This window comes from Loxodonta africana, chromosome 7 (assembly GCF_030014295.1).
Source record: "Loxodonta africana isolate mLoxAfr1 chromosome 7, mLoxAfr1.hap2, whole genome shotgun sequence".
Taxonomy (NCBI): Eukaryota; Metazoa; Chordata; class Mammalia; order Proboscidea; family Elephantidae; genus Loxodonta; species Loxodonta africana.
Window position 1 is genome coordinate 21829347 of NC_087348.1, and position 72089 is coordinate 21901435.

A 72089-nucleotide genomic window follows, 5' to 3' on the forward strand; every position below is an offset into this window, starting at 1 on the left:
AATAATCTTTGCACCTTTGTAAAAAGATTGCTGTTTTCTTATCCTTGGGTCTATATTTGGACTTTTGATACTGTTTCATTGGCCTATTTGGTAATTTTTATGCCAATAACACTCTGTCTTCACTACGATAGTTTATAAGGTCTTGAAATCAGTTATTGTTTGTCTTCTAACTTTGGTATCCTTTTTCAAGGTTAATTCAGCTATTCTAGGTTCTTTGAACTCAGTTAAGGATTTTAGTTTGTCAATTTATGGAAAAAAAATGCCAGATGAATTTTCATGTGATTGCATTGAATCTACAAATACACTGGAGAAATTTGACATCTTATGAGTTGGAATCGACTCGACAGCAATGGGTTATGGGTTTGACAATATTGAGTCTTCTATCTCATAAACATGCCTTATCATTCATTTATTTAGGTCTTTAATTTATTTAATGATGTTTTCTCATTTTCAATGTAAAAGCCTTGGGACAGTCTTCCCATAGATAACCACATAGCTCAAATCACTCAACTTCTCAAGTGTTTCATTAAATGTCATCTCCTCATAGAGTTTTCTTGAAAACCTTCATTAAATTTTAATCCCTTTGCTGCCTACTGTCCTAATTCATTTTCATATTACTTAATACCTTCTATCACATGATAAAACTTACTTCTTCATTATGTCTACTTTCTTCATTCTCCTATAGGAATGTAGGCCTTATGCAGTCAGAGATATTAAATGTTCAATTTAAATATTTCTTTATTAAATATAACGAGCCCATTAACATAATATTCACCAGTCATCTTTTTCTGATGGGGCCTTTTACTGTGCTAAGTACAATGGATTAAAATAGTGAGTAGAATATACAGAGTCCCCCGTGTCCTAAAGATACATGTTCAGTGAAAGAATCATGTGAACAAGCATATGGGGATGTACACAATCTAAACTTAAACCCAAATATAAGGTGACATCTGAAGTATAAGCAGGAGTTAGATATCTCTAAGTAATAAAATCTAGCTGTAAAATAAGGGAAAAAAATCATTTCTATACTTATCACTAATTGATTTTTTACTTGCCTTGGAGACAAACAGTACAAGGCAAAAAGAAGGTCTGATGTAGTATATATTGCCTATTACATAATTTATTGTTACTATACCCTACAGTTAATTTTAAGTAGAATATTTGAACACTCTTTCCAGGTTCTATCTACAGCATTTTTTACCTCTTTGTTCCTCAAACTATAGATGATGGGATTTAACATAGGTATAACCAGAGTGTAAAAGACAGAGGCCATTTTATTGGTATCCAAGGAATGGCTGGATTTGGGATGCACATACATAAAGAATAGAGTTCCATAGAATACAACTACCACTGTCAAGTGAGATCCACAGGTAGAGAAAGCCTTGAGCCTACCCTCTACAGAGTTCATCTTGAGGATGGCCACAAGGATCATCATGTAAGACACAAGGATTATCAGAAGAGATAAAACTAAATTGAATCCTGAAAAAGCCAGTATTATCAATTTAATATCATATGTGCTTGAACAGATCAAAGATATCAAGGGCAGACTATCACAGTAGAAATGTCTGATGACATTAAAGCCACAAAATGCTGAAATAAAAATTTTTATGGTCATCAGAAGAGACAAAAGGACACTGTAGACATAAGGTATGACCACCAGCACCTGGCATACTCTTGGTGACATGATGACTGCGTAAAGCAGAGGGTTACAGATGGCCACATAGCGGTCATAAGCCATTGTTGAAAGAACGAAAATTTCACTCACTATAAATATACAAAAGAAAGCTAGCTGTGTAGCACACCAATTATAGGAAATTGTATGTTGACCTACAATAAAATTTGTTAGCATTTTGGGTCCAACAGCTGTTGAATAACCAAGATCAGTGAAAGCCAAATGTCTGAGGAAAAAGTACATGGGTGTTTGTAGTCTAGAGTCTACCATGGTGAGGATGATCAAGCCCAGGTTACCCATCAATGAGACCATGTAAACAATGAGGAAGAATCCAAATAATGGAGCCCGCAGCTCAGGGTGATCTGTGATTCCCGTTAGAATAAACTCATTCAGCACCGTTAGATTGTGTTTGTCCATCAGGTCACTCAGGAAACCTACAGATGAAAACGTATAAAAATAATCACTAACTTTCAAGAGATATTACTGAATATACATATTTATATAAGGTCAATCTATATTTCTAGCTCCAGAGTTTGATATAAATTTCCCCTCTAATCTAGAAGGTAGAGAAAATGAAACCATCTTTTTGTAAATTGAAAACATCAACACACAGAGTAAACTGGAAAATTACGTCGCACTAATAGTAAATATCAGTATGGAGATATAAATTATAAAAAAGCAATGAAAAGAAATTCAAAGGCATAAATGTACAAAAATTGAAATAAAAACTAAAAGCTTTCAAAAGCAGATTTGAGCAGGAAGGAGGAATCAGTGAACAAGAAAACAGGTCAATTGAGATCATCTAGTCTAATAGGCAGAAAATAATTAAATAAAATGAACAAAGCCTAAGTGTAGTAACATAAGCAAATAGAAGTTCTAGAAGGAAGGAGAGAGAGAAAGCAGCAGATAGATTATTAGAAGAAATACAGTCATGCATTGCTAATGTCCAGGATACATTCTGTGTAATAGGATGTTATGTGACTTGGACTTTGTGCCATACCATATCATATCCACGCAGTCACACCATATTATATACACTCAGTCACTGAATTATGAACAAGTACATTTTCTAAGTCTCTAAGTCGAATTTGTAAGTTGGAACAGTTAGATATGGTTCCTGTCTAATGTCAGTCAAATTTTCATCTTAGTATAGAGTATATGGTGTACCTTTCTATACAGAAAAACATTAAAGAAACACTTCCATAGGTACTACTTTAGCATAATAATTCAGTAATAATAATAATAATGTTTTGATGCACCTCACAAAGAAGCACCCGTTTGTTATTATGAACCATTGTATTTTTCTAGAATTTTTAATATGATAGGCTTTAAGGGGATTGATTTGTAACTACAGGTTATATGTAAGTCAGACGTTTGAACCTGGAGACAGTAGAAAGTAGTGTATAGTACAGTACATAGGTTATATATGTACTGTACAATTATACACCCGACAGTGCAATCACTTTGTATACAAAAGACACGAAACACACGAGTTGCATGCGGGAAGCTACTGTATTCACTACATCTGGTCATATCCTCTACTTCCTGTTCTCCAATCAGGAGTTCTGAACTCTATTATAACCTTATGGGACCATGGTTATATGGATGACCACATGTTGCCTGAAGGGATATTATGCAACTCATGATTGTAATGGCTCAAAAAGTCACAATTTTGATGAAAGACATGAATATACACATTCTAGAAACTCCAAGTAAACTAAAAGATATACATTCCAAGGCATATTATAATCATACTGCTGAAATACAAAGACAGACTCTTGAAAGAAGAAAGAAAGAATTGAGAGAAGTGACTTGTCATAAACAAGAGATTCCCAATAAGATTAACAGATAATTTCTCATCAGAAATCATGGAGGCCAGGAGAGAGTGAGAAGACATACTAAAAATGATGACCAAAAAAAAAAATGTAACCAAGAATAGTGTATCAGGCAAAACTATCCTTCAAAACTCACCATGCATATACAGTCCTCAAAATATTATGGTCCTGTCATATGATAGACATATAGATTAATGGATTAGAATTAGATTCTAGAAATAAATCCATACTTCTACAGTCAGTGGAACTTTGACAAGGACAGCAAAACCATTTAATGGGTAAAAATTAGTCTCTTTAAGAAACGATGCTGAGACAAGTGGACATCTGAGTACAAAAGAATAAAATTGTTCCTTTACTTCAAATCATATACCACATTTAACTCAAAATGTACCAAAGGCCTAAATATAAGAGCCCAAACCACAAAAATCTTAACAGAAAAAGTATAGGTAAATATTTATGACCTTGGATTTGTCAATAGTTTCTTAGATTTCAAGCCAGAAGACCAAACAACAACAACAACAAAAAAAAAAAAACAGTAAATTGAACTCCATCCAAATTAAAAGCTTTTTTGCATGATGCGACACTATCAAGACAGTAAAAAAAACCCACAGAATGGAAGAAAGTATTTGCAAATCATATATATGACAAGGATCTAATGTCCAGAATGTACAAAGGACTATTACAGCGCAACAACAAAGAGACAAGCAACCCAATTAAAACAAACAAACAAATAAACAAAAAAAGTATTTGAACAAGTATTTCTCCAAGAAGCTCTATAAATGATCAACAGCAAGTGAAAAAATTTTCAACATCATTAGTCACTATTGTTGTTGTTGCTAGGTCTGGTCAAGTCACTTCTGACTCATAGCAACCCTACTTACAACAGAAGGAAACACTACCAGGTCCTTCTCCATCCTCATAATCATTGCTATCTTTGAGCCCACTGTTGAAGCCACTGTGTCAATCCATCTCATTCAGGGTCTTCTTTTTTGCTGACCTTGCAGTTTACCAAGTATGATGTCCTTCTCCAGGGACTGATCCCTTCGGATAACGTGTCCAAAGTAAGTGATAAGAAGTCTCGCCATCCTTGTTCCTAAGGAGAATTTTCGCTCCACTTCTTCCAAATAAAAGGAAGAATTATGCACTGTGAACAGATGGAATTTACCCCCGGAATCCAAGGGTGGTTCAACATACAAAAATCAATCAATGTAACAATTGTCTTTCACCACTCATCTGTCATTTTGTCTTGCAGTGGTGGCTTGTGTATTGCTGTGATGCTGGAAGCTATGCCACCAGTATTTCAAATACCAGCCAGTCACCCATGTTTAAGAGGTTTCAGCAGAGCTTCCAGACTAAGAAATACTAGGAAAAAGGACCTGGCAATCTAATTCTAAAAAAAACTGGCCCATGAAAACCTTATGAATAGCATTTCATTTTACCTGTTGCCATCAAGTTGATTGTGAGTCATAGGGATAATATAGACCAGAGTAGAACTGCCTCATAGGGTTACCAAGAAGTGGCTGGTGAATTTGAACTGCTGACCTTTTGATTAACAGCTGAGCTCTTAACTACTGCACCACCAGGGGTCCTGGCTTGTATCAGTAACATTAAAATAATTCTCAAGGGACAATACATTTAGGACATAGTCTCAGTGAATATAATATAAAAAAAAAAGTAGTAAACTTTTATCTGGTCCTATCAATGAGATACTGAAAAAGTGTGCTCTTTTTCAAAAGAGAACCCCTGAGGAAGCAGGAGATCAGTGGGATGCAGACCCCAAATTCTCATAAAAAGACCATACTTAATGGTCTGACTGAGACTAGAGGAATCCCAGCGGCCATGGTCCCCAAACCTTCTGTTGGTACAGGACGGGAACCACCCCCGAAGACAATTCATCAGACATGAAAGGGACTGGACAGTGGGTGGGAGAGAGATGCTGATGAAGAGTGAGCTAATAATATCAGGTGGACACTTGAGACTGTGTTGGCATCTCATGTCTGGAGGGGGGATAGGAGGACAGAGAGAGTTGGAAGCTGGCAAAATTGTCACGAAAGGAGAGACTGGAAGGGCTGACCCATTAGGGGGAGAGAAAGTGGGAGTACGGAGTAAGATGTATGTAAACTTATATGTGACAGACTGACTGGAATTGCAAACGTTCACTTGAAGCTCAATAAAAGTTAATTAAAAAAAAAAAAAAAGTGTGCTCTTTTTTAAATCCATGCTAGTATACAAATTTTCCTATAAGTGAGAAAAGATATATGACATTTCTGTCACATCTTTAAAGTTCTAAGTGAAGCACTAAAGTATTTTTATATGGTGTTATATGATTATTTACATTACTTTATACGATTATAGAAGATAATCTGGTTCTGATATTTTAAACCTGATTTTTTTTTTTTAATCTTTATTTTGTCACACTCTCAAAACATGGGGAAAAAAAAAAAACCCTGCAGGGAGCGCTTAGAATTGTACCTTTATTATAAAACCAGGCCATGGGTAGAACTGTTGGTGTTAGCTGCCATGGATTGTGCATGGATTCCATGCACAAAGGAATGAAACACTGCCACACCTGCACCATTGTGGAATGGACAATTGTGATCTACAGTGTTCTTAATGGGTGGTTTTCAGAAGTAGGTTGCCAGGCCTCTCTTCCTAGTCAGTCTTAGTCTGGAAGCTCTGCTGAAAAGTGTTCAGTATCATAGTAACCTTCAAGCCTCTACAGAGGGACAGCTGGTTGGTAGCTGTGCATGAGGTCCATTGGGTAGGAACTGAAACCAGATCACTCACGTGAAAGTCAAACATTCCACCACTGAACCACCACTTCTCCATTTACAGAGTGTTTTGATGACCAAGCAGTTGCTGTCAAGTAGACTAGCATTCATGGAGACCCCAAGTGTGTCATAATACAGCTGTGCTACATAGGAGAAAAAATTGAAGTTATCAATGATTTCATTTTACTTGGATCCACAATCAACACCCATAGAAGCAGCAGTCGAGAAATCAAAGATGCAATGCATTGGGCAAATCTGCTGCAAAGGGCCTCTTTAAAGTGTTGAAAAGCAAGGATGTCACCTGAAGACTAAAGTGTGTCTGACCCATGCCATGGTATTTTCAATTGCATCATATGCATGCAAAAGCAGGACAATGAAAAAGGAAGACTGAGGAAGAATTGACGCCTTTGAATTGTGGTATCGGGGAAGAATATTGAATATACCATGGACTGGCAAAAGAAGGAAAAAATCTGTCTTGGAAGAAGTACAACCAGAATGGTCCTTAGATGCAAGCATGGTAAGGCTGCGTCTTACATACTTTGGACATGTTGTCAGGAGGGCTCAGTCCCTGGAGAAGGACATTATTCGTGGTAAAGTCCCAGGGTCAGAGGAAAAGAGGAAGACCCTCAAGGAGATGGATTGACACAGTGGCTGCAACAATGTGGTCAAGTCTAACAACGATTGTCAGGACTGTGCAGGCCCAGGCAGTGTTTCATTCTGTTGTACATAAGGTTGCTAACAACAACAACAACCCATAGGATTTTCAATGACTAATTTCTCTGCACCACCCAAAGACTCCCAACACTAAGTTAGGTGACAACAAATGTATTTCTGCAATGAGATATCAAGAAAAATATGCATTTAAGTATACCCACTTAAGTATGCAAGTAATTTTATAGGGGGAAATAAGAGAACTAAGACCAAGAAAAGACCAAGAGCTACCAATAAATGAGAGAAAAAGACACCTTGATTTAAAGCATAACATATTTTGCTGCTTTTTAATTTTGCAAGGTATCTTATTTTCTTAAACCTATAGTTGTGCAGAGTTTAATCTTATTTCTGATCTGTATTAGGTGTGTATTTACTCATTCAAAGAGTAATTTAATGACATTTCAAAGACTCCATCCAGCTTTTGGAGGATGGCGGAGGGGCAGTCCTCTTACTGATTAAACATGATGAGAGGGAGGCATGATGTAGTAAAACAGACACCTTAATATTTTACTTTGGCCATGCCTCCAACTAAAAATTTGTATATTGCACATGACTTTGATCCCTTAGTGATATTGGTAAATTCAGGAAATATATGAAATAAGCAAATGTTAGGATCATAGAAAATATTACTTTTTTTTAAGTTACAAGAAACCCAAAAACACTATGGGAATCTATTATGAATTCAGGTGACAAATTCTGAAACATATCTGTTTACCTACCAATGACAATATCATATTTGACATTTAGTTGAGGGCCCAAATGATAGAAAAACCCACTGCCATCAAGTTGACTCTGACAAATAGTGAGCCCATAGGGTTTCCAAGGCTGTAAAGCTCTACAGAAGCAGACTGCCACATCTTCCTCTCATGGATCCTCTAGTGGTTTCGACCCTCCATCCTTTCGGTTAGCAGTCCATCCCTTAAACCACTATGCCAAAAAGATCATAAAAAACGTAAGGATTTCAATGGGACGTTTCCTAACAGCATTAACTGCATTTGTTTTACTATCTAAAGAATATCAACTAACCATAAAGGTAATGGAGTTAAGTCTAATTTTCCTCAAAGACTATAAAGGTGGCTGCAATATCGAACTACCTCAGAAATTGTGATTATCAAAGAAGTTCGTTAATTCCTGTGATTAAGTCCTCTAGTGTGGGTATTAGGTTAAATGGCAGTTGGGGTCATAAAAAAACACTGGAACTCTGAGGGGTGGTCACAGGAAAATGTGTCACCTACTCACCACTAATGAAGAATCTGTGTGTGCTTCCCTTGCCTCCCTAACATAACCCAAAAGGAGAATTTATGGGCTTCTTTCTTCCTTTGAGACTCTCCCTGAGGAGAAGGAGTGCAATTTGTTAATTATGCCTGAAGCATTTGAAAGTTTCAAACAAAGCCAATGGGATATCTGCTAATTATGCAAAATACCTTTACTTTAGGTAACTTTTCACAACTTCTCTGGGTTAAGCCTACTCTGCTGCCATCTAGCAATCTAAAATCAAAATATTGTACCTGTGAGGACACAACATAGAGACATGTATAAATTCTACCCACTGCATAATTGTAAAAATTTCACAAGGAAAAATTATAGATCTGTATGTGTAGCTGTTTTTTCCATTTTCATGGTGTGTTGAGGGGGTCCCTGGGTGGCGCAAACCATTAAGCACTGGGCTGTTAACTGATAGGCTGGTGGTTCAAACCTATCCAGAGACACTTCAGAAGTAAGGCCTGGTGATCTGCTCCTGAAAGGCGACAGCCACTGAAAACCCTGTGAAATGAGTCTCTTCTTCGAAACGCATGACATCTTCCTGAGTCGGAACTGACTTGATGAGAATTGGTTTGTTTTTGTTTTTAGTATGGTGGTATTAATTTATTATTGAAATATAACACACATGTAAAGATGCACTCACTATAAATATATTTTTAAAAACTTAATACATCTTTTTAACCAGAATCCACATTTAATAACAGCAACATAAAAAATTAGCAAGATCCCAGAAATATAACCACCATGCTGACATGTTGTTGTTGTTAGGTGCCATCAAGTCAGTTCTGACTCATAGTGACCCTATGTACGACAGAAGGTAAATTTGAGTAATAGTCATTTTAATTGGTTGTCCTTGTAGGCAACGGATATTATCCTATCACTGACAGCATTGTACTTAAGGATTCATCTTGAAATGTTCTTTTTGACAATGAATGGGACGACATGCCTCTTCAATGTTTCATTCCTGGTATAAAAGACTATTATGATTGTTTGATTCAAAATGGCCAGTACCAGTTCATTTTAGCTCTCTAATGCCTCAGATATTAATGTTCATGTGTTCCATTTCATTTTGATGACTTCCAAGTTTCCTAGATTTATACTTTGTACATTTCACACTCTGATGATTAATGAATATTTGTAGCTACTTCTACTCATTTTGAGTCATGCCACATCAGCAAATGAAGGGCCCCCAAAACTTGACTCCATCCACATCATTAAGGTCGACTCAACTTTGAAGAGGCAGCTCCTCCCCGATCATGTTTCCTGTGCCTTCCAAGCTGACGGGCTCATCTTCTGGCACTGTACCAGTCAATGTTCCACTGCTATTCATAACATAAAACCCTATGTGGCTAATTTTCTCAGAAGTACACTGCAAGGTCCTTCTTCCTAGTCTGTCTTAGTCTGAAAACCCACTGAAACTAGTTCGCCGTGGATGACGTTGCTGGTGTTTGATATACCAGTGGCAAACCTTCCCGTATCACAGCAACATGCAAGCCACCACAATACAACAAACTGACAGACATGTGGTGGAACAGCATTGATAAGTTTTGCCAATTTTTATTGCTGTTGTGGTTATGGACCATCAAGTCAGTTCTGACTCATAGCGGCCTTATGTACAACAGAAGGAAACACTGCCTGGTCCTGCTTCATCCTCACAATCATTATGCGTGAGCTCGTTGTTGCAGCCACTGTGTCATTCCAACTCCTTGAGGGTCTTCCTCTTTTTTCCTGACCCTCTTCTTTACCAAGTATCATGTCCTTCTCCAGGGACTGATCCCTCCTGATAGCATGTTCAAAGTATGTGAGAAGCCCTCTTTCCTTCGCTGCTTTGAGGAACATTCTGGTTGTACTTCTTCCAAGGCAGATGTGTTCATTCTTTTGCCAGCCCATGATACATCCAATATTCTTCACCAACACCACAATTCAAAGGCATCAATTCTTCTTCGGTATTCCTTATTCATCATCCAAACTTCACATGCATATGAGGCAATTGAAAAACTGAGGCTTGGGTAAGGTTCACCTTAGTCTTCAAGGTGACATCTTTGCTTTCCAACATTTTAAAGAGATCTTTTGAAACAAATTTGCCCAATTCAATGCATCTTTTGATTTCTTGGCTGCTACTTCCATGGGCATTGGTTGTGGATCCAAGTAAAATGAAATTCTTGAAAACTTCAATCTTTTTCCACATATCATGATGTTGCTTAAAGGTCTAGCTGTTAGGATTTTTCTTTTCTTTATGTTGACGTGTAATCCATACTGAAAGTTGTAGTCTTTTATCTTCATCAGTAAGTGCTTCAAGTCCTCTTCACTTACAACAAGCCAGGCTGTGTCATCTGTGTAGCCTATGTTGTTAATGAGTCTTCCTCCAATCTTGAGGCCCCATTCTTCTTCATATAGTCCATCTTCTCAGATTATTTGCTCAACATGCAGATTGAATAAGTATGGCAAAAAAATACTACCCTGATACACATCTTTCTTGACTTTAAACCATGCAATATCATCCCCTTGTTCTGTACAAATGACTGCCTCTTGGTGTATTCACAGGTTTCTCATGAGCACAATTAAGTGTTCTAGAATTCCTATTCTTTACAATATTATCCATAATTTGTTATGATCCACACAATAGAATGCTTTCGCAGAGTTAATGAAACACAGGTGAACATCATTTTGGTATTCTCTGCTTTCAGCCAGGATATATCTCACATCAGCAACGATATACCTGGTTCCATGTCCTCTTCTGTATCCAGCTTCAATTTCAGGCAGTTCCCTGTTGATAACTGCTACAGTCATTTTTGAATGATCTTCAGAAAAATTTTACTTGTGTGTGATATTTACGATATTGCTTGATAATTTCTCTATTTGGTTGGATCACCTTTCTTGGGAATAGGCATAAATATGGATCTCTTCCAGTCAATTGACCAGGTAGTTGTCTTCTAAATTTCTTGACATACACGAATGAGCAATTCTAACACTACATCTCTTTGTTGAGACATTTCAATTGGTGTCTTGTCAGTCCTGGAACCTTGTTTTTCACCAGTCCCTTCAGTGAAGCTTGGACTTCTTCCTTCATTACCATCAGTCCCTGATCAAATGCTACCTCCTGAAGTGGTTGAACATCTACCAATTATTTTTGATACAGTGAGTGTGTATTCTTTCCATCTTCTTTGGATGTTTCCTGTTGTTTAATATTTTCCCCAGAGAATTCTTCAATATTGCAAGTTGAGCCTTGAATTTTTTCTTCATTTCTTTCAGCTTGCGAAAGGCCAAGCATGTTCTTTCTTTTTGGGTTTCTAACTCCAGGTCTTTGCACATGTAGATATATATGTGTATATACATACATACACATATATTGGAATTTGTATTGTAATTGCATTAATTTTATGGGGTAATTTAAGAACACTTGACATCTTCATGACATTTATTTCTTTCCACCCATGGACATAGTATTTCTCTAACTTTATGTCACCTTTAAAAACAAAGTAACTTTTTGTAGTTTGTAGCCTTCATGTCTTCTAAATCTTTCATTAGATAATTCCTGTTGCATTTTTTTTATTTTTGTGCTATTGCAAATAGTAATTAAATTTGTTTCCACATGTTACAAGTACATAGCAAAACAATTTTTTTTTTCTAATATATTAATCTCATCTCCATCAACCTTGAAAAGTTATTTCTTTCTCTTCAGTTGATAAATTATTCTGGATTTTTTATACACACAGTCATGTCACTTGAAAACATTTACACTGCTATTTCTGATTTGTCAAACATACACATTTTATTTCAAAAGAAATCTCAAATATCACCCACTATAAAGGGAGACAGATTTGAAGTGTGAAGAAAGACATTTTTTAAATAGTTCTCATCGCTGTATATAAGCATGGTACAAACACTGTGGTTTAAATGATATGTAAGACACAAAGAAAACACATTTTTTATTTAATATTTAAATTAAAAAAAAAGATTGTTTACTAAGAGATGCATACAAAAGGCTTCTATTTAATGGTAACATACATATTTGGCAATGTGACAACAGTGATGTCAAATTCAGGCACATGTACTGAACTTGAGCCCAAACCAACATTGATACCAGAAGGATAATCAGTACTTCAACATCTATAAGGCATAAATTTTGATTGAAAACAGGGGAAATTTTTCTAGTTTCCCATGCCTTTTACACGTTTTATTTCTAAAAACCTAGAAGCTATAATAAACAACTGTCTATAACTTAATTTGTTGAATCTGCACTCTACATTCAACTTTAAATAGGAATTTTGGATAAATTTTTCAATATCCTATGCAAAGCACCTTTTACCTCTTTGTTCCTCAAACTATATATTAAGGGATTCAGCATAGGTATTACCACAGTGTAAAATACAGAGGCCATCTTATCGGTATCAAAGGAATGGCTGGATTTGGGTTGAACATACATAAAGAATAGAGTCCCGTATAACACAAATACTACTATCAGGTGAGAACCACACGTAGAGAAGGCCTTGTACCTCCCCTCTGCAGAGTTCATCCTAAGGATAGCTGCAAGGATCAACATGTAGGACACAAGAACTATCAGAAGGGATGAAACCAAATTAAATGCTGAACCGATCAGTAATATCAGTTCAACATCAAGTGTGCTTGAGCACAGCAATGTTAATAATGGAAGACTGTCACAGTAGAAATGACTAATGACATTATAGCCACAGAAGGAAGAAATAAAAATCTTTATTGTGGTCAGAAGAGAGAGAAAGGCACTGTAGAGATAGGAAACTATCACCAGGCCCCAGCATACTCTTTGAGACATGATGACTTTGTAGAGCAGAGGGTTACAGATGGCCACATAGCGGTCATAGGCCATTGCAGACAGAATGAAAAGTTCACTAATGATGAACATTATGAAGAAGGCTAGCTGTATAGCACACCAAATATAAGGGATTGTATTTTGATTCTGTATAAAATTTACCAACATTTTGGGCCCCACAGCAGTTGAATATCCAAGATCAGTAAAAGCCAGATGTCTGAGAAAAAAGTACATGGGTGTTTTTAGCCTGGAGTCCATCTTGGTGAGGATGATCATGCCCAAGTTGCCCACCACTGAGATCACATAGATGATGAGGAACAACCCAAAGAATGGAGCCTGGAGCTCAGGGCGGTCTGTGATCCCCATTAGTATGAATTCCTTTATCATTGTTAGGTTTTGCTTATCCATCCATGCCATTAAGGAAGTTTACTGTGGGAAGAACCATCAGAATAGTTATTAAGTTTCAGAAGTTATCACAAGGTAAAACTTCAGTATACAAAGCCATTATGTGTGAGATAAATTGATTTTTTCAGATGAAGTAATTCAAACAAAACCCATCTTTGTCATTGATCCTAGAAATAAATTTAGAAACTGTTATAGCATAAAGAAAACTGTTGCTGTAGATTTGGTTCCAACTCATAGTGGCCCTACCAGATAGAGTAGAACTATCACATAGGGTTTGCAAGGAGTGTTGACATGTTAAAATAATTTTATTTTTGTGTTATATACTGGTTATCATTGCAAGGTATACAGTTCTGTTAGCAATAGAACATAAGATATGTTTGGACTAGATTGGAAAAGCTAATAATCTATTAATTTTTAAAATTTTAAAATACATATAATTAGTAAAAACATCAAAGTTTAGAAGGAAGTATAATAAAAATGTATAGGCCTCTGCTGTTTGTTCCTGCATCTTTAGCCCCAATATCCAGAGAAAACCATTACTAATTCATTTAGCAGAATTTGATTTTCTTTTCCTTGTGATCAACAATATTTCTAAATGATATTCTTATCCACTAACTATTTGATTTTTAAAAAGTATATCCTTGGAGGTGGGGCCAACATGATGCTATAGACAGATGCACCACATCATTCCTTAACATCAAAAACACAAAAAAAACTAAGTAAAACAGGGACAAACATCAATCCAGAGCCCTGTGCATCAAATGAAGAGTCAAAGAAATCAACAAAGCACCAGATGTAATAAGAAACTGCGAGATAATAGCAAGGAGAGATATAAAATGGAGATCTGCTTTCAGCTAATGCAGCACAGATTCTCTATCTTGGACAACTTTTCAAGATCAGTGGACAGGGAGTGCAGGAGAACAACTTCATGGAGCTCCCAGCAAAAGGCAGAGTACCATAACTGCAACACAGCTGAGCAACTAGCCATGCCCATTGGACAACATGGTAAGAAATATTGTGCCCACAGATAAGCAAACAACAAAGAAGGACAGCCTATATCCTAGATATAACTAATTAAAACAAAAAGCAGAACAAAACAAACAAATCTACAATTAATAAAGAAAGAAAATACTGAAAGCCCTGAAGACAACAGAAAATATCAAAACACATTAAAAAAAAAAATGGACAGAATTGTTCCAGTAGGTGTCCAAAATAAAACACCAGATGACCTTTCAGCAGAAGAAAAGGCACTGGAACTACTTCATAGGGACTTCAAATCTCTCATATTCAGAGCTATCTGAGAGTTGAAGGCAAAAGCAGAGAAAAATGAGTAAAAAAAAATAGACAAAATCATGGAAAAGACAGGCAAAACAATGGAAGAATTCAGAAAAACAATACAGGACCAAAATGCCAAAATAAATTCACAACTAGAAATTATACAAAAACAGCAATTAGAAATTTAGAAGATAAAAAACAAGATTTCAGAAATGGACAGTGTCATAGACGGTCTGAGGGATAGGTTTGAAACAATGGAAGATATGATCAGTGAAACTGAAGACAAATATTTGGATACCACTGTGTTTGAAGAAAATCAGAAAAAAGAACAAAGAAAAATGAAGAAACTGCCAAGAATGATGTGAGATTCAGTAAAAAGCAAAAATTTATGACTGATCGGAGTTCCACAACAGGTGAAGAAAACAGAAAACCCAGAGAGGATCATTGAAGAATTGCTGACAGAAACTTCCCTAATATCATGAAAGATGAAAAGCTGACCATTCAGGAAGCTAAACAAACCCCACATAGGATAGAGCCAAAAAGAAAATCACCAAGGCATATCATAATCATACTCACTAAAACTAAAGACAAAGAAAGAATCCTGAGAGCACCTCGAGATAACTGAAAAGTCACAGTATGGAGACAATATGATTAAGCTCTGATTACTCAGCAGAAACCATGTAAGGAAGAAGGAAGCTGGATGTTATACATAAATCCTTGAAAGAAAAAAAATGCCAAGAAGAATAATACATTCTGCCAAACTCTCGTTCAGATATGATGGTGAAATTAGGACATTTCCAGATAAACAGGAATTAAGGGAATATGTAAAAAGCAAATCAAATTACAAGAATTATTAAAGGGAATCTGTCAGTTTGAGGACAACCAACGTCAGAAGACAGCATGAATTTAGGACTCAAGACCTAGATTCCAACCTAGGAAATGAACACTTGAGGATTAAACAAACCTAAAAGATTTATAACAGGAACAAGAGACAATGACAAAAACTTCAGAACAGTGAAAGAGGGAATAAATGGTGTAGGTATAGAACTTTTTATGGAGAAGAAGGCAAGGCAATACCAAGGTATTAAAGACTGGTTGAAACTTAGGAAGATAAGGGTAAGTTTCAAGGCAACCACAAAGAAAACTAACAAACCTATTCACCAAAAAAAAGAGGAAAAACATAAAGCTTCAGTAAACACAAAATCTACAAAAACAAAAGAAATAATAAAACACACACACACACACACACACACACACACAAAGGAATTCAGCACAGGAGAGAAAGAGGAACAAAGCAAACATCAGCACCACCAAAAAAAAGCTACAAAATGACAGCAATAAATTCACATCTATCAATACTTATAATGAACATAGATGGCCTAAATGGACCCATAAAGAGACAGAAAGTGAAAGCCTGGTTTAAAAAATAAAAAGAACAATATGCTGTCTAAAAGAGACCTATCTTAGAAACAAAGACATAAATTTATTAAAAATCAAAGGACTGAAAAAACATATTAAGAAAAGAGTTACCCCCCGCCCCCAGAAAAATTAAAAATAAAATAAAAAAATGGAATGACAAAACTCATCTCAGATAAAACAGACTTTAAAACAAATCTACCATAAAAGAAAGAATGGCAGTATATAATGATTAAAGGAACAATCCATCATGAAGACATAACCGTAACAAATATCTATGCACCCAACGACAGGGCTCCAAAATACATAAAACAAACTCTAACAGAGCTGAAAAGAGAAATTGACAGTTCTACAATAATAGTAATACATTTCAACACACCACTCTCAGTAAAGGACAAAGCATCTAGGAAAAATCTCAACAAAGACAGGAGATCTAAAGGACACAATCAGCCAACTTGATCATGTAGACATATAGAGAACACTCCATCCAACAGCTGCAAAATACACATTCCTTTCAAACACACATGGAACGTTCTTCAGAATAGGCCACATCTTAGGGCACAAAGTAACACTTAACAAATTCCAAAAAATTGAGATTATTATAAAGTATCTTCTCTGATCACAATGCCATTAAAGTAGAAATTAAAAACAGTAAGAGGAAGGAAAAAAAAATCAATTACATGGAAACTAAATAACATCCTGAATAACAACCTGCTTAAAAACCACTGGGTTATAAAAGAAAGCAAAGATGGGAACTAAAATTTATAGAATCAAATGAGAATGAAAACACATCATACCAAAACTTGAGGGACACAGCAAAGGCAGTGCTCAGAGGTCAATGTACAGGAATAGATGCAAACATCAATAAAAGAAGAAAGGGACAAAATCAAAATATTTGCTATACAACTTGAAAAAATATAAAGAGAACAGCAAAAAAAAAAAAAAGAAAGAAAAGAAAAGAAACAGATCCCACAGCCACCAGAACAGAAATAATAAAATTCATAGCAGAAATAAATGAAATAAAAGAATAGAAAGAATCAGCAAAACCAAATTTGGTTCTTTGAAAGGGTCAAAAAAAAAATCCACAAACCACGGACCAAATTGGAAAAAAGGGAAAAACAGGAGAGGACTCAAATAACCCAAATAAGACATGAAATGGGGACATTACAACAGACCCAACTGAAATAAAAAGGATTATAACAGTGTATTATGAAAAACTATACTCTAACAAATTTGAAAAGCTAGAGTAAATGGACAAATTTCTAGAAACACAATACCTACCCAAACTAATGCAAAATGATGTGGAAAATATGAACAGACCCATAACAAGAGACTGAAAGGTAAGAAACAAAACAACAACAACAAAAAAAGTCTCAACCGAAAAGTCCTGGCCCAGATGGCTGCATTGGAGAATTCTACCAAACATTCAGAGATGAGCTTACACCAGTACTACTATTTCAGAACATAGAAAAGGAAGGGATGCTTCCAAATTCATTTTATGAAACCAGGATAACCCTGACGCCAAAACCAAAGCAAAGACACCACAAAAGAAGCAAATTACAAACTGACATCTCACATTAATATAGATGCAAAAACTCTCAACAAAATTCTAGCCAAGAGGATTCAACATCATATCAAAAAAATAATACACCATGACCAAGTGGAATTTCCCACAGCCTGGAAAAATATTTTTTTGATTATTACAAATACGATGAAGGTCTAATCTCTGCAAGCTACAGGAAAATCCAACACCTCTACAACACAAAGACAAATCATCTAATTAAAAAATGGGCAAAGGAATTGAATAGACACTTCACTCAAGAAGACATTCCAGCAGCTAGCAGACACATGAGGAAATGCTCAAGATCACTAGACATTAGAGAAATGCAAATTGAAACCACGATGAAATACCATCTTGCCCTGACATTACTGGCAAGAACCAAAAAAACAGAAAATAACAAATATTAGGGAAGCTGAGGAGCAATTGTAACTCTTATGCACTGCTATTGGGAATGCAAAATGGTACAACCATTTTGAAAAATGATATGATGCTTCCTTACAAAGATAGGTGTACCACATGATCCAGCAATCCCACTCCTAAGAATATATCTAGAGAAATAAGAGCAGTCATATGAATAGACACATGCACACCCATGTTCATTGCAACATTTTTCACAATAGCAAAAAGATGGAAACAGCCTAGATGTCCATCAACACATGAATGAATAAAGCACAGTACATACACACAATGGAGTACTATGCAATGATAAGAAACAATGATGAATCCACAAAGCATCTCACAACATGCAGGAATCTGGAGGGCATTATGCTGAGTGAAATAAGTCAATTACAAAAGGACAAATATTGTATGAGACCACTACTATAAAAACTCATGAAAAGCTTTACACACAAAAAGAAACAATCCTTGATGGTTAAAAGTGGTGCGGATGGAAAAACACTAAATAGAAAATAGCTAAGTGGTAACTTCGGTGAAGGGTAAGACAGTACACAATACTGGGGAAGCCAGCACAACTTGTATAAGGCAAGGTCACGGAAGTTCCACAGGCACATTCAAACTCCCTGAGGGATCCAATTACTGGGCTGAGGGCTGTGGGGACCGTGGTCTCGGGGAACATCTAGCTCAATTGTCATGACACAGTTTATAATGAAAATGTTCTACATTCTACTTTGGTGAGTAGCATCTGGGGATCTTAAAATCTTATGAGTGGCCGTCTAAGGTCCTATGCTGGTCCACCCCATTGGGAGCAAGGGAGAAGGAAGAAAACTAAAGACACAAGGTGAAGGTTAGTCCAAAGGACTAATGAACCACAACTGCCACAACCTCCACCAGAGCCAGTCCAGTCCAGCTAGGTGGTGCCCAGCTACCACCACTGACTGCTCTGACAGGGATCACAATAAAGGGTCCCAGACAGAGCTGGAGAAAAACATAGAACAAAATTCTAACTCACACAAAAAAGAACAGACTTACTGGACTGGCAGATATTGGAGAAACACCTTAGGGTATGGCCTCTGGACACCATCTTAGCTCAGTGATGAAGTCACTCCTGAAGTTCACCCTTTAGCAGATGATGAGACAGACTCATAAAACAAAAGGAGACTAAAGGGGCACGCTAGCTCAGAGGCAAGGAGTATAAGGCAGAAGAAGACAGGAAAGCTGGTGATAGGGAACACAAGGCCTAGAAGAGAGAGTGTTGACATACCTTGGGTTTGGTAACCAATGTCACAAAACAATATGTGTGCTCACCCTTTAGTGAGAAGCTAACTTGTTCTGTAAAAAAAAAAAAAGAGTATTCTTACTCCTCTAAGCTTCTATACGTTTTAACCTTTTTTTACGTATATATATAACGATAGATAAGTTTGCTAGCTTGCGGGAGTCTCCAGCATGCCTACTCTAATGCACTTAAACCACTTTTTTCATTTTTCCTTTCCTCTAGAGCAGCGTATCCCACACTTCAGGAAATGAGTACCACCTTTCTGGTTTTCAGTATGTTGAATATCATGTCAGTGCTGCATGAGTAATGTATTCAGTCTGAAAAAGAAAGATGAACAGATATTCTCACATTTGCTTTGATCTAAATATTAACATCTCTAGTTAGAATTCTCTAACACAAATACAACTTCATAAAATGTATTTGATAACACAACAGCTAAAATTATCTAGTAAATTGCTATAAATATACCACAAAGTGAAAACAAGGTTCTAAAGCTGGCAGTGCTATCTGAAATGCTTCAGGGATTGGGACACAGTACTGTATGTAGTATCCTGGTATGAAGTAAAGAAAGCAGCAAGGAAGCAGGGGAACTGAATATTGCCTGCCTCATTGAAAATGCCCAAGGTTTACTCATTTAAAGGTACGTGGACGAGATGAATCCTTTATTTTTACCAGAGAATACTGAAAGGAGTAGAGTAATAGTTTCTTATAATTTAATTTTGGATACTAGGTTCATATCTTTATCTCCTCTTCTATTAACTATACATCAAATAGTTTCAATTAATAAATTTAGTTTGAGAATTGTGTTTCCTCGACCTTTATTTTCCCAACTTCTATTTCACATTGTTTTAAAGACAGGTACTTCTGTGTTTTTAAGGAAGAGATCTATCCAAATTTGGTAGAAACTATGCAGATTAGAAAAAACAAATACTACTCTGAAACTCATGTTAAAAGGTCATTATAACACTGAATAAAATTAAATATATAATTAAAAATATTTAAAGGTCCACAATTTCAATTATGTAGGTGCAAAAATCTTATACAATATTACAGACTTTACAGTGTGGAAGAAAGTAACTCCCTCTGACCAAACTGAAGAGCCCTGGTGGTACAGTGGTTACAGTACTTGAACACTAATGAAAGATTGGTGGAACTCACCAGCTGCTCTGTGGGAGAAAGACATGGCCGTCTGCTCCTGTGTAGATTTACCGCCCGGGAAACCTTACGGGGCAGTTTGACTCTGTCCTATAGGGTCACTATGAGTTGGAATTGACTCAATGGCAAGGAGTCTGGGTTTTGGCATATGACCAAACTGAATGATCCCAGGTTGATCTGGATAATTTAATTCTGGAAAATTCATAAATATAATTGACCGTATTAACTAATTAAAATAAAAACAAAATATTATTAGCATTTAAATAGACAAATAACACTGCATAATAACCAACATTCCTTTAGAATGGACAAAGACTTCACAAATTTGGAATAGAAGGAAAATTTCACAACTTGGTGGAATGATTTCGAAAAATGCCCAAATAATCCAACTCTAAAAATGAGATAAATTAAAACTTTACCAAGAGAAATTATAGAAATCTTAAATAAACTGATGGAAATTCTCGTTCCTAAATTACACAACTCTATGTCATAATCATGTCAATTCTGCCCAAATTGACCTATTTTTCCAATGTCAATACAATCAAACTCTTACCAGGGGATTTTGTGCAATTTGACACTGCCTCTGAAATGTGTGGAAACCCTGGTGGCATAGTGGTTAAACGCTCCGGCTCCTAACCAAAAAGGTCATCAGGTTGTATTCACCAGGTGCTCCTTGGAAACTATGGGGCAGTTCTATTCTGTCCTATAGGGCCGCTACAGGTCGAAATAGACTTGACCGCAACGGGCCTGGGCTTGGGCTCTAAAATGTGTATAGAAAATGCAAATGGTAAAGGAAAAGCAAGACACACTTAAAGATAACCTGTTTTATCAGATATCAAGACTTACAGAACTACAGTTATTGATACAATGTGGCAATGACAAAAGAAAAAGCAAGTGTATCAATGTAACAGAATAGAGAACCCAGAAAGAAACCAATATACTTCTGGAGCTGTGCTGCATACCAGAAGTGCCCTGTTAAGACAGGGAGATGAAACGAGTCTATTCAATAAATGGAGCTGGATAATATAATTATTTCTAAAGAAAGGTTAAAATGGATTTTTTTCCACAGATAAATAAACCACTTTTAGTTTTTCAAAGCACTTATTGTTAAAATACTCAAAGTCTAAAAAGCATAGATGTCAATATCTTTTAGATCTTGAGATAAACATTTTTAAAACAGACTCCCAAAAATTAACAATAAAAAAATTAATAGAGCTAACCATATTTAACTCAAGCACGCCTGTTTATTTAAAAAAAAAAAAAAAAATGCAACCACTTTAGTAACTAGGCCTCTGGATTTCCCTAAACAAAAAAATTCCAGAAAATCAGAATAAAAATTCTAGGTTAATTGGCAGAATACCCCTACCTTATAAAATCCAATCTATTTAAAGATCTACATAAAAGTAACAAAACATGTAGGTAAAGTTAAAAAAAACAAAAAAATTTACCTAGCAGCAAATCAGGAAGGAAAATGGTAAAGCCTAATGCTCTAAACTACAAAAAGTTATATCTAAAAATAGAAATAATCCACAAAATTTGTACAGTTCGGCAAGCCTCTTCATCTCAAGACCCATTCTATTAAAATTTTACAAATTTCTGGAGCTCTGAAACCTTCCATGTGGTAAAAGAAACAATCTAGGGTTGATTTTATATAGTATGAATTAACTATCGCTTTTCATCCTCTTTTATAGGGATAACCATATTTTCCAGCTCCCTTCACTGTCCTGTTGTAACATGGAGCTCTGTCATACACACAGGTCTATGGATGGCTTTCTGAGTTGATGTCCTTATTTTTCCTCCCTGGTTATGATTGGAAGAAATGGAGAAACCGAGCAGCTGGCCATGGCAGCAAAAATTCCAGGGCGGTACTGGGATTTGGGGAATGGACCTGAAGCCCAAGGCCATCGTCTTAAGCAAATGGAACCTCCAATTTCAAATGTTTTCTATAAAATGTAGAAAATAGTCTCAACTAAGGTAAATGTGTCTGTGAAATTGAGGGCATTCTGCTCTCATCCAAAGGAGGGAGTGAAAGAAAGAGAGGAAGGAAGGGAGAATTTTGAAGGGCCCTAAAAATACATCGGGTCCTGCTGCCTTTGGGTGAGTTAATATGACAGAAACATGTACACATACTAATTATTTAAAACAATAAAGCAAAAGGGACAAATACTCATATTCCTCTCATCCAACACAGTTAACAGGGACATGAGCCCTTGTTTATGTTCCCGCACTTTAGTGTGTAAAATATACTGCACCATCTCGATAGGGAAATACTAACTCTGAAATAGAGGGCTATCAATGATTTAAATAAAATCAACTTAAACCTTTTCTCATTAAAACTTTGAAATCAGACAGAATGAGCCCTTGAAGAATCCTACTTTAGCAAGTAGCAATTTTTCGTAACTTAAGAAAAGATACCCACAAATTTGATGTTCCATGTCAATCCCCAAACCTGTATTATATGGCTTGTTATGGTCCTTGAATTTTTTTTTTTTTTAAACTGTACTTCTTGAATATAATTTTATCACATTGTGTCAGAGAATCAAATACATGGAAAAAACCTTATGGACTGAGTAGATTCATGCTTTGCATTATACCTGTGCATTATAACTGGCACTTATGTGAGGTATAAGAAGGTCTCTTACCCTCCTGTTTCCATCCTTCAGAAATAGTTTTCCCAATTCACCTTTGAGATGAGAACAGATCAGGATGAAAACTTCCCTCAGTGAATGACAGGAGAAAAGAAATCCCCAAGCCTGGAGTTAGGGAGTGTTGGAAGTTCAACAGCACTAAAAGTAGAACCCGTATACTTGATTTTTAAGGGTTCCAAGGATTGACAGCCCCTGAACTTTGAATTGTGCTGATTTTAAACTCAGTCTCGCCTTCACTAAAAAAAATGCTTGGACATGCTTCTAAGCCTTGAGGCTCACTTCTCTATGGAAACATGTAATACAGAGATCGTAGGGGCCAGGCGTGCTATTATTGCAGTGAGATGGGTATATTATCTTAAGTCAAGATGCCTAATATTTTATTTTGGCTTTGTCATCAACTTTCTACTTCAAATGTCACTACACAGAAAATCTCTGTTTCCCCACCTAGAATCCCCTTGGACTACCTTTGATGGTAGTTCTCCTAGACTTTTTCTGGCATGTTAGCAGCTTCCTGTCTCAAGTGTTTCTTCTTCTTTGCATTTCAAAACATGCAGATAATAGGTGGCAACCAATTATCTCACATCGAGAATGGTTACAAGACCACGACCTTCTGATACACTTTCCTGACCTTTACAGGATTCCTGGGTGGTGCAAGTGGTTTGAGATGGACTACTCACCTAAAGTTTGCCTCTTTGAACCACCCAGTGGCACCACGTGACAAGGTCAAGCAATCTGTTTCTGTAAAGATTACGGGCAAGAAAACGCTATGAAGCAATTCTACTCTGTAATACACGAGGTTGCCATGAGTCGGAATCCACTCAATGGTAACAGCTTTGGTTTATATATATATACACTTCTATTTATATATATAATGCTTCATGGTTTATATCCAAAAATCAAAACAAACAAACAAACAAAAAAAACCAGAGGCTGCCAATTCTGACTCACAGGAAACCTACAGGATAGAGTAGAACCGCCCCACAGGGTTTCCGAGGAGCGACTGGTGGATGTGAACTGCCAACCTTTTAGTGAGCAGCTGACTTCTTAAGCACCGTACCACCAAGACTCCTGGCTTGTTTCAGTAACACCAAAATAATTCTCAAGGGACAATGCATTTAGGACATTACCCTAATGAGTACAATAAAAAAGCAGTATAACTTTTATCTAGAACAATCAATGACATACTGAAAAAGTGATTTTTTTCTCCAAATCCGTGCTAGTGTACACATTTTCCTATAAGTGAGAAAAGACACATGACATTTCTGTCACATCTCTCGAGTTCTATGTAAAGCACTGAAGTCATTTTTACATGATTTTATAAGACTATTTACATTATTTTATATGATTATTGAGGATAACGTGGTTCTGACATTTTAAGCTGTATTATTATTATTATTATCATTATTTAATATATCTGCATTTTGCCAGACTCTCAAAACCTGGAAGAACGTCTCACGGACGGTGCTTAGACTTGTACTGTTATTAGAAAACCAGGCCGTGTGGAGATTTTGCCGCTGTTGTTTGCTGCTATGGAGTCAGCCCCAACTCCAAGCACAAATGAAGGAAACGCTGCCTTCCCTGTGCCATTGTGGATCAGACTGTTGTGATCTACAGGGTTTCTACAGGCTGATTTTCAGAAGTAAACTGCTAGGCCTCTCTTCCTAGTCGTTCTTAGTCTGGAAGCTCTGCTGAAAAATGTTCGGTACCATGACAACCTGCAAGCCTCCACCGAGGGACAGTTGGTGGCTGTGCACGAGGTATGTTGGCCAGGAATTGAACCCAGGTCACTTGCAAGGAAGTAAAGAATTCTACCACTAAACCACCACTTCTCCTTTACAGGGTGTTTTGCTGACCAGCCATTTGCTGTGGAGTAGACCGTCGCTCAGGGAGACCCCACGTGTGTCACGGTAGAGCTGTACCACATAGGGTTTTCAATGACTAATTCCTTTGCACCATCTGAGGGCTCCCAACACTAAGTTAGGTGAAAATGAATTTTTTTCCACAATGCGAGTATCAAGGAAAATATGCATTGAAATATATTTACTTAAATACGCAAGTAATTTTTGAGGGAGAAAAAAGACCCAGAGCTACTAATAAATGAGAGAAAAAGATGCCTCGATTTAAAGCATAATACATTTTGCTGATTTTAACTTTGCAAGGTCTCTTATTTTCTTAAACCTATAGTGGTGCAGGGTTTAATCTTATTTCTCATCTGCATTAGATATATATTTACTTACTCATTTAAGGAATAATTTGATGACATTTCAAAGACTCCATCCAGCCTTTGAAGGATGGGGGAGGGGCAGTCCTCTTACTGATCAGACGTGGCGTGAGAGACCCATGATGTAGTAAAACGGACACTTAAATATTTTGCTTTGGCCATGCCTCCAACTGAAACGGTGTCTTTGATCCCTTGGTGATATTGGTAAATTCAGGAAATACATGAAATATCATGATATATTTGAAAAACAGCAAATGCTAGGATCATCAAAATATTACTAGTTTTTTTTTTTTTAATTTAAATAAAACCAGAAAACAATATGGTAATCTGTTATTAATTGAGGTTAACAATTGTAAAACAAATCCGATTACCTACAAATGACAGTACCACATCTGACATCTTAATTGAGGGCCTGAAAAAGCAAAATCCACTGCCGCTCAGTTGATTCTGACTTGAAGTGACCCCAAAGCATTTCTAAGGCTGTAAACCTCTACAGAAGCAGACTGCCACGTCTTTCTCCCTTGGAGCCCCTGGTGGGGTGGAACTGCCATCCGTTCCGTTAGCAGTGGACTCCTTTAACCACTACACCAAAAGGATCACGAAAATCTTAGGGATTTGGAAGGGGAGTTAACAATATTAACTGCACCTTCTGAGCCGGTGTTTTTTTACAATCTGAAGAATATCAACTAAATGTGGAGGAAATGGAATTATATGTCTAACTTTTCTCAAGGACTGTAAAGGTGGTTCCAACATCATACTACCTCAGAAAGTATGGTTATCAAAGAGAATTGTTAATTCCTGTGACTAAGTCCTCTAGTGTGGGTTTGAGGTTAAATGGCAGTTGGGGTCATGAAAAAACGCTGGAACTCTGAGGGGTAGTCACAGGAATATGTGCCGCCTACCTTACTCACCACTAATGAAGAATCCCTGTGTGCTTCCCTTGCATAGCTAACATAGCCCAATAAGGAGAATTTATGGGCTTCTTTCTTCCTTTGAGGGTTTCCCTGAGGGGAAGGAATACAGTTTGTTAATTACTCCTAAAGCATTTGAAAGGTTCAAAGAAAGCCGATGAGATATCTACTAATTATACAAAATACCTTTATATTCCCATAGGAGGGGGATTATTTTAGGTAACTTTTCACAACTTCTCTGGATTAAGCCTACTCTGCTGCCATCTAGGAATCTAAAATCAAAATATTGTACCTGTGAAGACACAACAGAGACATGTATAAATTCTACCCAGTACATAATTTAAAAAAAATTCACAAGGGAAAATTGTGTTTTCTCCATTTTCATGGTGTTTTGAGGGAGTCCCTGGGTGGGGCAAACCATTAAGCACTGGGCTATTAACTGATAGGTTGGTGGTTCAAACCTATCCAGAGATACTTCAGAGGTAAGGCCTGGTGATCGGCTTCTGAAAGGCGACAGCCACTGAAAACCCTGTGAAACGCATGTCTACGTGGAAACACATGGATCTCCCTGGTTCGGAATTGACTTGATGAGAACTGGTTTGGTTTTGTTTTTGGTATGGTGCTATTAATTTATTATTGAAGTATGTACACAGTATAAATATGTTTTTAAATACTTAATACATCTTTTTAACCAGAATCCGCATTTAATAATAGCAACAAATATCATTAGCAGCAACCCAGAAATATAACCACTATGCTGACTTCTAATAGAACAGGTTGTTGTTGTTGTCAGGTGCCATCAAGTCAGTTCTGACTCGTAGTGACCCCATGTGAAACAGGAGGTAAATTTGAATAATAGTGGTCTTAACTGGTTGTCCTTGTAGGTATACGCATATTATCCTATCACTGACAGCATTGTGCTTCAGGATTCATCTTGAAATGTCCTTTTTGACAATGAATGGGACAATATGCGTCTTCAATGTTTCCCTCCTGATATAACAGACCTTATTATTTTCTGATTCAAAATGGCCAGTACTGGTCCATTTCAGCTCACTAATGCCTCAGAAATCCATGTTCATGCATTCAATTTCATTTTTGATGACTTCCAATTTGTCTAGATTCATACTTCGTACATTCTACACTCTGATTATTAGTGAATATTTATAGTTATTTCTACTCATTTTGAGTCATGCCACATCAGCAAATGAAGGGCCCCAAAAACTTGACTCCATCCACATCATTAAGGTTGACTCTACTTTGAGGAGGAAGCTCTTCCCCAGTCATCGTTTGTGTCTCTTCCAACCTGAGGGGCTCATCTTCTAGTACTATATCAAGGTTCCACTGCTATTCATAAGATAAAACCCTATGTGGCTAATTTTCTCAGAAGTACACTGCAAGGTCCTTCTTTCCAGTCTGTTTTAGTCTGGAAGCTCCACTGAAACTAGTTCGCCATGGATGACATTGCTGGTGTTTGATATACCAGTGGCAAACCTTGCCGTATCACAGCAACATGCAAGCCGCCACAGTACAACAAACTGACAGACATGTGGTGGAACAGCATTGATAAGTTTTGCCAATTTTTATTGCTGTCGTGGTTATGGACCATCAAGTCAGTTCTGACTCATAGCGGCCTTATGTACAACAGAAGGAAACACTGCCTGGTCCTGCTTCATCCTCACAATCATTATGCGTGAGCTCGTTGTTGCAGCCACTGTGTCATTCCATCTCTTTGAGGGTCTTCCTCTTTTTTCCTGAGCCTCTACGCCATCTTTGCTTCTAAGGAACATTCTGGTTGTACTTCTTCCAAGGCAGATATGTTCATTCTCTTGGCAGTCCATGGTATATCCAATATTCTTCACCAACACCACGATTCAAAGGTGTCAGTCTTCTGTACTCCTTATTAATCGTCCAACTTTCACATGCACATGAGGCAATTGAAAATTGATGGCTTGAGTAAGGTTCACCTTAGTCTTCCAGGTGACATCTTTGCTTTTCAACACTTTAAAGAGACCTTTTTCAACAGATTTGCCCAGTTCAATGCATCTTTTGATTTCTTGACTGTGACTTCCATGGGCATTGGTTGTGGATCCAAGTAAAATGAAATTCTTGAAAACTTCAATCTTTCTCCGCTTATCATGATGTTGCTTATAGGTCTAGCTGTGAGGATTTTTCTTTTCTTTATGTTGGCATGTAATCCATCCTGAAAGCTATAGTCTTTTATCTTCATCAGTAAGAGCTTCAAGTCCTCTTCACTTACAACAAGCAAGGCAGTGTCATCTGTGTAGCCTATGTTGTTAATGAGTCTTCCTCCAAACTTGATGCCCCATTCTTCTTCATATAGCCCAGCTTCTAAGATTATTTCTTCAACATATAGGCTTAATAGGTATGGTGGAAAGATACAACCCTGCCACACACCTTTCCTGACTGTAAACCGTGCAATATCATCCCCTTGTTCTGTTCAAATGACTGCCTCTTGGTGTATGCACAGATTCCTCATGAGCACAATTAAGAGTTCTGGAATTCCCATTCTTCACAATGTTATCCATAATTTCTTATGATCCACAGAGTCAAATGCTTTTTCAGAGTAAATGAAACACAGGTAAACAGCTTTTGGTGTTCTCTGATTTCAGCCAGGATCACATCAGCAATGATACACCTGGTTCCACATCCTCTTTCGAATCCAGCTTCAATTTCAGGCGGTTCCCTGCTGATAACTGCTGTGGTCATTTTTGAAAGATGTTTGAAAAATTTTACTTGTGTGTGATACTAATGATATTGCTTGATAATTTCTCTATTTGGTTGGATTACCTCGCCTGGGAATAGGTATAAATACTGATCTCTTCCAGTCAATTGGCCAGGTTGTTGTGTTCCAAATTTCTTGGCATGGATAAGTAAGCAATTCTAGCTCTGCATCTGTTTGTTGAGACATCTCAATCTGTGTTTTGTCAGTCCTGGAGCCTTGTTTTTCACCAGTGCCTTCAGTGCAGCTTGGACTTCTTCCTTCAGTACCATCAGTTCCTGATCAAATGCTACCTCCTAAAATGGTTGAACATCCACCAATTATTTTTGATACAGTGACTCTGTGTATTCCTTTCATCTTCTTTCGATGTGTCCTGTTGTTTAATATTTTCCCATAAAATTCTTCAATATTGCAAGTTGAGCCTTGAATTTTTTCTTCATTTCTTTCAGATTCAGAAAGGCCAAGTATATTTTTCCTTTATGGTTTTCTAACTGCAGGTCTTTGCACGTCATTATAGTACTTTGCTTTAACTTCTTGCGTCTTTAATTCATTATGAGTTGGAACTGAATTGACAACACCTAACAATGACATACATACATATATATATATATATATATATATATATACACATATTTATATATATGTAAATATATATACTCACACACTCAAACATACACATATATTGGAATTTGTATTCTAATTGCATTAAATTTATGGGGTAAGTTAAGAAGACTTGACATTTTCATAATATTTATTTCTTTCAACCCATGGACATGGTATGTCTCTGCCTTTATATCTTCTTTAATAACTCAGTAACATTTTGCAGTTTCTAGCCTTGATGTCTTCAAATCTTACATTAGATAATTTCTTATTTTTTTTTTATTTTTGTGCTGTTGCAAATCATACTTTTAAATTCTTTTCCACATGTTACTAGTGCATAGCAAAACAATCTATTTTTTGTAATATATTAATCTCATATCTGTCAACCTTGAAAAGTTATTTCTTTCTCTTTAGCTGATACATTATTCTAGGTTTTTTAGGTACACAGTCATGTCACTTGAAAACAGTTACACTTCTGTTTCTGCTTAGTAACATATTTAACTTTTATTTCAACAGAAATCTGAGGTGTCATCTATTATAAGGGAGACAGAGCTGAAGTGTTGTGAAGAAAGATGTTTTTAAAATATTTGCTATATATAAGCAAGGTACAAACACTGTGGTTTAAATGATATGTAAGACACAAAGAAAATATATTTTTTAAAAAATTTATTATTTAATTTTTTAGAAAAGATTATTACTGAGAGATGGATACAAAAGGCTTCACTTTAATGGTAACATACATATTTGGCAATGTGACAACAGTGATGTCAAATTCAGGCACATGTGCTGAACTTGAGCCCAAACCAACATTGATATCAGAAGGAAAATCAGTACTTCAACATCTATAATGTATACATTTTAATTGAAGACATGGGAAATTTTTCTAGTATCCCATGCCTTTTACACATTTTATTTCTAAAAACCTAGAACCTTTAATAAACAACTGTCTATAAATTAATTTGTTGAATATGCACTCTACATTCAACATTAAATAGGAATTTTGCATAAATTTTTCAATATCTTATGCAAGGCACCTTTTAGCTCTTTGTTTCTCAAACTATATATTAAGGGATTTAGCATAGGTATTATCACAGTGTAAAATACAGAGGCCATCTTATCAGTGTCAAAGGAATGGCTGAATTTGGGTTGAACATACATAAAGAATATAGAGTCCCATATAACAGAAATACTATTATCAGGTTAGATCAGCATGTGGAGAAGGCCTTGTACCTAACCTCTGCAGAGTTCATCCTGAGGATAGTTGCCAGGATCGACATGTAGGACACAAGAACTATCAAAAAGGATGAAATTAAATTAAATGCTGAACAGATTAGTATTATCAGTTCAACATCAAGTGTGCTTGAGCACAGCAATGTTAATAATGGAAGACTGTCACAGTAGAAATGACTAATGACATTATAGCCACAGAAGGAAGAAATAAAAATCTTTATTGTGGTCAGAAGAGAGAGAAAGGCACTGTAGAGATAGGGAACTATCACCAGACCCCAGCATACTCTTTGAGACATAATGACTTTGTAGAGCAGAGGGTTACAGATGGCCACATAGCGGTCACAGGCCATTGCAGACAGAATGAAAAGTTCACTAACAACAAACATTATGAAGAAGGCTAGCTGTATAGCACACCAATTATAGGGGACTGTATTTTGATTCACTACAAAATTTACCAACATTTTGGGTCCCACAGAAGTTGAATGTCCAAGATCAATAAAAGCCAGATGCCAGAGAAAAAAGTACATGGGTGTTTTTAGCCTGGAGTCCATCTTGGTGAGGATGATCATGCCCAAGTTGCCCACCACTGAAATCATGTAGATGATGAGGAACAACCCGAAGAATGGAGCCTGGAGCTCAGGGCGGTCTGTGATCCCCATTAGTATGAATTCCTTTATCACTGTTAGGTTTTGCTTATCCATCCATGCCATTAAGGAAACATACTGTGGGAAGAACCACCAGAATAGTTATTACATTCCAGAAGTTATCACCAGGTAAAACTTTAGTATACAAAACCATTATGTGTGAGATAAATTGATTTTTTCAGATGAAGTAATTCAAACAAAACCCATCTTTGTCATTGAACCTAGAACCGAATTTAGAAACCATTACAGCATAAAGAGAACTGTTGCTCTCAAGTCAATTCCAACTCATAGTGACCCCACCAGATAAAATAGAACTATCCCATAGGGTTTGCAAGAAGTGGCTGATATATTACAATAATTCTATTTTTGTGTTATATACTGGTTATCATTGCAAGGTATACAATTCTTTCAGCAATAGAACATAAAATATGTTTGAACTAGATTGGAAAAGATAACATTCTATTATTTTCTTAATTTTAAAATACATACAATTAGCAAAAACATCAAAGTTTAGGAGAAATTATAATAAAAAGGTATAGGCCTCTCCTCCTTGCTCCTGCATCTTCAGCGCCAATACCCAGAGAAAACCATTATTAACGAATTTAACACACTTTGATTTTCTTTTCCTTGTCATCAAGAGTATTTCTAAATGATATTCTTATCCAGTAAGCATTTGATTTTTAAAAAGTGTATTCTTGGAGGCAGAGCCAACATGGTGCTATAGACAGAAGCCCCATACCATCCCTCAACAGCAACAACCCAAAAAACTAAGTAAAACAGAGACAAACATCAATCCTGGAACCCTAAACTTTAAATGAAGAGACAGAGAACTCAATGAAGCACCAAATGGAATAAGAGAAAAGAGAGGATGGAGAGATGTGGAGTGGAGGGCCCCTACCAGCTAATGCAGCACAGATTCACCAACTTGGACAACAGTTTGAGAATGGCAGACAGGGAGTACAGGAAAGCAGCTCACAGAGCTCCCAGTAGGAGACAGGGAACCCGCTAGAATTGCTCTGCTGCACCATAGAAGAGTGACTGGCCCTGTCCATTGGACAAGGTGATGAGAAGTATTGTGCCCACAGACTAGCAAACAACACACAATGACATCCAGCTTGCTCAGACTTAACCAAATAAAACAAAAAGCAGGATGAAACAAACAGATCTACAATCAATAAAGAAAGAAAATAACTACTGAAAGTCCCAAAGACAGCAGACACTGTCAAAACATATAAAAAAATAGGAAAGAATGGTTCCAGTTGGTGTCCAAAATAATACACCAGATGACCTTCCAGCAGAAGAAAAGGCATTGGAATTACCTGATAGGGAATTCAAATCTCTACTATTCAGGACTATTCAAGAGTTGAAGGGAAAAGCAGAGAAAAATGAGGAAAAAATAGACAAAATCATGGAAAAAAGTAGACAAAACAATGGAATAAGTCAGAAAAATAATACAGGAACAAAATGCCAAAATAAATTCCCAACTGGAAATCATACAAAAATAACCATCAGCAATCCAAAAGATAAACAACAATATTTCAAAAATAGACAGTGTCATACAGGGTCTGAGGAGCAGGTTTGAAACAATTGAAGATATGATCAGCAAAATTGAAGAGAAATACTTGGATACCACTGTGTTTGATGAAAAATCAGAAAAAAAAAAAATGAAGAAACCCTGAAAATGATGTGGGATACAATCAAAAGCCAAAATTTGCAAGTGATCAGGATTCCAGAACAGGGGGAGAAAATGGAAAACACAGAGAAGACCATTGAATAATTACTGACAGAAACTTCCCTAATATCATGAAAGTTAAAAAGTTGACCATGCAAGAAGCTCAACAAACCCCATATATGATAGTACCAGAAAGCAAATCACCAAGGCATATCATAATCACACTCGCTAAAACCAAAGAAAGAATCCTGAGAGCACCTCAAGGAAACCCGAAAGTCACACACAGAATGGAAACAGTAAGACTGAGCAGGCAAGAAGGCAATTGGATGATATACATAAAACCGTGAAAGAAAAAAAAAAAAAGGCCAACCAAGAATAATATGTTCTGCAAAACTCTCATGCAGATATGATGGTGAAATTAGGACATTTCCAGACAAAGAGAAATTAAGGGAATATATAAAAACCAAAGCAAATTACAAGAATTATTAAAGGGAGTCCTTTGTTTTGAGACCCAACAACCTCAGAAGACAGAGTGAATCTGGGACTCAAGGCCACGCCAGCCAGATACCAACCTAGGAAATGAACACTTGAGGATTAATCAAACTTAAAAGATTTACAACAGGGAAAAGAGAGGTTAATCTGTAAATGACAACAACTTCAAAACAATGAAACAGGGAGTAAACGGTTTAGGTATAGAACTTTCTAACGGAGAAGAAAGCAAGAAAATGCCAAGTAATAAAAGACTGGTTTAAACTTAGGAAGATAAGTATAAATTTCAAGGTAACCATAAAGAAAGTTGACAATCCTACTCAACAAAATAGAGAGACATAAAGCATCAGCAAACACATAATCTACAAAAACTAGAGAAAAACAAATACAAAAACACCCACAAACAAAAGGAATTCAGCATGGGAGAGCAAGAAGAACAAAGAAAACATCAGCACCACAAATTCATGGATGAGTGAATAAATGAATAAACAAACTACAAAATGACAGCAATAAACTCACATTTATCAATACTTGCACTGACATAAATGGCCTAAATGCACCCATAAAGAAAGGGAGTGAAAGAATGGATTTAAAAATCGATCAATCAATCAAATAAATAAAAACAGGATTCATCAATATGCTGTCTACAACAGACACACCTTAAAAACAAAGACATTAATGTATTAAAAATCAAAGGATGGAAAAAATATATGTATATTAAGCAAATACCCCTCCCCCAAAAAAGCAGAAGTGGCAATACTAATCTTAGATAAAATAGACTTTAAAACAAAATCTACATTAAAAGACAAAGAATGGCATTCTATGATTAAAAGGACAATCCATCATGAAGACATACTTACCCATAATAAATATCTATGCGCCCAATGACAGGGCTCCAAAATACATAAAACAAATTCTAACAGCACTGAAAAGAGAAATCAACAGTTCTATAATAATAGTAGGAGACTTTAACACACCACTCCCAGTAAAGGCCAGAACATCTAGAAAGAAACTCAGCAAAGATACAGAGGATTGAAAGGACAAAAACAGCCAACTTTACCTCTGAGGCATATATAGAACACTCCAAACAACAGCTGTAAAGTACACATTCTTTTCCAAAGCACATGGAACCTTCCCCAGAATAGAACACTTCTTATAGCACAAAGTAACAGTCAGCAAAATCCCCAAAACTGAGATAATACAAAGTATCTTCCCTGATTAAAATACCATCAAAATGCAAATTAACAATAGGAAGAGGGAGGAAAAAAAATTCGTTACACAGAAACTGAATAACATCCTGCTTAAAAACCACTGGGTAATAGAAAAAATCAAAGATGGAATCAAAAATTCCTAGAATCAAATGAGACTGAAAACACTTCATATCAAAGCCTTTGGGACACTGCAAAGGCAGTGCTCAGAGGTCGATTTATAGCAACAGATGCAAACATCAACAAAGAAGAAAGGGATAAAAATAAAATATTACCTACACAACTCAAACAGATAGAAAAAGAACAGCAAAAGGAGCCCACAGCCACCAGAAGAAAGGAAATAAAGATCAGAGCAGAATGAAATGAAATAGAGAATAGAAAAACAATAGAATCAACAAAACCAAAAGTTAGTTCTTTGAAAGGGTCAACGAAATCGACAAACCACTGGCCGAATTGATGAAAGAAAACCAGGAGAGGACCCAAATAACCGAAATCAATGAAATGGGGGGCATTAGAACAGACCCAACTGAAGTAAAAAAGATCATAAGAGAGTATTAGGAAAAACTATACTCCAAAAAATATGAAAACCTAGAGGAAATGGACAAATTTCTGGAAACACACTACCTACACAAACTAACACAAAATGATGTGGAAAATCTGAACAGACCCATAACAAGAGAAGAGATTAAAAAAAAAAAAAAAACCCAACAACGAAAAAAGTCGTGGCCCAAATGGCTTTACTGGAGAATTCTACCAAACATTCAGAGATGAGCTTACACCAGTACTACTATTTCAAAGCATAGAAAAGGAATGGATACTTCCAAATTCATTCTATGAAGCCAGAATAACCCTGATACCAAAGCCAAGTGAGACACCACAAAAAAAGAAAATAACAAACCTATTACAGCACTGGGTTTTCTGGGTATATCTCCCATAAACATAAATGCAAAAACTCTCAACAAAATTCTAGCCAATAGAATTCAGCATCATATATTAAAAAAAAAAAAAAAAATACACCATGACCAGTTGGGATTCATACCAGTTATGCAAGAATGATTCAACATTAGAAGATCCATCAACATAATCCACTGCTTAAATAACATAAAAAAATCACATGATCATCTCAGTCGATGCAGAAAGACATTCAACAAAGTCCAACAACTATTGCTGATAAAAACTCTCAGTAAAATAGGTATAAAAGGGAAATTCCTCAACATAATAAAGGGCATCTATACAAAACCATCAGCCTACATCATTCTTAAGGGGAAGGGGCTGAAAACATTTCTCTTGAAAACAGGAACAAGACAAGGACGGCTTTTACCACCACTCTTATTTAAACTTGAGCTGGAAGCTCTAGCAAGAGCAGTAAGGAAAGAAAAGAAAATAAAGAGCATTCAAACTAGTAATGAAGAAGTAAAAGTGTCTCTTTTTGCATATGATAAAATACTATACAAAGAAAACCCAAAAGACTCCACTAGAAAAATACTGGAACTAATAGAAAGATTCAATAGAGTAGCAGGATATGTGATATACAAAAATCAGTTGAATTCTTATACACCAATAAAGAGAACGATGAAAAAGAAATCAGGAAAAAATACAATTTACAACAAAACACCCAAAACCAAACCCAGTGCCGTCGAGTCGATTCAGACTCATAGCAACCCTATAGGACAGAGTAGAACTGCCCCACAGGGTTTCCAAGGAGCGCCTGGTGGATTCAAACTATCGACCCTTTGGTTAGCATCCGTAGCACTTAACCACTACACCACCAGGGTTTCCCAATTTGTAACAGCCCCTAAAAAAATAAATAACTTAGGAATAAATCTAACCAGGGGTATAAAAGATATATACAAAGAAAGCTACAAAACACTACTGCAACAAACCTAAAGAGATCTACATACATGCGAAAACGTTCTATGCTCATAGACGGGTAGACTCAACATTGTGAAAATGACAATTCTACCCAGAGCAATTTACAAACACAGTGCAATCTGGATCCAAACACCAACAACATTCTTTAAAGAGATGGAAAAACTAATTATTAAATTTACGTGGAAAGGAAAGAGGACCTGGATATGTAAAATACTATTGAAAAAGAAAAATAAAGTAGGAGGGGTCTGGTAGTCAGAACACTCTGGTACTGGTAGAACAACAGTTACGTTGACCGGTGGAACAGAATTGAGAACCAGATGTAAATCCATCCATCTATGGTCACCTGATCTTTGAGAAGAGTCCAAAGTCCAACAAATGTGGAAAAGTCAGTCTTTTTAACAAATGGTGCTAGCAAAACTAGATGTCCGTCATCAGAGAAATAAAACAGGACATATATCTCACACCATACACAAAAGTTAATTCAAAATGGATCAAAGACGTAAATAAATATAAAACTAGACATTAGTGAAATGCAAATCAAAACCAGAATGAAATACCGTCTTGCCCTGGCATTACTAGCAGGAATTAAAAAAAAAAAAAAACAGAAAATAATAAATGTTGTGTAAACTGTGGAGAGATGGGAACTCATGCACTGCTGGGTGGGAATGCGAAATGGTACAACCATTTTGGAAAACGATATGGTGCTTCCTTCCAAAGCCAGAAATAGAAATACCGTATAATCCAGCATTCACACTCCTAGGAATATAAAAAAAAGAGCAGCCACAAGAATAGACACATGAACATCCAAGTTCATTGCAGCATTGTTCACAACAGCAAAAAGATGGAAACAACTTAGATGCTCATCAACAGATGAATGGATAAATAAACTATAGTGCACACAGTGGAGTATTATGCAATGATAAAGACCAACGATGAATCTGTGAAGCATCTCACAGCGTGCATGAATTTGGAGGACTTTATGTTGAGTGAAATAAGTCAATTACAGAAGGACAAATATTGTATGAGGCCACTACTGTAAAAAAAAGTCATGAAAAGGTTTATACGCAAAAAGAAACAATCCTTGGTGTTTACAAGTGGTGAGGATAGAAAAACACTAAATAGAAAATAAATAAGTGGTAACTTCGATGTGTAAGACAGACAGTACACAATACTGGGGAAACCAGCACAACTTGTACAAGGCAAGGTCATGGAAGTTCCACAGGCACATCCAAACTCCGTGAGGGACCGAATTACTGGGCTGAGGGATGTGGGGACCATGGTCTCGGGGAACATCTAGCTCAGTTGTCATAACATAGTTTATAAAGAAAAGGTTCTATGTTCTATTTGGTGAGTAGTGTCTGGGAATCTTAAAAGCTTGTAAGCTGCCATCTAAGGTACTGCACTGGTCTCCCCCTTCGGGAGCAAGAGAGAACGAAGAAAACTAAAGACACAAGGGAAAGATTAGTTCAAAGGACTAATGGACAGCATCTACCACGGCCTCCACTAGACTGAAACCAGTACAACTAGATGGTGCCCGGCTACCACCACTGACTGCTCTGACAGAGATAACAACAGAGGGTCTGGGACAGAGCTGGAGAAAAATGTAGAACAAAATTCTAACTCACAAAAAAAAAAAAAAAAAGACTAGGCTTACCATCCTGGCAAAGACTGGAGAAAGACACTCTGAGAATATGGACCCGGACACCCTTTTACCTCAGTAATGAAGTCACTCCTGAGGTTCACCCCTCAGGCAAAGATTAGACAGGCCCATGAAACAAAACGAGACTAAAGGGTTACACAGCAGCCCAGGGGCAAGGACTAGAAGGCAGGAGTGGACAGGATAGCTGGTAATAGGGAACCCAAGGCTGAGAAGGGAGAGTGTTGACATGTGGTGGGGTAGGTAACCAATGTCACAAAGCCATATGTGTACTAATCCTTTAGTGAGAAGCTAGTTTGTTTTGTAAAAAAAGAAAGGAAGAAAAGAAAAAAATGAAGGAAGGGAGGAAGGGAGGGAGGAAGGGAGGAAGGGAGAAAGAAAGGAAGGGAGGAAGGGAGGAAGGGAGGAAGGAAGGAAGGAGGGAAAAAAAGTGTATTCTTACTCCTCTATGCTTCTGTAAGTTTTAAACATTTTTTAATTATTTCTATAATGATAGATAAGAACATTGCTAGCTTGCAGGAGCCTCCAGCATCCCTACTCTAATGCACTTAAACTACTTTTTCTGTTTCCTCTAGAGCAGTGTGTCCGACACTTCAGCACATGAGCGCAACCTGTCTGCTTTTTGCTGTGTTGAATATCAAGGCAGCGCTGCGTGAGTAATATATTCAGTCTGAAAAAGAAAGATTAACAGACATTCTCACATTTGTTTATTAGCATCTCTGAAATGATGGGTTTAATGTTCTAGTTAGAATTTTCTAACACAAATACATTATAAAATGTATTTGTTAATGAAACACCTAAAATTACCTAGTAAACTGCTATAAATATACCACAAAGTGAAAACCAGCTTCTAAAGCTGGCAATGTTATCTGAAATGCTTCGCTTCAGGGATTGGGACAAAGTATTGTACTAAGTATCCTGGAATGAAGTAAAGAAAGCAACAAGGAAGCAGGGGAACTGAGTATAGCATGACTCATCTAAAATACCCAAAGTTAATTTATTTAAATGTACAGGGGCCAGACGAATCATTTATTTTTACCAGACAACACTGAAAGGAGTGGAGTAGTTTGCTATAGTTTAATTTTGAATAGTGTTTTTATATCTTTATGTCCTCTTCTATGAAGCATACATCAAATATTTTGAATTAATAAATGTTAGTTTGAGGATTGTGTTTTCTCTACCTTTATTTTACCCAACTTCTCTCTGTTCCAGATCGTCTTAAAGGTTGGTGTTTCCACACTTTTAAGGAAGAGATACATCCAAATTTGGTACAAACTCTTACAGATTACAAAAAATGAATACTACCCTGAAACTCATCTTAGAAGGTCATTATAACACTGAATAAAGTTAAATATATAATTAAAAAAATATTTAAAAACCCACAATTTCACTTATGTAGATGCAAAAATCTTAAATGATATATCTTACAATGTGGACGAGTGTAACTCCCTTTGACCGAATTGAAGAGCCCTGGTGGTACAATGGTTAAAGTGCTTGAACACTAATGGAAAGATTGGTCAAACTCACCAGCTGCTCTGTGTGGGAGAGACATGGCAGTCTGCTTCTGCATAGATTTACAGCTTGGGAAACCCCATGGAGCAGTTTGACTCTGTCCTATAGGGTCACTACGAATTGGAATTGACTCAATGGCAAAGAGTTTGGGTTTTGGTTTATGACCAAACTGAATGATCCCAGGTTGACCTGGATGGTTTAATTCTGGAAAATTCATAGATATAATTGACCATATTAACAAATTAAAATAAAAACACAATATTATGAGCATTTGAATAGACAAAGAAATAACACTGGATAATAACCAACACTCATTTAGAATGGACAAAGACTTCACAAATTTGGAATGGAAGGAAAATTCCACAACTTGGTAAAATGATTTTGAAAAATACCCCAATAAACTGACTCTAAACATGAGATAAGTTAAAACTTTACCAAGAGAAATTATAGAAATCTTAAATAAACTTTTAGAAACTCTCGTTCCTGAATTACACAACTCAATGTCATAATCATGTCAATTCTCCCCAAATTGATCTATTCTTCCAATGTCAATACAATCAAAGTCTTACCAGGGTATTTTGTGGAATTTGATACTGCCTCTAAAATGTGTGGAAACCCTGGGGGAGTAGTGATTAAATGCTCCTGCTCCTAACCAAAAGGTTGGCAGTTTGAATTCACCAGGTGCTCCTTGGAAACTATGGGGCAGTTCTATTGCACCCTATGGGGACGCTATGAGTCGAAAGGGACTTGACCGCAAGGGGCCTGGGCTTGGGCTCCAAAATGTGTACAGAAAATGCACATGGTAAAGGAAAAGCAAGACACTCTTAAAGATAACCTGTGTTATCAGATATCAAGACTTATAGAACTACAGTTATTGATACAACGTGGCAATGGCATAAGAAAAAGCAAATGTATCAATGTAACAGAATAGAGGACCTAGAAAGAAACCAATATACTTGCGGAACTGTGCTGCATACCAGAAGTGGCCTGTTAAGACAGCGAGATGAGACTTGTCTATTCAATAAATGGAGCTGGGTAATATAATCATTCCTATAAAACAAAACAAAAACAAACCTGCTGCCATTGAGTCGATTCCGACTCAGAGCGATCCTATGGGGCAGAGGAGAACTGCCCCACAGTTTCCAAAGAGCACCTGGCAGATTTGAACTGCTGACCTCTTGGTAAGAAGCGGTAGCACTTAACCACTATGCCACCAGAGTTCCCGTTATTCCTATACCCAAACCAAACCCACTGCCGTCGAGTCGATTCAGACTCATAGCGACCCTATAGGACAGAGTAGAACTGCCCCATAGAGTTTTCAAGGAGAGCGTGGCAGATTTGAACTGCTGACCTCTTGGTTAGCAGCTGTAGCACTTAACCACTATGCCACCAAGGCATTTTTTTCCCATAGATAAATAAATTAATTTTAGTTTTTCAAAGCACTTACTGTCAAAATATTCAAACTCTAAAGAGCATAGATGTCAATGTCTTTTAGATCTTGAGATAAACATTTTTGAAACAGACCCCCAAAATTTAACAATAAAAAATTAATGCAGCTAACCGTATTTAAGTACTCTTGTTTATTTAAAAAAAAAAAAAAAAGCAACTACTTTAGTAACTAGACCTCTGGATTTCCCTTAACAGAAAATCAGAACAAAAAATCTAGGTTAATTGGCAGAATAAACCTACCTTATAAAATCCACTCTGTTTAAAGATCTACTCATAAAATTAGAAAAAATATATATATGTAGAAAAAGTAAAAAGAAACATTTACCTAGCAGCAACCCAGCAAGGAAAATGGCGAAGTCTAACGCTTTAAGCTACAAAAAGTTATATCTAAAAATAGAAATAATCCACAAAATTTGTACAGTTCAGCAAGCCTCTTCATCTCGAAATCCATTCTATTGAAATTTTACAAGTTTCTGGAGTTCCGAAACCTTCCATGTGGTAAAAGAAACAATCTAGGATTGATTTTATATGGTATGAAATAACTATCTCTCTTCACCCTCTTTTATAGGGATAACCATAATTCCAGCTCCCTTCACTGTCCTGTTGTAACATGGAGCTCTGTCATACACACAGGTCTATGGATGTCTTTCTGAGTTGTTGAGGTCCTTATTTTTCTACCCTGGTTATGATTGGAAAAAATGGAGAAACCGAGCAGCCGGCCTGACCCTGATCTCATGGCAGCACAAATTCCAGGGCAGCACTGGGAATTGGAGAATGGATCTGAAGCCCAAGGACATCATCTTAAGCAAATGGAACCTCCAATTTCAACTAAGTTTTCTATAAAATGTAGAAAATAGTCTCAACTAAGGTAAAAGAGTCTGTGAAATTGAGATTATTATGCTCCCATCCAAGCAATAAAGCAAAAGAGACAAATACTCGTATTCCTCTCATCCAACACAGTGAACAGGGACATGAACCTTTATTTATGTTTCCACACTTTACTGCATATAATGCACCAACTCAATGGGGAAATACTAATTCTGCAATACAGGGTAATCAGTGAATGATATAAAATCAACATACACTTTTTCCCATTACAACTTAAATTGGACAAAATGAGCCCCTGATGAATCCTACTCAGCAAATACCAATTTTTGGTAACTTAAGAAAAGATACGGAGTATTATACTCACCGGCTTTGGTATTCTTTGCCCATCCTCAAACCTCTATCATGTGGCTTGTTATGATCCTTGAAGATTTTTTTTTTAACTGTGCTTCTTGAATATAATTATATCCCATTGTGTTAGAGACTCAAATACATGGAAAAAAAAAATTATGGACTGAGGAGATTCATGCTTTGCATTATACCTGGGCCATTATAACTGGCACTTATGGGACGTATGAGAAGGTCTCTTACCCCCTGTTCCCATCCTTCAAAATTAATCTCCTAATTCACCTTGATATGAGAAATTTATGGCATGGAGAAGAGATTAGGGTGAAAACTTCGTCAGTGAATGAGAGGAGAGAAGAAATACCCAAGTCTGGATCTATGGGGTGTTGGAAGCTCCACAGTGCTGAAAGTAGAATGTATACACTTGATTCATAATTCTTCTGAGGGTTGACAATCCCTGAACTTTTACTTGTACTGGTTTAAAACTCAGTCTTGCCTTCATTAAAAATATATTTGGAGATGTTTCTAAGCATTGAGGCTCACTGCCCTATGGAAACACCTGGAAATGTAATAAAAAGATAGTAGGGGCCAGGCAAGCTATTCTTGCAGTTAGATGAGTATATGATCTTAAATCAAGATGCCTAATATTTTATTTTGTCTTTGTCATCAACTTTGTACTGCAAATGTCACTACAAAGAAAACATGTTTTCCCACCTGTAATCTTCTTGGACTACCTCTGATTGTAGACCTGGTAGACTTTTTCTGGCATGCTGGCTGGTACCATCCCAAGTGTTTTTCCTTCTTTGCTTGAAGAGCTTTTGCCAGTTCCTTGAGAGTTACTCAAATCGTATACGCAAGGTAGTTTCGAAGTTCTAAGCATTTATTATGTCAGTGAGCGATTCTTAACCAATGAGTGACAAGAATCAGTGAATAAATACCTCAGGTCCCTGGATTTCCTTTCTTAGGACAATTCCAAGAAGAGTTTTGCAGGACCCCTCAAAACATCTCAAGTAATTCAGCCACAGTTGCTTACAACAGTAACCTGCTCTTGACACCATTACATTTTCCCCATTTTCTCATTTATGCTTATAAGAATCAACTACCAAATAAATAACCAAGTCTTTGACCCAGGTTCTGCTCATGGGGGAGTTTAAACTCTGAAATACCAGCTGCTTGTATGAAATTGTTGCATGGAATCACAAATAAAATACCCTGGGAACAAATAAAATTCTACAAATGCATGAAAATAGGATGTGATGATATTATCACATTACTGAATAACAGGAAGTCATATCAGACAACTATTAGTATTTGAGACATAAACACTCACTTAGCATCATTAGCCCTTGCCTGATCATCAGTATCTTGGTTTAGACAACATTCTAGGCAAAGCTTTCAAATAATGCTCACTTCTCTTTAGCATATTCATTATTTAGAATCCCAGAATCAATATCAAAATCATATCAAATAGAAGTGAAGTTTCTTATTTTCCTCAAAGAGTGTAATAATGATGATAAAAATACATGATTACTCCAGAAAACCTAGTTAAATAAAGAGATTACTAGAATGCATGATATAGTGTCTTGAGTCTGGCTTTGCTGAGTATACTCATAACTATAATGTAAATTGAAGCCAGAGGTCAAGATTAGTCACTGGAGCTCATTGATAATTATGAAGATCAGTGCCATTTACTCACCTAAGATGATGAATAAGTTCTTGTTCCCCCATGTGATTTCTAATCTGGCTGCAATCAGAAGAAGAATTTATGAGTGTCTGGCCCCTTTCCGATACTCCCCTGGGAATTTGAACACACATTTCCTCATTAATCCCAAAGTGTTTGAGAACAGGAAGCAATGCCATTGGGTCTTTGTTAATCATCCATGATACCTTTGATTTCCCTATTGAGGGAACATTCTTTAATATGCAATCTCCCTCCTTTCTTTGTAAATTTTTTTTTTTAACTGCCACCACATGAAGACCTGGATTTGGGTATACTGTTTTTTGAAAACATAATTCAATTTCCCCCAAATTAATATTCAGAATCTTCCACAGTAGCTTCACGAGGTATTATATCTGATAACAAAGGCAGAACTCTTCAAACACGTTCTACAGTGTTTTTTTGTTAAAGGTGCAGAGGGAATATAAACTATGAATATGTAACTCATTTTTGTTTATACATTTTTTTTAATTTCAGGGACTAAATTGAGATCATCCCACTCTAATAGTATATCCCCATTACTATCACCTATCCAAACCAAAAACCAAACCCACTGCCTCTCTATGAGTTGATTCTGACTCATAGAGACCCAATAGGACAGAGTAGAACTGCACCATAGAGTTTCCAAGGAGAGCCTGGCAGATTCAAACTGCTGACCTCTTGGTTAGCAGCTGTAGCACTTAACCACTATGGCACCAGGGTTTCCATCACCTGTCCACATGCTCCATATTCACTTCAATTCCCCTTCCCTACATACCTTGGTCTTTTAAAAAAGTTGATATATGTCCTTAAAGAAGCATACGTCCTTATAAAGTAAATACGGCATATGTTTTATTTTGCATGTAGATGTTGTTATATATGCCATTGTGATTACCATGATTCTCACTCAACTATGTTTTTGAGATGTATTCACTTTTCTAGTGCCAAATAAAATAAATCAAATCAATACTTTGTAACTACAGACATATTTGGAAAAATATTGTAAGGAATGGGGGAAGAAGGAAGGGACTATTGCCATAGGGAGAATACTCTGAACATACGGCCTGCAAAGATCTCAAGTGTTCAGGCCATAACTTCACTTTGTAAAGATTAAACAAGACTAGAAATAATGAGATGTGGGGAAGGAGGATCAACGGGTGGTGAGATAGAATCAGAGCATCTTTTACCTTGAGGCCAATCACTCTCCTGGAAAAGCCCTCAAGAAGTGGCTGCATGAAGGCCCCGTAGGTGGTTTAAATGGTTTGCCCTGGACTACTAACCTAAAGGTTGACGGTTCAAACATACCCAGAGAGACCTTGGAAGAAAAGTCTTGCAATGTGCTTCCATTTAGATTATAGCCAACAGTCAGTTTCACAAAAGGAGTTTGGGTTTAGTTTTGTATGCTGACTCAGGCTGAGGGTGGACCCAAAGTTCAGGGACCTAGAGGGAGGAGAGAATCTTAACCACAGTTTGGTTGACAAGCATCTTGTTCTGATTTATCAGTGGGGGACAAGCAGCTCTGTGAATCACTTATGAGGCAAAGAATGGGAATCTGGGGAGTCTGTGTCTGGCCTTGTCACAGGTAAACAAGGGAAGCATCCCTGGTTCTTATATAAGCCATGTGGTGAAGGATGTTTCTTGGCAGTAAGCTGTCTCTCTGAACAGGAAAGAGTTGGAGGATTTCTTAACCTTTGCTGGTTTTCAGAATCACAAAATTCAGGTAAATTTGAGCATTGTCAGTACATATGCTCTAATTCTTTACTGCCTTCTCTTGAATGATATTAAGATAATCTGTTTTTTAAAATATTTCTATAATAGACATTTAGCTAGTTCGTAACCCCTGACTTCTACAGGCATCACCACAAATAATCTTGCATGTATCTTTCTACAGATCACTGAGTGCAGGTCTCTGAAATATGCCCTGGAGTAGGTCCAGGTTCAGGACAAATAAGCAAATTAATTTTCTTATTTATATAATGATGCATCTATTTCAAGATTACATTTATCAATATGCTTGGCTGATAATGAAAAGGTCAGTGGTTTGAACCAACCAGCCACTCCACAGGAGAAAGAAGTGGCAGTCTGCTTCTGTAAATATTTATAGACTTGGAAAACCTATGGGTCACTATGAGTTGGAATCAATTCCATGGCAGTGGGCTGGGGTTTATTAACATGTATTCCAGCATTGGAACATAAGAATTAAGGCACCTGACATCAACTTATGAATTTATACTGCTTACCACATACTACCCCCATGTGTTTGTCAGTTTCTCGAACTGTGGGGGATTGTGTGTTGCTGTGATGCTGGAAGCTATGCCACCAGTATTCAGACACCAGCAGGGTCACCCATGGAGGACAGGTTTCAGCTGAACTTCCAGACTAAGACAGACTAGGAAGAAGGATCCGGCAGTCTACTTCTGAAAAGCATTAGCCAGTGAAAACCTTATGAATAGCAGTGCAACTTTGTCTGATATAGTGCTGGAAGATGAGCCCCCCACATTGTAAGACACTCAAAAGATGACTGGGGAGGAGCTGCCTCCTCAAAGTAGAGTTGACCTTAATGATGTGGATGGAGTAAAGCTTTCGGGACCTTAATTCACTGATGTGGCAAGGCTCAAAATGACAAGAAACAGCTGCAAAACAAACATTAATAATCGGAACCTGGAATGTATGAAGTAAGAATCTAGGAAAATTGGAAATCATCAAAAAAGAAATGGAACGAATAAACATCGATATCCTAGGCATTAGTGAGCTGAAATGGACTGGTATTGGCCATTTTGAACTGGACAATCATATAGCCTACTTTGCTGGGAATGACAACTCAAAGAGGAATGGTGTTGCATTCATCGTCAAAAAGAATGTTTCAAGATCTATCCTCAAGTACAACGCTGTCAGTGATAGGATAAGATCCATACGCCTACAAGGAAGATCAGTTAATACGACTATTTTTCAAATTTACGCACCAACCACTAGGGCCAGAGATGAAGAAATGGAAGATTTTTATGAGCTCCTGCAGTCTGAAATTGATCGAACATACAATCAAGATGCATTGATAATTACTGGTGATTGGAATGCGACAGTTGTAAACAAAGAATAAGAATCAGTAGTTGGAAAATATGGCCTTGGTGATAGAAATGATGTCAGAGGTCGAGTGATAGAATTTTGCAAGACCAACGACTTCTTCATTGTAAATACCTTTTTTCACCAACATAAACGGGGACTATACGTGTGGACCTCACCAGATGGAACAAACAGAAACCAAATTGACTACATCTGTGGAAAGACACAATGGAAAAGCTCAATATCATCAGTCAAAACAAGACCAGGGGCCGACAGTGGAAAGGGCCATCAATTGCTCATATGCAAGTTCAAGATGAAACTGAAGAAAATCAGAGCAAGTCCATGAGAGCCAAAATATGACCTTGAGTATATCCAACCTGAATTTAGAGGCCATCTGAAGAACAGATTTGACGCATTGAACACTAGTGACCGAAGACCAGACGAATTGTGCAATGACATTAAGGACATCATCCGTGAAGAAAGCAAGAGGTCTCTGAAAAGACAGGAAAGAAAGGAAAGTCCAAGATGGATGTCAGGGGAGACTCTGAAACTTGCTCTTTAGCGTCGAGCAGCTAAAGCAAAAGGAAGAATTGATGAAGTAAAAGAACTGAACAGAAGATTTCATAGGGACTCTCAAGAAGACAAAGTATTATAATGACATGTGCAAAGAGCTGGAGATGGAAAACCAAAGCAGAAGAACACGCTCGGCATTTCTCAAGCTGAAAGAACTGAAGAAAAAATTCAAGCCTCGAGTTGCAATAGTGAAGGATTCCACGGGGAAAATATTAAACGATGCAGGAAGCATCAAAAGAAGATGGAAGGAATACACAGAGCCATTATACCAAAAAGAATTAGTCGATATTCAACCACTTCAAGAGGTTGCATATGATTAGGAACCAATGGTACTGAAGGAAGCAGTCCAAGCCACTCTAAAGGCATTGGGAAAAACAAGGCTCCAGGAATTGATGGAATATCAATTGAGATGTTTCAACAAACAGATGCAGTACAGGAGGTGCTCAGTCGCCTATGTCAAGAAATATGGGAGACAGCTTCCTGGTCAACTGACTAGAAGAGATCCATATTTATGCCTATTCCCAAGAAAGGTGATCCAACCAAATGTGGGTATCATTAATATGACACGCAAGCAAAATTTTGCTGAAGATCATTCAAAAACAGCTGCAACAGTATATGGACAGGGAACTGCCAGAAATTCAAGCCAGTTTCAGAACAAGACATGGAACCAGGGATATCATTGCTGATGTCAGATGGATCCTGGCTGAAAGCAAAGAATACCAGGAGGATGTTTACCTGTGTTTTATTGACTCTGCAAAGGCATTCGACTGTGTGAATTATAACAAACTATGGATAACACTGAGAAGAATGGGAATTCCAGAACACTTAATTGTGCTCATGAGGAAACTTTTCATAGATCAAGAGACAGTTGTTAGGACAGAACAAGGGGATACTGATTGGTTTAAAGTCGGGAAAGGTGTGTGTCAGGGTTGTATTCTTTCACCATACCTATTTAATCTGTATGCTGAACAAATAATCCAAGAAGCTGGACTATATGAAGAAGAAGGGGGCATCAGGATTGGAGGAAGACTCATTAACAATGCCTTACGCAGATGACACAACCTTGCTTGCTGAAAGTGAGGAGGACCTGAAGCACTTACTAATGAAGATCAAAGACAACAGCCTTCAGTATGGATTACACCTCAACATAAAGAAAACAAAAATCCTCACAACTGGACCAATGAGCAACATCATGATAAACGGAGAAAAGTTTGAAGTTGTCCAGAATTTCATTTTACTTGGACCCCCAATCAACATCCATGGAAGTAGCAGTCAAGAAATCAAAAGATGCATTGCATTGGGCAAATCTGCTACAAAGGACCTCTTCAAAGTGTTGAAGAGCAATGATGTTACCCTGAAGACTAAGGTGCGCCTGACCCAAGCCATGGTATTCTCAGTCACATCCTATGCGTGTGAAAGCTGGACAATGAATAAGGAAGACCGAAGAAGAGTTGATGCCTTTGAATTGTGGTGCTGGCGAAGAATATTGAATATACCATGGAGTGCCAGAAGAACGAACAAATCTGTCTTGGAAGAAGTGCGGCCAGAATACTCCTTAGCGGCAAAGATGGCGAAACTGCGTCTTACATACTTTGGACATGTTGTCGGGAGGGCTCTGCCTCTGGAGAAGGAAATCATGTTTGGCAGAGTACAGGGTCAGCGGAAAAGAGGAATACCCTCAACGAGGTGGATTGACACAGTGGCTGCAACAATGAGCTCAAGCATAACAATGATTGTAAGGATGGCGCAGGACTGGGCAGTGTTTCGTTCTGTTGCGCGTAGGGTTGCTATGAGTCGGAACTGACTCGACGGCATCTAAGAACAGCAACCACCACATACTAATTTATATGGTAGGAATTGAAATAAAAAAATAAATTATATTTAACAGTATGGAATTACAATTATTTTTATTTGCTTTGATATGTATACGTACATATCAAAACAAATAATTATAATTATATATAACTTTAGATACTATAGGATAAATATTATTTTAAAAATATTCTAAATACTGGTCTGATTTTAAATACAAAAATGCATTAAGAACAATCAAGTAAATAATAAAAAAAGAGATTGTAATAGAGACATAAACGTAATTTTTAAAAAAAATTTTATTGCACTTTAAGTGAAAATTTACAAATCAAGTCAGCCTCTCACATAAAAACTTGTATACACCTTGCTACACACTCCCAGTTAGTCTCCCCCTAATGAGACAGCCCACTCTCTCCCTCCACTCTCTGTTTTCGTGACCATTTTGCGAGCTTCTAATCCCCTCTACCCTCTCATCTACCCTCCAGGAAGGAGATGCCAACAAAGTCTCAAGTGTCCACCTGATCCAAGAAGCTCACTCCTCTCCAGCATCCCTCTCCAACCCATTGTCCAGTCCAATCCATGTCTGAAGAGTTGGCTTCAGGAATGGTTCCTGTCCTTGCCAGCGGAAGGTCTGGGGGCCATGACCACCGGGGTCCTTTCAGTCTCAGTCAGACCATTGAGTCTGGTATTTTTATGAGAACATCCCACTGTTCTCCTGCTCCCTCAGGGGTTCTCTGTTGTGTTCCCTGTCAGGGCAGTCATCGGTTGTAGCCAGGCACCATCTAGTTCTTCTGGTCTCAGGATGATGTAGTCTCTGGTTCATGTGGCCCTTTCTGTCTCTTGGGCTTGTAATTACCTTGTGTCCTTGGTGTTCTTCATTCTTCCTTGATCCAGGTGGGTTCAGAACAATTGATGCATATTAGAGGGCTGCTTGCTAGCATTTAAGAGCCCAGATGCCACTCTTCAAAGTGGGATGCAGAATGTTTTCTTAACAGATTTTATTATGCCAATTGACTTAGATGTCCCCTGAAATCATGGTCCCCAAACTGCTGCCCCTGCTACACTGGCCTTCAAAGCATTCAGTTTATTCAGGAAACTTCTTTGCTTTTGGTTTAGTCCGGTTGTGCTGACCTCCCCTGTATTGTGTGTTCTTTCCCTTTACCTAAAGTAGTTCTTACCTACCATCTAATTAGTGAATACCCCCTCCCACCCTTTTTCCCTCACTCCTCTTGTAACCACAAAAGAATGTTTTCTTCTCAGTTGAAACTATTTCTCAAGCTCTTGTAATAGTGGTCTTATACAATATTTGTCCTTTGCAACTGACTAATTTCACTCAGCATAATGCCTCCCAGGTTCCTCCATAAACATGTAATTTTAATATAGTTTTAATATTTCAGTGTCTTTAATAGTGATAATTTTAGGGTAATTTTTATAAAGTAGACATCGAAATGAAAAAAAAAAAAAAAAACTGAAACATGCCCTATAGCAGACTGGCTGGGTGATTACCAAATCTTTTTTCTTTTTTTTCCTGCGGACTTGGCTAGACTAATTCTCACCCTTCCTTGTAGTTAGCTGTGGTGAAGTGACAGAGTTCTGAACTAACTCATCTGTGGTATCATAGGATCAAACTCACAGTATGCCATAACTGTGTGCTTGTCCTGAACGGCTTTCCATAGTGCTTTTCTGCTTTACTTCTACTCTAATACTATATCCCAAGACCATAAGCAGACCTCATGCCCATCTACTTTTTAATTCCCCTTCCCTACATATGTAGCTTTTCTAGAAAGGTTGATATATGTCCTGAAAAAGGCATGCATCCCTGGAGCCTTAAAAGCTTTCTAGTGACCGACCATCTAAGATACAGCTATTGCTCTCTACTCATCTGAAGTAAAACAGAATGAAGGGAATCAAAGACTCAAAGAAGAAAGTGGTCCACAGGACTAATAACCCACAGGAAACATGGTCTCTTCTAGCCTGAGAGAAGAAGAACTAGATGGTGTCTGGCTACAACTACTGGCTGTTCTGACGAGGGACACAACAGATGGTCATGGACAGAATGGGAGAAAAACGTAGAATAAAATTCAAATTCTTGAAAGATATCAGAATTAGTGGACCAGTAAAGACTAGAGTAACCAGTGAGACTACCACCCCTAAGATATCCTTTTAAATTGGAACTGAAGCCACTAATGAAGGTCACATTTCAGAAAAATAATAAATTAGCTTATCATAAAAAAAAAAAATCATGAGTAATGTGCTCCATCCTCCACAAGTCTATCGGTTTGTCACACTGTGAGGGCTTGCATTTTGCTGTGATGATGGAAGCTACGCCACTGGTGTTCAAGTGTTGCCAGCAGGGTCATCCGTGGCAGACAGGTTTCAGCTGAGCTTCCAGACTAAGACTAGAAAGAAGGACCTCGAAGCCTACTTCTGAAAAGAAATAGCCAGTGAAAATCCTACGATCAGCAGGGGAACATTGTCTGATATTGTGCCTGAAGATAGGCCCCTGGGGTTGGGAGACACTCAAAATATGACTGAGGAAGGGCTTCCTCCTCAAAGTAGAGTCAACCTTAATGACTTGGATGGAGCTAAGCTTTCGGGCCTTAATCTGCTGAAGTGGCACTACTCAAACTGAGAAGAAACTGCTCCAGATATTCTTTAATAATTGGAATGTGGAATGTACAAAGTATGAGTCTAGGAAAATTGGAAAATATCAAAAATGAAATAGAATGCATAAGATCAATAGCCTACATATTAGTGAGCTGAAATGGACTGGTATTGGTCATCTTAAATTGGACAATCATGTGATCTACTATGACAGGAATGACAACTTGAAAAGGAATGACATTGCATTCATCCTCAAAAAGAACATTTCAAGATCTATCCTGAAGTACAACACTGTCAATGATAGAACAATATTCATATCCCTGCAAGAAAGGACACTTAATATGACTATTATTCAAATTTACACAACAAACACTAAGGCTAAACATGAAGAATTTGAAGATTTTTTACCAACTTCTGCCGTCTGAAATTCATCAAACATGCAATCAGGATGCATTAGCAATTACTGGTGACTGGAATGTGAAAGCTGGAAAGGTGAAAGCTGGAAAGAAAGAAGGATCAGTAGTTGGAAAATATGGCCTTGGTGCTAGAAATGATGCTGGAGATTACATGATTGAATTTTGCAAGACCAACAACTTCTTCATTGCAAATACCTTTTTTACAACAACAAAATGGTGACTCTACACATGGACCTCTCCAGATAGAATACACAGGGATCAAATCTACTACATCCGTGGAAAGAGATAAGGGATGAGGAAACCTTTGATGTGCAATTCCTCAGCTTTCATTGTAATTTTTTTATTGCCTACACTCAAAAACCTGGAATGAGGTAGACTATTTGTTGAGTACATGCTTCAATTTTCCATAAATTACTGTAATATTCAGAATTTTCTACAGCAGCTTAATCCAAGTTTTATATCTGATGACGAAGGCAGAACTCTTTAAACATGTCTTATAATGTTTTTTTTTTTTAAAGATGCCGAAGGAATACAAATTATGAATATGTATGGCTAAAGTTACAAGTTGATTTTCTTATGTAAGCCTCACAATTCCTGGTTTTGAATTATGTCTGACTTTCCTGAAAATGTCATAGCTTTATTCCCAGACCCTGTCTTTACCTCATATGTCTTACCCACTATGCCTCACTCCACCACATCTTAGTAGCATTGTACATGTATAGATATGACTCCTATGAGTTTCAATTTTTTTTTTTTGCTATAGGTTTCCCGAGAATTGTTACCTTTTAAGAGATGACATTTTTGATCTAATAATATTTTCACCCAAAACACACTAAATAAAATGTGCTAGGAAGTTGTGTTTAATGTTATGGTTTATTACAAAGATAACAAAGTCTACACAATAGTTTTTAGTATGAGAATATCTTATGGAAAACTTTGAATTTTGTCATGATTAGCTGAACATATATTTTTGCTTTGTGTATGGGTGTTGAGAGAGAGGAGGAAAAAGGTAGAATGCTTTTATGTTTATTTCAGTCTGCTGTGGCACATGTGGCCTTTCAAAGCACCCTAGGCTTAATGCCTGTTTACTTCTCTGGGTTATAAATTTATTTTAAGAGCAAGACAACAATGGAGGAACAAAAAATGTGATAGATGGAGAAAATGGTGCCAAAGTTATATGAATGGAGAATATGGTATTAAAAAAAAAAGTGAATTTATAATAAAATGTCTAGGCTTGGACAAAAGGCGGGTGTACCAAGGAGAATGATCAGGCTTTCTATCATTTTGCAAGCAATGGTTCTTATATATTTCCACCACCCTTTATCAGGCTTTCTCTTCCTTGTTTAGAGACTATGATGTTGTTGTTAATTGATGTCAAGTCAATTCTAACTCTTGACAACCCCATGTGTGCGTAGTAGAACTTTTTCATGTGGTTTTAATGGCTGTAATCTTAAAGGAAAAAAATCAGCAGGCATTTTCTTCCTTGGTACCACAGGGGGTTCAGTATACAAAGGTTTAGGTTAGGGCAAATGTTTTGTACCACCTAGATATCTTATTTAGACAGAATAAGAAACAGATCTTTTAATAACTTGCATTCTATTTATAATACATTTTTTTACCTTCAAATTGTTTATTACAAATGTAAGTTTTTAAAATTTTTTTATTGTGCTTTAAGTGAAAGTTTACAAATCAAAAAAATATGGAACAATTCACAAATTTGAGTGTCGTCCTTGCCCAGGGGCCGTGCTAATCTTCTCTCTATCGTTCCAATTTTAGTGTATGTGTTGCCTAAGTGGGCACTTTTTTTATTTTCATTGCATTATTGAAGTATTTTCTATCTATGAATAGTAGGTATTTTGAATTGGGATAAAAATGCATGAATATTTTCCCCTTTGAAATTAACAGGTTTTTTTTTTTTTTAAGCTATTTAATGCCTCTTCACTTAACAGCAGATTTTTCAGCAGCAAATTAAGACTTTAAAAGAAGACAGTTGTAGTTATATATTTACATTAGTTTGAGTGATTTCCATGGGTTATTAAGGAATCTCTTCAGTGCGTTCTTCACATCCTTGTTCCTTAGGCTGTAAATGAGAGGATTCAGCATTGGTATCACTAGGGTGTAAAAGACTGAGTCCGTTTTATCAGTACCTAACGAGTGGTTGGTCCTGGGTTACAAATACATGAAAAGAAGAGTCCCATAGAACACAGTGACCACTATCATGTGAGAAGCACAGGTGGAAAAAGCTTTTCGTCTCCCCTTTGAGGACTGTATTCTCAAAATGGCAAGGATAATGTTAAAGTAGGATATTAGAACAACGATCATGGAGAAAAACAAATTGATCCCTGAAAAGGTAAGTGCTGCTATTTCTGGACCGTAAGTGTCAGAACCGGACAAGGCTAGCAAAGGGACATTATCACAGTAAAAATGATTGATTACATTGGAAGAACAGTATGATACAGAAAACACACAGGAAGAGACGGTCAGTGCTATGGTCAGACTGTAGAAGTATATGAGAGATACTAGCAGAAGGCAGATTTGCCGAGATACCACCACCATGTAGAGAAGGGGGTTGCATATGGCCACATAGCGGTCATAGGCCATTGTGACCAGTATGAAAATCTCTGCCACAATGAAAACTACAAATCCACCAAGTTGAGCTGCACAACAGTAGTAAGAGATAGTTTTCTTCTTAAACAAGAAGTTGACCAGCATTTTGGGGGCAATGACAGTAGAATTGTTGAGATTGATAATAGCCAAGTGCAGGAGGAAAAAGTACATGGGGGTTTAAGTCGAGAGTCGACACTGGTGAGGGTGATGATGCACAGGTTCCCTGCCACAGTCAACCCATAGATCACCAGAAAGACAAAGAAAAGGAGGACCTGGAGCTCAGGACGGTCTTAGAGTCCCATGAGAATGAACTCAGTCACCCATGTGAGATTTCCTGGAGCCATGTATTGTGTTGATTTTGTCTTTAAATGGGAAAAATGGAAAGAGATTAATGGATTGCAAAAAAAAAATGTTGCTCTTAGAAGGGTTATTCCTTGTCAAAGTTTTATTTACAGTCATTTTACTTCCATTCAAAAACAGATAAGAGTTCCAGATCTTAGTTTTCTCCCTGTTTTTTCACAAATTTCAGAAATACAAAGTCACCAGAGAACAACTGAGGACCCAGGTTGTTTCTTTGAATCGTTTGCCTAAACTATTTATTTATTCACTGTTAAACATAATTTCAATATTAGATTTTACATGTGTTTACATATATTTTTAATTTTGAAAAGTTATCACTGTGTTATCAATTGGCATCATATTCACTGCTTTAGACTGCAAATAAGAATCAAGTTTATGATTTTTTTCTATATCATATCTTCATATTTGCCTGGCTTTCATTCGCAATGGAAAAAATAAGCACACATAATTACTTCCATTCTTTGTATCCCTAACTGCTAATAATAGAAGTGTAAGACCGTGGCTAATGTAGGGTATCAATAACTAGAATTTCAAAAATGCTCAAGAACTTCTTCAACTTTGACATCTGCATAGAGAAAATGTGAAATTCTCAATTTATTGTTAATCTCACTGGAAGATGATAAGGTTTAGAATCTTTACGTTTTTGTGCTCCAAATGCTTCATGACCCTGTCACAACTCACTACAGCTGATACTTTTAGCAGTAACTCTACCTGGGTTAAGACTATCTGGTAAATATTTGCTTCCCTAAAAATATCAAATTCATCATATGTAAAAAGCAATATGCTAAATCTTCTCCATTCTCTTAGATAATCAACACGGACCATTGATTTGGTTATTTTTTTTCACATCTTCTTTAACAATGCTCAGTCTCATTTTTCAGGAGTCATTAAGACTGTTATTAATTTATTAAGACATTTACTTAAGTCATTAAAGACAGTTACTTCAGTCATTACACACCCATCACTTCCACTTAGCGATCAGTGGGCAAGGATTGCAGTCACTTGGAAAAGACCAAAAACCAAACCAAACCAAACCCACTGCCATCGAGGCAATTCCAACTCATAGTGACCCTAGAGGACAGAGTAGAACTGCCCCAAAGAGTTTCCAAGGAGCATCTGGTGGATTTGAACTGCTGACCTCTCGGTTAATTACTGTAGCACTTAACCACTACACCACCAGGGTTTCCACTTGGAAAAGAGACAGAAGAAACCATTTCAGTTCTGAGTTTGGTTTGAATTGATAGAGATTTTAAGATACTTAGTTTTTTAGTCTTCACATCTAGACCTAGTAATAGGGAAACATTTCGTTTAACCGACCTGTGCATAAAGATCTGCCGAGATCCACTTCGAAGTTTATTCCATGAAGTATGCTGGAGAGTTTCACAAAGATCTGAAGTTCCTGAAGACCCTAACACTAATGTATGTTTGTGTCTAGGCCCCAGTCCCTGAACATGAGGACTAGAATTCCCAGATAAAGGTCTGATTCCCCAGGGAAAGAAAGACAAATCGAAAGCTCATTAAGCAAAGCTCCACTCAAAATTTCACCCAATGAGAATGAGGTGATAGCCTAGGGACTTGTTTAATTGAGTACATTGAATAAGAAACACATGCAGCATTTCTGTATTATTATTATTATTTTTAATATACCCTTCAATACTCTGGCCAGTGCTTCTGGGTTATGGGTGAAGAAAATCCAGCAGTTGGAAAATACAGAATTCTACCCCTATGGATAAATTTAATGTGAATATTGGGGATAACACAAAACCTCCCTTCCAATATCAAACTCTGGTATATTTGCTGTAAAAACCAGATGATATACACCAAATTCAAAATGTGAAGCTTGTAAAGAGGCCAAATATCAACTTTTTATTAAAATTGTTAAAGTATAAATCATATCTGGTATCATTTGCAGTTTTTATATCCAATTAATTTGAGTAAAAAACATATTTTTTCACATCAGCGTACAATCTTCTTTCAAATAATGAGTAAATATTGCAATTTAATGTCATCACTAATTCTTTCCTACTTTCTTGGGGCATTTTCTAGCCTATAACCCTTATAAGAGGAAAGGATATGTCTGATTAGTTTTCCTTTTTATTACCAGTTTCTAAAATAATACCCAGGATGGAGTAGATATCCAAAAGACACTTGCTAACCAACTCACTGACTGATGGAATGAATGAATGAATGAATGAATGAATGAATGAATGAAATACCCATCCTGAAATGTGAAATTAAACATCAGGATTTTGTATCCCATGCTGTAACCAATCTGTAATATTATTTTAACTTTGACAAAGAAACCATGACAAGTTGTGTCTTATTCTCTAAGATATTGACTACTATAGTGCAGGATACAACTCTTCCTTCTTGATTTTGGTATTCCTAATACCTAATACCAGTTTCCCTCCAGCCAATTTTGACTCATGGTGGCCCCATATGTGTCAGAGTAGAACTGTGCTCCATACCATTTTCAATGGCTATAAAGTTTCAGTAGATCTTTCGAGGTGTCTCTGCTTGGATTCAAGCCACCAGCTTTTATCATTATCCACCCAGAATCTCCTTACCCAGAGGTAACCCTTATCCACAAATTTTAATGATATTCTTGTTGTTATTAATTATCTATATATTTATGTACCCAACAAAACATAAATCTGAAGATATCTTTAACTATTTTACATAGTACTGAGTGTCTTATTTTGCAATTTTTTACTCTCTCAAATGTATGTTTGTGGATTTATCCATGATGATTTCTTTAGCTATATGTTGTCCACTGATTTTGCTGTATGTAAAAAAAATTCATTAGAAAAAGAAAACAAGTTTTGCTCAAACAACTCCTGAATCATTTTTCTAAAATTTATTGAAACTTTACTTCTAAATTTTTATTTTTTAATTTACACCACACTAAATAAATTCATTTTACTATTTTTTCATTTCCAAGTATATATGTATAAGCAAGAGAACATAAATACACAATATCCTATGTAAAGATCATATACCTATATGTCTTCATGTGTATATATGTGTAGATTAGAGTCGTTGTGTATATGTGTGTATATATACATACATTAAAAAATATGCATAAATACACATATACATATCTCAGTATGAACATGTTGTTGCTGTTGTTAGGTGCCATGGAGTCATAGCGACCCTATGGACAACAGAACAAACACTGCCCGGTCCTGCACTATACTTACAATAGTTGTTTGTGTGAACCCATTGTTGCAGCCACTGTGTCAGCCCACCTCATTGAGGGTCTTCCTCTTTTCCACTGACCCTGTACTTTGCCAAGCATGATGTCCTTCTCCAGGGACTGATCCCTCCTGCCAACATGTCCAAAGTATGTAAGACACAGTCTCACCATCCTTGCTTCTGAGGAACATTCTAGTTGTACTTCCTCCAAGACAGATTTGTTCGTTGTTTTGGCAGTCCATGGTATATTCAATGTTCTTCGCCAACACTACAGTTCAAAGGCGTCAATTCTTCCTCAGTCTTCCTTATTCTTCACCCAGCTTTCACATGCATATGATGCCACTGAAAATACCATGGCTTGGGTCAGATGCACCTTGGTCTTCAAGGTGACATCTTTGCTTTTCAACACTTTAAAGAGGTCCTTTGCAGAAGATTTACCCAATGCAATGTGTCTTTTGATTTCTTGACTGCTGCTTCCACGGCTGTTGATTGTGGATCCAAGTAAAATGAAATCCTTGACAACTTCAATCTTATCTCCTTTTATCATGATGTTGCTCATTGGTCCAGTTGTGAGGATTTTTATTTTATGTTGAGGTGCAATCCGTATTGAAGGCTGTGATCTTTGATCTTCATTAGTAAGTGCTTTAAGTCCTCTTCACTTTCAGCAAGCAAGGTTGTGTCATCTGCTTAATGCAGATTGTTGATGAGTCTTCCCCCAATCCTGATGCCCCATTCTTCTCATATAGTCTGACTGCTCTGATTACTTGCTCAGCATACAGATAGAATAGGTATGGTGAAAGGCTACAATCTTGATGCACACCTTTCCTGACTTTAAACCAATCAGTGTCCTATTGTTTTGTTGAAAAAACTGCCACTTGATCTATACAAAGGTTCCTCATGAGCACAATTAAGTGTTCTGGCATTCCCATTTTTTGCAGCGTTGTCCATAATTTGTTATGATCCACAGAGTCGAATGCCTTTGGATAGCCAATAAAATACAGGTAAACATCCTTCTAGTGTTCTCTGCTTTCAGTCAAGATCCATCTGACATCAGCAATGATATCCTTGGTTCCTCTTCTGAAGCCAGCCTGAGTTTCTGGCAGTTCCCTGTTGATATGCTACTGCAGCTGTTTTTGAATGATCTTCAGAAAAATTTTGCTTGTGTGTAATGTTAATGACATTTTTCTATATTTTTCCCATTCGGTTCAATCACCTTTCTTGGGAATAGGCATAAATATGGATCTCTTCCAGTCAGTTGGCCAGGAAGCTGTCTTCCATATATTTTGGCATAGGCTAATGAGCACCTTCACCTCTGCATCCATTTGTTGAAACATCTCGATTGATATTCCATCAATTCCTGGAGCCTTATTTTTTGTCAATGCCTTCAGAGCAGCTTGGACTTCTTCCTTCAGAACCACCTGAATTTAGAGTCCATTTCAGGAAAAGATTTCACGTGTTGAACACTAGTGACTGAGGACCAGGCAAGTTGTGGAATGACATCAAGGACATCATACATGAAGAAAGCAAGAGGTCATTGAAAAGAAAGAAAAGAGCAAGATGGATGTCAGGGGAGACTCTGAAACTTGCTCTTGAATGTCGAGCAGCTAAAGAAAAGGAAGGAATGATGAAGTAAAAGAACTGAAGATTTCAAAGGGCAGCTGGAGAAGACATAGTAAAGTATTATAATGACGTGCAAAGAGCTGGAGACAGAAAAACTAAAAGGAAGAACATACTCGGTGTTTCTCAAGCTGAAAGAACTGAAGCAAAAATTCAAGCCTCAAGTTGCTATAGTAAAGGATTCTATGGGGAAAATATTAAACGATCCAGGAAGCATCAAAAGAAGATGGAAGGAATACACAGAGTCATTATAAGAAAAAGAATTAGTTGATGTTCAACCATTTCATGAGGTAGTATGAACATAGTAAGAAGCAAATTCATGGCATAGTTTTTCTGCACATGTTTTAAAATAGCATACATGTAAGAGTTATCTCATCTTTATTTCAAATGTTCAGAAAGAATAGAAAGACACTAAGAAACTAAAACAAAAATTTCTTTTTTGTATATCTTTTTCATATTGAGACATAGATCTTGACTCTTGATTTTTTAAATTGTTATTGCCAAAAATATGCTTTATTGTTATATTTCACACTAACACATTTTTTATTGTTTCTTTTACATCTTTGTTCCTCAAACTGCAGGTAATGGTATTCAGCATGGTTGTCACAACAGTGCCAAATACTGACACTATCATGCCATGACCCAAAGTGTAGCTGGAACTTGGTCTCACATACATGAAGAGGATTGTTCTTGGTAAACTGACACTCTAGTTAGGTGAGAGCCACAAATGGAAAACACTTTTCACCTCCTATCAGCAGAAGGAATCTTCAGAATGGCCAAGAAAATGAAACCATAGGGTATCAAGATAATCAGGGTGGTGAATATCTCTACAGAACCCACAAAAGAGAAGAGTAGAAGGTGGTAGATGTAAGTGTCAGAACACAACATAGCAAAGAGTAGAGGGATATTACACAAAGTATGTCTAATTTCGTTGATTGCACAAGACAGGTTAAAAGTTCCTACTGTGTGTTAAGTAGCAGAGCAAAATATGACCAACGTAGAAAGCAATGATGGGTGGATCATGGAGTCTGGGTGACATGTTAACTGCTAATATAATTGGAACTATAGATGAGGTCGAAATAGATGTTTATTCCGTATCATATAAAAAACATTTTTTGTTTGATCAAGCACTTAGTGTTAAAACAAAATCAATGTCTTATTTTTTTATTCTCAGGCTCTTGGAGGGATTCAATATGTGCTCCACTCAAGAGTTACAAACTTGCCATGCTCTCTGACCAGACAGCCCTACCTTATGGAGTTGGGTGAGAGCTCTAGCCTCTCCTGAAGTACAGCCTGTGGGCTCCTATGGCAGCTGTTTGAAGCCTTTCCTACCTTTCACACTTCTGCCCAAGTGGTGACTTGCTTCAAAACTTCCATGCACTCCATCTTGCCTGATCCCATCAGTGGTTTTACTATACCTGTTCAGGCACAAGATGCCAGAGAACCACCTTGGCACCCGGATAGGCATAACCTGGAAGTTTGGAGGTGTTAATGCCCCCACGGGGTAAACTTTGAGAGTAGAAGACTGGAGTTGAGAGACGAATTGTTTTTCATATCTTACTTCATTAAAAATATATGCTTGACCAATATGCCTGGTTGGTTAGTTTGCCTGATTCAGAATTTCTCAATAGAAGTGTGACAAATGATGTGTGAGTGCGTGTTTATCTGGGTACACACTTTCTGCAATCTTCGAGCCAAATATTTTGTTGTTGGTGTTCATTCTTAATCCAAGGAAGTCTCAATGTATAGTTTTGTATAGAACAAATTTTGTATCTAAGCCATATAAAACAGATATATATTGTGTACATTTTAGTGGGATTATTTTATTGAGCTCTTGTACATGAGACAGGTGCAAGATTTTATGTTGTGTAATTTCACAAAATATTCCAATGTGATGTAGAACACAGTTTCACGAACCCTCAAAGATGTCCAAATCCTAATTCCCAGAAACTGTGAATATATTACATGATAAAAGGGACTTTACTGATATAATGTGTTCCAAGGTTGTCCAGGTGGGCCCAATATAATCAAAAGAGTTCTTAGAAGACAAAATGTATGCAGGAGAACCCGAGAAGGTAATGGAAGCAGAAGTGAGAGTGATAGGATTGATAACTGGAAGGGGTCACTATCCCAGGAATATTTGCTGCCTCTACTAGGTGAAAAAGGCAGGAAACATTCGCCTCTAGGGCATCCAAGAAAGAATACAATTAGCGAACACCTTGCTTTTAGTGCAATTAGACTCATTATGGACTTCTTACTGTCGAAACTGTGAGATAATACATTTGTGTTGTTTTTAGGCATTACATTTGAGGTAATTTGTTATAGCAGTAAGAAAGTAATAGAAAAACAGCGTAATTATTTTTAGGAAATACATACATGTGAACCAAATTATAAGGTAGAAAACAGTGAACTTCCCATTTTTGATCTTTATTCTTTTAGCAAAATGTTTAGCAATCAACCAAACTGTACATGTATTTCAGTGTATTGCATTGGATAGAGTCCCTGGATGTTGTATATTTGTTAAGTACTTGACTGCTAACTGAAAATTTGGTGGTTTGAATCCACCCAGAGGTGTCTTAGAAGAAAGACTTGGTGATCTACTTCTGAAAGGTCATTGAAAACCTTCTGGGAAAGTTCGACTCTGATACACATGGGGTTGCAATGTGTAGGAATCACTCTAAGACAACAGGTTTATTTATTTATTCATTCATTTATTTTTTAAATTTTTTTATTTTTTTTTAATTTTTATTAAGCTTCAAGTGAACATTTACCATTCCAATCAGTCTGTCACATGTAGGTTTACATACATCTTACTCCCTTCTCCCACTTGCTCTCCCCCTATTGAGTCAGCCCTTACAGTCTCTCGTTTCGTGCCAATTTTACCTTCTTCCCTCTCTCTCTATCTTCCCATCCCCCCTCCAGTCAAGAGTTGCCAACACACTCTCCCGTGTCCACCTGATTTAATTAGCTCACTCTTCATCAGTATCTCTCTCCCCCCCACTGACCAGTCCTTTTCATGCCTGATGATTTGTCTTCGGGGGTGGTTTCTGTCCTGTGCCATCAGAAGTTCTGGGGAGCATTGTCTCTGGGATTCCTCTAGTCGCAATCATACCATTAGGTGTGGTCTTTTAATGAGAATTTGGGGTCTGCATCCCATTGGTCTCCTGCTCCCTCAGGAGTTGTCTGTTGTGTTCCCTGACAGGACAGACATCGATTGTGGCCGGGCACCAACTAGTTCTTCTGGTCTCAGGATAATGTAGGTCTCTGGTTCAAGTGGCCCTTTCTGTCTCTTGGGTTCTTAGTTGTCGTGTGACCTTGGTGTTCTTCCTTTGCCTTTGCTCCCGGTGGGTTGAGACCAATTAATGTATTTTAGATGGCTGCTTGTTGGCATTTAGGACCCCAGGTGCCACAATTCAAAGTGGGATGCAGAGTGTTTTCATAATAGAATTGTTTTGCCCATTGACTTAGAAGTCCCCTCAAACCAAGTTCCCCAGCCCCCAGCCCCTGCTTCGCTGACCTTTGAAGCTTTCATTTTATCTTGGAAACCTCTTTACTTTTAATCCAGTCCAATTAGGCTGACCTTCCTTGTTTTGAGTGTTGTCTTTCCCTTCACCCAAAGCAGTTCCCATCTACAGATTGATCAATAAAAAGCCCTCTCCCTCCCTCCCTCCCTCCCTCCCCGGTTTGTAACCACAAAAGTATGTGTTCTTTTCCGTTTTTTCTATTTCTCAAGATCTTATAATAGTGGTCTTATACAATATTTGTTCTTTTGCAACTGACTCATTTCGCTCAGCATAATGCCTTCCAGATTCCTCCATGTTATGAAATGTTTCAGAGATTCTTCACTGTTCTTTATCGATGCGTAGTATTCCATTGTGTGAATATACCACAATTTATTTACCCATTCGTCCGTTGATGGACATCTTGGTTGCTTCCAGCTTTTTGCTATTGTAAACAGAGCTGCAATAAACACGGGTGTGCATATATCTGTTTGTGTGAAGGCTCTTGTATCTTTAGGGTATATTCCGAGGAGTAGGATTTCTGGGTTGTATGGTAGTTCTATTTCTACTGTTTAAGATAACGCCACATGGATTTCCAAAGTGGTTGTACCATTTTACAATCCCACCAGCAGTGTATGAGAGTTCCAATCTCTCCGCAGCCTCTCCAACATTTATTATTTTGTGTTTTTTGAATTAATGCCAGTCTAGTTGGTGTCAGATGGAATCTCATCGTAGTTTTAATTTGCATTTCTCTAATGGCTAATGATCGAGAGCGTTTTCTCATGTATCTGTTGGCTGCCTGAATATCTTCTTTAGTGAAATGTGTGTTCATATCCTTTGCCCACTTCTTGATTGGGTTGTTTGTCTTTTTGTGGTTGAGTTTTGACAGAGTCATGTAGATTTTAGAGATCAGGCACTGGTCTGAGATGTCATAGCTGAATATTCTTTCCCAGTCTGTAGGTGGTCTTTTTACTCTTTTGGTGAAGTCTTGAGATGAGCATAGGTGTTTGATTTTTAGGAGCTCCCAGTTATCTGGTTTCTCTTCATCATTTTTGGTAATGTTTTGTATTCTGTTTATGCCCTGTATTAGGGCTCCTAGGATAGATCCTATTTTTTCTTCCATGATTTTTATCGTTTTAGTCTTCATGTTTAGGTCTTTGATCCACTTGGAGTTAGTTTTTGTGCATGGTGTGAGGTATGGGTCCTGTTTCATTCTTTTGCAAATGGATATCCAGGTATGCCAGCACCATTTGTTAAAAAGACTATTATTTCCCCAATTGACTGACACTGGTCCTTTGTCAAATATCAGCTGCTCATAAACGGATGGATTTATATCTGGATTCTCAATTCTGTTCCATTGGTCTATGTGCCTGTTGTTGTACCAGTACCAGGCTGTTTTGACTACTGTAGCTATATAATAGGTTCTGAAATCAGGTGGGGTGAGGCCTCCCACTTTCTTCTTCTTTTTCAGTAATGTTTTGCTTATCCGGGGGTTCTTTCCTTTCCATATGAAATTAGTGATTTGTTTCTCTATTCCCTTAAAGTATGACATTGGTATTTGGATTGGAAGTGCGTTGTATGTAAAAATGGCTTTTGGTAGAATAGACATTTTTACTATGTTAAGTCTTCCTATCCATGAGCAGGGTATGTTTTTCCATTTAAGTGTGTCCTTTTGAATTTCTTGTAGCAGAGTTTTATAGTTTTCTTTGTATAGGTCTTTTACATCCTTGGTAAGATTTATTCCTAAGTATTTTATCTTCTTGGCGGCTACTGTGAATGGTATTGATTTGGTTATTTCCTCTTCGGTGTTCTTTTTGTTGATGTAGAGGAATCCAAGTGATTTTTGTATGTTTATTTTATATCCTGAGACTCTTCCAAACTCTTCTATTAGTTTCAGTAGTTTTCTGGACGATTTCTTAGGGTTTTCCATGTATACGATCATGTCATCTGCAAATAGTGATAGCTTTACTTCCTCCTTACCAATCTGGATACCCTTTATTTCTTTGTCTAGCCTAATTGCCCTGGCTAGGACTTCAAGTACGATGTTGAATAAGAGCGGTGATAAAGGGCATCCTTGTCTGGTTCCCGTTCTCAAGGGAAATGCTTTCAGGTTCTCTCCATTTAGAGTGATATTGGCTGTTGGCTTTGCATAGATGCCCTTTATTATGTTGAGGAATTTTCCTTCAATTCCTATTTTGGTAAGAGTTTTTATCATAAATGGGTGTTGGACTTTGTCAAATGCCTTTTCTGCATCAATTGATAAGACCATGTGGTTTTTATCTTTTGTTTTATTTATGTGATGGATTACATTAATGGTTTTTCTGATATTAAACCAGCCTTGCATACCTGGTATAAATCCCACTTGATCAGGGTGTATTATTTTTTTGATGTGTTGTTGGATTCTATTGGCTAGAATTTTGTTGAGGATTTTTGCATCTATGTTCATGAGGGATATAGGTCTAAAATTTTCTTTTTTTGTAATGTCTTTACCTGGTTTTGGTATCAGGGAGATGGTAGCTTCATAGAATGAGTTGGGTAGTATTCCGTCTTTTTCTATACTTTGAAATACCTTCAATAGTAATGGTGTTAAGTCTTCTCTGAAGGTTTGGTAGAACTCTGCAGTGAAGCCATCTGGGCCAGGACTTTTTTTTGTTGGGAGTTTTTTGATTACCGTTTCAATCTCTTTTTTTGTTATGGGTCTATTTAGTTGTTCTATTTCTGAATGTGTTAGTTTAGGTAAGTAGTATTGTTCTAAGAATTTATCCATTTCTTCTAGGTTTTCAAATTTGTTAGAGTACAATTTTATGTAGTAATCTGATATAATTCTTTTGATTTCATTTGGTTCTGTTGTGATGTGGTCCGTCTCGTTTCTTATTCGGGTTATTAGTTTCCTTTCCTGTTTTTCTTTAGTCAGTCTAGCCAATGGTTTATCAATTTTGTTAATTTTTTCAAAGAACCAGCTTTTGGCTTTGTTAATTCTTTCAATTGTTTTTCTGTTCTCTAATTCATTTAGTTCAGCTCTAATTTTTATTATTTGTTTTCTTCGGGTGCCTGATGGATTCTTTTGTTGCTCACTTTCTATTTGTTCAAGTTGTCGGGACAGTTCTCTGATTTTGGCTCTTTCTTCTTTTTGTATGTGTGCATTTATCGATATAAATTGGCCTCTGAGCACTGCTTTTGCTGTGTCCCAGAGGTTTTGATAGGAAGTATTTTCATTCTCGTTGCTTTCTAAGAATTTCCTTATTCCCTCCTTGATGTCTTCTATAACCCAGTCTTTTTTCAGGAGGGTATTGTTCATTTTCCAAGTATTTGATTTCTTTTCCCTAGTTTTTCTGTTATTGATTTCTAGCTTCATTGCCTTGTGGTCTGAGAAGATGCTTTGTAATATTTCGATGTTTTGGATTCTGGAAAGACTTGTTTTATGCCCTAATATGTGGTCTATTCTAGAGAATGTTCCATGTGCACTAGAAAAAAAAGTATATTTTGCAGCAGTTGGGTGGAGAGTTCTGTATAAGTCAATGAGGTCAAGTTGGTTGATTGTTGTAAGTAGGTCTTCCGTGTCTCTATTGAGCTTCTTACTGGATGTCCTGTCCTTCTCCGAAAGTGGTGTGTTGAAGTCTCCTACTATATATGTGGAGGTGTCTATCTCACTTTTCAATTCTGTTAAAATTTGATTTATGTATCTTGCAGCCCTGTCATTAGGTGCGTAAATATTTAATATGGTTATGTCTTCCTGATCAATTGTCCCTTTTATCATTATATAGTGTCCTTCTTTATCCTTTGTGGCGGATTTAAGTCTAAAGTCTATTTTGTCAGAAATTAATATTGCTACTCCTCTTCTTTTTTGCTTATTGTTTGCTTGATATTTTTTTTTCCATCCTTTGAGTTTTAGTTTGTTTGTGTCTCTAAGTCTAAGGTGTGTCTCTTGTAGGCAGCATATAGATGGATCGTGTTTTTTTATCCAGTCCGTGACTCTCTGTCTCTTTATTGGTGCATTTAGTCCATTTACATTCAGCGTAATTATAGATAAGTAAGTTTTTAGTGCTGTCATTTTGATGCCTTTTCATGTGTGTTGTTGGCCATTTCATTTTTCCACATGCTTTTTTGTGCTGAGACGTTTTTCTTAGTAGCTTGTGAGATCCTCATTTTCATAATGTTTAACTTTGTGTTTGTTGAGTCATTACGTTTTTCTTGGCTTTTTTCTTGAGTTATGGAATTGATATTCCTTTTTGTGGTTACCTTTTTATTTACCCCTATTTTTCTAAGTAAAAACCTAACTTGTATCCTTCTATTTCGCCTTGTATCACTCTCCATCTGGCAGTTCAATGCCTCCTATATTTAGTCCCTCTTTTTGATTATTTTGATCGTTTATCTATTGATTTCCATGATTTCCTGTTGTGTGTATTATTTTGTTTATTTATTTATTTTTTAGAATTAGTCTTAATTTGTTTGTTTTTGTGCTTTCCCTGTTTGAGTTGCATTGATATCAGGACGTTCTGTTTTGTGACCTTGTATTGTGCTGGTACCTGATATTATTGGTCATCCGGCCAAACAATCTCCTTTAGCATTTCTTGCAGTCTTGGTTTAGTTTTTGCAAATTCTCTAAACTTGTGTTTATCTGTAAATATCTTAATTTCTCCTTCATATTTCAGAGAGAGTTTTGCTGGATATATGATCCTTGGTTGGCAGTTTTTCTCGTTCAGTGCTCTGTATATGTCGTCCCATTCCCTTCTTGCCTGCATGGTTTCTGCTGAGTAGTCTGAACTTATTCTTATTGATTCTCCCTTGAAGGAAACCTTTCTTTTCTCCCTGGCTGCTTTTAAAATTTTCTGTTTGTCTTTGGTTTTGGCAAGTTTGATGATGATATGTCTTGGTGTTTTTCTTTTTGGATCAATCTTAAATGGGGTTCGATGAGCATCTTGGATAGATATCCTTTCGTCTTTCATGATGTCAGGGAAGTTTTGTGTCAGGAGTTCTTCAACTATTTTCTCTGTGTTTTCTGTCCCCCCTCCCTGTTCTGGGACTCCAATCACTCACAAGTTATCCTTCTTGATAGAGTCCCACATGATTCTTAGGGTTTCTTCATTTTTTTAAATTCTTTTATCTGATTTTTTTTCAGCTATGTTGGTGTTGTTTCCCTGGTCCTCCAGAAGTCCCAGTCTACATTCTAATTGCTCGAGTCTGCTCCTCTGACTTTCTATTGCCTTGTCAATTTCTGTCATTTTATTGTTAATCTTTTGGATTTCTACATGCTGTCTCTCTATGGATTCTTGCAACTTATTAATTTTTCCACTATGTTCTTGGATAATCTTTTTGAGTTCTTCAACAGTTTTATCAGTGTGTTCCTTGGCTTTTTCTGCATTTATCCTAAGTTCATTTGTGATTTCTTTAAGCATTCTGTAAATTAGTTTTTTATATTCTGTATCTGATAATTCCAGGATTGTATCTTCATTTGGGAAAGATTTTGATTCTTTTGTTTGGGGGGTTGGAGAAGCTGTCATGGTCTGTTTCTTTATGTGGTTTGACATGGACTGCTGCCTCTGAGCCATCACTGGGAAACTAGATTTTCCAAGTAGTCAGCTAAAAAAAAAAGGAGTCAGATCCCTATCTGAATTCTCTCTCTGGCTCCGGGTATTCGGATGTTAATGGGGTCGCCTGGGGAGGGTGGGGGAGGGATTTGAGAGCTAGGAGTGTAGCACCACAGAATATAGAGTTGAACACCACGTTCACTCTCCTCCCCCGTTTGCCAAAATCCGGGCTGGACAGGTCCCTGGCTAGGACACTGCTTTCCTTGCTTGGAAACCAGTCACTTCCTCCTGGGGACTTCCTCCGGTGCGCGGCACCGCTTGTGGGCACTGGGTGGGCGTTTCCCGCACGAACAGGTGGGCCCGCCCCCAGGGTCTATTCAGGCGATTATAATTGGGTCCCGCGGTCACGCCCCGCCTGTGCGCGCGCCCAAATCCCAGCGGGATGACTTCCGGGTTGAGACACTGCTTTCCCTGTTCCGGAACCAGTCACTTCCTCCCGGGGACTTCTCCTTCCGGAGCGCCACACCTCTCGCGCGAACTGGGTTGGCGTCACCTGCACGGCCAGGTGGGCCCGCCCCCTGGGTCAATTCAGGGCAATAAAAATGGACTCCGCGCTCACGCCCCGCTCGTGCGCGCGCCCAAGTCCCGGCAGGACGTCACCCTGTCTGGGACGCTACTTTCTGCGCTTCGGGACCAATCACTTCCTCCCGGGGACTTCTCCTTCCGGTGTGCCACACCTCTCGCGCAAACTGGGAGGGCGTCACTCGCACGACCAGGTGGTCCCGCCCCCTGGGTCAATTCAGGGTAATAAAAATGGGCCCCGCGCTCATGCCCCGCCCGCGCGCGTGCGCCCAAATCCCAGCGGAATGGCTCCCCGTCTGGTATGCTGCTTTCCCTGCTTTGAGACCAGACATTTCCGGGGATTTCTCCCTCTGGTGTGCCACGCCGCACACGCGGACTGGGTGTGCGTCTTCCCGCACGAACGTGTGGGCCCTGCCCTGGGGTCACTTTAGGGAAATATAGTTGACCCCCCCCCGCTCACGCCCTGTCGGCTTCTAGCCTAACTCCCGGCGGGACGGCACCCCAGCTGGGACGCTGTTCTCCCCCCTCCCAGATCAGTCACTGCCTCCCGGGTGCTTCTCCCTCCGGCTGGGCCCCTACGCCACCCGCGCCAACCTGCTAGTCTTCCTCCCGGGATGGGTTCGGGGGGGAAGAGGTGGGCCCCCTTTCTGTGCTGTCTGCCGCCCTGGGCTCTGCCCCAGATCGAGCTCCGAAGGTCACCTGCCTGGTGCGCTGACTCCTAGTTCTGAAAACAGTCGCTGTCTGCCCGTATTTGTTCATTTTCCGTCTCTAAGTCTGTGCTTGTTGTTCAGAGTTCGTAGATTGTTATGTATGTGATCGATTCCCTTGTTTTTCCGAGTCTTTGTTGCAAGAGGGATCCGCGGTAGCGTCCACCTAGTCCTCCATCTTGGCCCCGGAAATCATTCATTTATTTTAAACAGCATTGGAAATGTTGTAATGTGAGTTTAGCCTTTTGCTCTAAATTCTATACATGGAGCCATACCCAAAGAAAATAGGTTTCTAATGGGAAACACTTCTGTAATTGTAAGCTGCTGAAGTCAAACACACTCTGAATAAAGTAAAAGCAAAGAAAGACATTAGCAATTAACGTGACAAGTTTACAGACTAATGGGATTAAATTATAGCTGATTTTGTCTTTGGAGGTCAGAAATGTCCATCACATATTTTATCTTGCCTGCCTTCAGCTATTCTGTTTATTTATAACCAGTTAGAAATGGACTCATTTCTGTGAGTCTCAGAGTTCCTGGCTGTGCCTCATTCCTGGTTGTGCCTCATTCCTGGTTGTGCCTCATGTCTGACCTTCCTGAAATTGTCATAAGCTTATTTTATATCCAGAGACTGTCCTTACATCACATGCCACACCTACTCTCCCTCACGCCATTGCATGTTAGTAGCATTGCACATACACAGCAATAACTCACATGACTATTAACTTTTTTTTTTTCTTTTTTGTAGTAAGTTTTTTGATAATTGTTACCACATTTAAGAGACGACGTTTTTGGTCTAATAACACTTTCACCACACTAAATAAAAATCTGTAAAGAATTGATGTTTAATGTTGACAGTTTCATATTAAAGATAATAAAGTATACAACAGATTTTAGTATGAAAATATCATTGGGAAATAATTTAATTATAAATCATGACTAGCTCAACATAATTTTTTTGCTTTGTGCACATGTCTATGAGAGAGGAGGAAAAATGCAGAATGCTTATATATTTATCTCAGTCTGCTATGGCACAGGTTGTGTTTCAAAGCACTCTTGGGCTTAGTTTTTGTTTTCCCCTACGTGTTTACTTTCATGTGTTATAAGTTTATTTTAAGTGTAAGACAACAATGGGTTCACAAATGTGATAGATGCAGAAAAAGGTGCAAAAGGTTATTAATGAAGGATATGGTATTAAAAAAATGTGAAATTATAATAAAATGTTTAGTCCTTGGGCAAAGATGAGAGTATCAAGTAGAATGATCTGACTTTCTATCATCTTTC

At 37.4% G+C, this 72089-nt stretch overlaps 2 protein-coding genes, 1 non-coding gene and 2 pseudogenes across 3 annotated transcripts in view; all 5 read right to left on the bottom strand.

The window, feature by feature from the left end:
• The window catches only part of LOC100675919 (olfactory receptor 8K3-like), a 3191-nt gene extending 484 nt beyond the window's left edge, over positions 1 to 2707 (bottom strand). The window contains exon 1 of the mRNA XM_010602535.3: positions 1 to 2707. This exon is cut by the window's left edge and continues 484 nt beyond it. Coding sequence (XP_010600837.2) covers positions 1130 to 2089 — 960 coding nt within the window. The 5' untranslated portion in view covers positions 2090 to 2707 and the 3' untranslated portion in view covers positions 1 to 1129.
• Positions 2708 to 7216: 4509 nt separating this feature from the next.
• LOC100674498 (olfactory receptor 8K3-like) lies at positions 7217 to 17085 on the bottom strand. The gene has a single exon (XM_064288058.1). It carries the CDS (start codon positions 13456 to 13458, stop codon positions 12508 to 12510), a length of 951 nt encoding a protein of 316 aa, XP_064144128.1. The 5' UTR covers positions 13459 to 17085; the 3' UTR covers positions 7217 to 12507.
• A 12574-nt stretch (positions 17086 to 29659) lies between these two features.
• LOC100660259 (olfactory receptor 8K3-like) lies at positions 29660 to 37361 on the bottom strand (annotated as a pseudogene).
• Positions 37362 to 52788: 15427 nt separating this feature from the next.
• On the bottom strand, positions 52789 to 55660 carry LOC100658080 (olfactory receptor 8J2-like; annotated as a pseudogene).
• Positions 54403 to 54509, bottom strand: LOC111749006 (U6 spliceosomal RNA). The gene has a single exon (XR_002784421.2). It is a non-coding gene; the product is annotated as a U6 spliceosomal RNA (small nuclear RNA).
• Positions 55661 to 72089: the final 16429 nt, after the last annotated feature.

Excerpts from the sequence above, each read along its gene's own strand:
- LOC100674498 (XM_064288058.1), bottom strand. The coding sequence starts at position 13,458 with ATGGCATGGATGGATAAGCAAAACCTAACAATGATAAAGGAATTCATA.